This window comes from Glycine soja, chromosome 7 (genome assembly GCF_004193775.1).
Source record: "Glycine soja cultivar W05 chromosome 7, ASM419377v2, whole genome shotgun sequence".
Taxonomy (NCBI): domain Eukaryota; kingdom Viridiplantae; phylum Streptophyta; class Magnoliopsida; order Fabales; family Fabaceae; genus Glycine; species Glycine soja.
Window position 1 is genome coordinate 15,781,086 of NC_041008.1, and position 71,764 is coordinate 15,852,849.

General features: G+C 32.1%; 6 protein-coding genes and 1 pseudogene across 9 annotated transcripts in view; 4 read left to right on the plus strand and 3 right to left on the minus strand.

The window, feature by feature from the left end:
- LOC114418937 (telomere repeat-binding protein 5-like) overlaps nt 1-3,222 on the plus strand; it is a 5,256-nt gene extending 2,034 nt beyond the window's left edge. For both annotated transcript variants that reach the window (XM_028384499.1, XM_028384501.1), the window contains exons 5-12: nt 36-415; nt 595-765; nt 870-932; nt 1,022-1,101; nt 1,408-1,646; nt 1,786-2,100; nt 2,189-2,252; nt 2,675-3,222. In XM_028384499.1, the coding sequence (XP_028240300.1) occupies nt 36-415; nt 595-765; nt 870-932; nt 1,022-1,101; nt 1,408-1,646; nt 1,786-2,100; nt 2,189-2,252; nt 2,675-2,824 (1,462 nt within the window). In that variant the 3' untranslated portion in view covers nt 2,825-3,222. The remainder of the gene's footprint in view (nt 1-35; nt 416-594; nt 766-869; nt 933-1,021; nt 1,102-1,407; nt 1,647-1,785; nt 2,101-2,188; nt 2,253-2,674) is intronic.
- A 19,799-nt stretch (nt 3,223-23,021) lies between these two features.
- Nucleotides 23,022-26,685, plus strand: LOC114418938 (scarecrow-like protein 9). Of its 2 annotated transcripts, none has more exons than XM_028384502.1 (4): nt 23,022-23,131; nt 23,539-25,879; nt 25,983-26,070; nt 26,359-26,685. In XM_028384502.1, the coding sequence occupies exon 2, from the start codon at nt 23,607-23,609 to the stop codon at nt 25,809-25,811; it is 2,205 nt and encodes a 734-aa protein (XP_028240303.1). In that variant the 5' UTR covers nt 23,022-23,131; nt 23,539-23,606; the 3' UTR covers nt 25,812-25,879; nt 25,983-26,070; nt 26,359-26,685. The 2 variants fall into 2 exon arrangements, with proteins under 2 accessions (XP_028240303.1, XP_028240304.1); XM_028384503.1 differs by having other exon boundaries at nt 26,001-26,070.
- A 2,747-nt stretch (nt 26,686-29,432) lies between these two features.
- On the minus strand, nt 29,433-37,501 carry LOC114418939 (uncharacterized protein At5g02240-like). Its single transcript, XM_028384504.1, has 7 exons — nt 37,067-37,501; nt 35,602-35,873; nt 35,421-35,457; nt 35,226-35,323; nt 34,960-35,021; nt 30,139-30,262; nt 29,433-29,792 (listed from the first exon to the last, which is right to left on the minus strand). Exons 1-7 carry the CDS (start codon nt 37,347-37,349, stop codon nt 29,673-29,675), a joined length of 996 nt encoding a protein of 331 aa, XP_028240305.1. The 5' UTR covers nt 37,350-37,501; the 3' UTR covers nt 29,433-29,672.
- A 1,887-nt stretch (nt 37,502-39,388) lies between these two features.
- LOC114420412 lies at nt 39,389-41,869 on the plus strand. Its single transcript, XM_028386315.1, has 3 exons — nt 39,389-40,882; nt 41,009-41,362; nt 41,465-41,869. The coding sequence occupies exons 1-3, from the start codon at nt 39,389-39,391 to the stop codon at nt 41,867-41,869; spliced, it is 2,253 nt and encodes a 750-aa protein (XP_028242116.1).
- Nucleotides 41,870-46,612: 4,743 nt separating this feature from the next.
- On the plus strand, nt 46,613-50,290 carry LOC114420413 (annotated as a pseudogene).
- A 5,001-nt stretch (nt 50,291-55,291) lies between these two features.
- Nucleotides 55,292-61,010, minus strand: LOC114419129. Of its 2 annotated transcripts, none has more exons than XM_028384740.1 (7): nt 60,696-61,010; nt 59,762-60,411; nt 58,833-59,027; nt 58,458-58,580; nt 57,358-57,408; nt 56,660-57,261; nt 55,292-56,026 (listed from the first exon to the last, which is right to left on the minus strand). In XM_028384740.1, exons 2-7 carry the CDS (start codon nt 60,339-60,341, stop codon nt 55,403-55,405), a joined length of 2,175 nt encoding a protein of 724 aa, XP_028240541.1. In that variant the 5' UTR covers nt 60,342-60,411; nt 60,696-61,010; the 3' UTR covers nt 55,292-55,402. The 2 variants fall into 2 exon arrangements, with proteins under 2 accessions (XP_028240541.1, XP_028240540.1); XM_028384739.1 differs by lacking the exon at nt 60,696-61,010 and adding an exon at nt 60,536-60,685.
- A 4,623-nt stretch (nt 61,011-65,633) lies between these two features.
- Nucleotides 65,634-69,097, minus strand: LOC114418941. The gene is made up of 9 exons (XM_028384505.1): nt 68,962-69,097; nt 68,003-68,062; nt 67,829-67,894; nt 67,638-67,735; nt 67,488-67,525; nt 67,303-67,390; nt 66,756-67,094; nt 66,597-66,662; nt 65,634-66,004 (listed from the first exon to the last, which is right to left on the minus strand). The coding sequence occupies exons 2-9, from the start codon at nt 68,046-68,048 to the stop codon at nt 65,852-65,854; spliced, it is 894 nt and encodes a 297-aa protein (XP_028240306.1). The 5' UTR covers nt 68,049-68,062; nt 68,962-69,097; the 3' UTR covers nt 65,634-65,851.
- Between the last annotated feature and the right edge of the window lie 2,667 nt (nt 69,098-71,764).

The window sequence follows — 71,764 nt, forward strand, 5'->3', positions numbered from 1 at the left end:
CTCACCTAGATTATGTTCTATGAAACTCTGACCAGAGGCATGGGGGATTCATCTTTTCTTGACAATCATCTTGAAGGCCAAGGACAAAATGTCCTTGAGAGGGAAGATGAAAGGATCAAAAGGAGAAGTGTAAATGGGAAAACCATCCACATTAAAGGTTGCTCCGATGGGTTAATAGAACCATGCCACAAAGTATCCAAACATTGTAGTTTAGCTAATAATGCGGAAAAACCATCGTTGGAGTGTCGCAAGCATCTTGATTCTTTTCCCAATGGTTTTACTTCTAGGAAATTAGTTAATAGAGATGATGATGAAAACTTAGTTAGGTGCACACAACTGAACTCCAAGAATAATAATACATCTGGCGCACCACCTGATATGCCAAAATTGAAGGATGCAAGTCCTATTATGAGTGGTATGTAGCTTTACTTGCAGTTGATTTCCAATTCATATAAGTTTCACAACCAGTTTCTAGAGTTCCTTATTGTGAGACAATAAATCTCTATTGATGCATGAATTCATTATTGTCAATCCATTTCCAAATTTTTACATTCTAGATAAGTTTTGATAGTTCCATAAATTGTGTCATTATAGATGAGAACAACAGTAGGGACATTTTCGAGTTTGAAAATTTACAACGGATGTATCCATTTAAGAAGAGGAAATTCTTCAATCAGAATTCATCTTCTACATCTGATAGGGGGTCTCAATGTCAAGGCATGTTTGATTCTTCTGACACCACCAGGGTTAATGGCACAAACCATGGTACAAGTGCAACAATGCTTTGTTGCCTACTTCACATTTTTCTTTGTAATATATGTTAGGCTTGCACTCAATTTTGGTTCAATGATCCAATTTATAACATGCAGCAATTGAAGAATCGTCCTCTATAGTTGGTCAACAAGCACATTCTGGGTCCAGGGCTTGTAATGGTAAGAAAATTAGTGAAATGAATTAACAACATATTGCAGTGAAGATTGTTTTATAGGATTCTGACACAATTTTCAATTGTAATTTGCAGTGAAGCTCAGCATAAAATCCTTTAAAGTCCCAGAGCTTTTTATTGATATACCGGAAACTGCAACCATTGGTTCATTGAAAGTAAGTAATTAGGATTTATCTAAGAGACACAACAATGACATGATTTACACACAATTTTATGTGTAATTTAGTCAAATCCATCACTTGTGACTGAAACAATGGAGGCTAACCATAAAAGAAATTGAGGCATTTGTACAATTTTATGGCATAAAACCTAACACCAAACCACCTTTAATTATGTCATGCCTTGAGACCAAATGCAGATAGATTTCAAATGTATAAAGTAAGTTTAATAAATAACTATTGTTAGGTATCCATTGTACCTTGTCCCATGCTCACTATGTCTATTTTCTTTATTATTTGCAGAGGACAGTAATGGAGGCTGTGACAACTATACTTGGAGATGAATTACATGTGGGCATCCTTCTTCAGGGAAAGAAAGTTCGAGATGATAGCAAAACTCTAATCCAAACTGGGATATCTCAAGATGACAAACGTCATAGATTGGGATTTATGTTGGAGCCAAGGCATACTCCAATTTCTCCAACTTCATACAATGATGACCCTTGTTTTCTAACCACTAGTTCGCGAAAAAAATTATCCAGGTAAGCTTTCAATCAAACATTACTGCATTAACTTAATTTTACGTGATATCTATCTTTCTCGACCCTTTCATCCATGGATGTAATTACTATTGGTGATCCTATCAACAGTTACTAATTTGATATGATCTTCAATAAACAGGCAATCAACATCTTTAACATTACAACAAGGAACGTATAATGTATCCAAAGAACGTTCTATGATCAAAATTGAAAGTTGTGCTAAGGGTGATCTTAATATAGTCTCCTCTCTGGAAGATACTTCAACTAACAATAACATGTCAAAGTGTCGTGCTCTAGTGGCAGTTCCTGCCATTAACATGGAGGCATTGGCGGTGGTTCCATTCTGGCGCAAATCTGGAAATCCTGACTTTGCACAACGCCGAATCAGGAGGCCATTCTCTGTTCTAGAAGTAGAAGCATTGGTTCAGGCTGTTGAAAAACTTGGAACTGGAAGGTTTGTTAATGTGATTTTGTCTTCTATGCTTTGGTTAATGAGTAGTGATAAACCCTTTATAGCATTAAATGTTACTTATGCGTTGCAGGTGGCGTGATGTCAAACAACGTGCTTTTGATCACGCAAAGCATCGAACTTATGTGGATTTGAAGGTCAGCAATTTCATGTGATGCACTATTCATTGTTGGGGTGAAATCTCCCACAAGAAGCTAAAATATCATAATTTGTATGATAGTCTAATTAATGATGCTTTTCTTAGATTCAGTTTGAATAAACTTTTCCATAAACAGTTATTAGAAAAGAAAAATGTTAAATGAATTGAATTTTTTTCATAAGGTGAAATCAACTTATGCACTAAACTTTTGTAGAAGCTCTTTTCATTTAACTTTTCCAAAAGCTAAACTTTTGTAGAAGCTCTTTTCATTTAACTTTTCCAAAAGCTAAGGTGCATAAGTTGGTTTTATCTTATGGAAAAGCTCAATGCATTTTACCTTCTTATTACACAAACACACACACACAACGTATGCAATATTTTCATTTTAGTAGCTCGTCAAGGACTATGGGCTTACTACAGGATAAGTGGAAGACACTAGTGCACACTGCTAGAATCTCCCCGCAGCAAAGGAGGGGAGAACCTGTTCCTCAGGAGCTTCTGGATAGGGTCTTAGCTGCTCATGCCTATTGGTCTCAACACCAGTGTAAGCATCAACTTAAACCACTGTGAGTCATTTCAATCATTGAAGGACGCAGAAGAACAAACACATTGTTGCAAAAGTACAGTTTCCAGAGTGAAGTAGTGTAGTTATGATAAAAGTTGATAGTATATAACGTTTACATAATATACTCATGTGATTCCATAATTTATCCTCCCTAAGCCTGATAATGTTTTGGTTGCTTGTACATGATTGTTTTGGCCTAAAGGAATATGGTGTCACTCATACCACCCCTTGTGGTCGATTGCTGGTATGCTATCAATATGCATACTAGAATATATAATAAATAATGTATAGTAGTTAAACCTCTTAGAACTTGTTTCTTGGTTGTATCTTCATTGTTACTAGCCATTACAATGACATAAAGGAATACATATGAACAAATACAAATGAATATCTTATGCCAATAGATGTAACTATAGTTATAGCAATGATAGTTTCATTTCCCCACATACGATGATACAATTCATTATAAGTAACGCTAAGTCGTTAGACTAGTACAATGATACTAATAAATGGAACAGTTACAAAGTGGTGTAACATGCAACTATTTTTTTTTTTGCCTTAGTTAGCACTTAACAGGTAATAATGGACAATGAAAGAGCAAAATGTAGTGGTTTGTAAAAAAAAACTGCAAAGAATCCACAAGTTCAAATCTCCAAAGTTTTCAAAATTCCATTTCTTTGCTGACAACATATACATTTTCACTTACGTTAGCACCATCCAAAATGAATTTAGCTATGTTTAACCTTCTGAAAACTAGTTAGAATTTTTTCAGGGCCATATTTCTAATTGTATGTCCTCCCATATTCATATGTAAATGAGGCACCTCTAAGTCTACAAGGTTGATGATGTATGATAGTTCTAAGGGTATCTCACACCGTTTCAAGGTGGTCTTATGATAGGAACAATTCATATATAACAAAGGGAAATTGTATTATTAACACTAAGGTAAAAAATAAAGTACAAAAAGAAGGAGCAAATGCCCCAACCAAGGAAAATCCATATGGCTCCAAGCAAAAGCTGAAACTGAAAATAGAAAACATATCTAAATTGCCTTTATAACAAATTTGTTCTCTCTCTCTCTCTCTCTCCTCTAATATAATTTTCCTCTCGTTAATTACAAGTTAGTCCCTTCCTCAAATGAAAAATTAATAGCCCCATGAGCAGATAATTAGGCTTTACAGGTCCCACTAACCTAATCAGACACTTATCATCTTTGGATTTAATTGTTAACTATATACCTCCTTGATACATTTTTGGCTTTAATTTTCTCTAAAAAAATACCCCTTTCATATTGATCCTTTCTTGAAAGGCATATTGATATATAGACTTGTTTATTAGGTACCTGTTGATCTTGAGACAATGACTTTTATTTCAAACACTAATTATGATTAGAAAAGAATAAGAATTTCAACTTAACACGAGTTATCATTCAATATGTAGGATAAATTTTTCTAATTTATGAAAAACATGTACATTAAATCTTGAAAAGCAAAAAAAATTCCACAATTATTCATGACAACTTTACTAAAATTGTTTCAAAAAGGTCTTTTAGAGGATTAAGTTCTAATCCCAGCAATGATGCTCACGTATATATAGAGAAAACCAAGGGTGTCTAGCTCAATTTGTAGAATATGATGCTTGAGTGTTGTAAATTTCCTGTTATCATATTCAATTTCTACTGATTAAAAAAAAAAGCATACAAAGATGAAGAAGATCAATTGATAATAAGTGTCAAACTTTTACACCTATACTACTTAATATTCTTTTAGTATAGTATCAAATTAAAAAATTCAACCATTAAATCATTTGATATTAATATTTGAGGTCATGCATATCAAACTTCACATAATTTATACATTTGTTGGTATTTTGAATAATATATTATTGGTGAAAATAATATGATATAATGACAATAAGTTTTGATTTGTAAGAAATTTTATTTATAAGCTTAATTTATTTTATAAAAAATTTCAATATAATGGATGAATTGTTTAATTTTAAATTCTCCAAAACATTATTGAGTAGTGTAAGTAAAAAAATTTGAAACCTAATATTAGTTTATATATATATATATATATATATATATATATATATATATATGACCTATGCCTATTTTACCTGTAATAACTTGCTTGATGTTGCAATGAGTGTGTGTGGTCATTAATGATATGTGACCCACATTTTTATACTCTACTTTAATTTAAAATTTTCATCTCAATTCAATTTTTTTTTTCATTTCTTTTCACCCTATCACATGGACCCTAAATCACACTCTTGGAGAAGGAAGTAAATGTGTGGATTGGTTAGTAAATTTCTTGGAACTAATGGCTCGGTTGATCTATTTCGTACGACTGCTTGTCCAAAACATTTATCTTTAGTTGTTCATGTTGATGTTCTAGGAATTTTGTATCCTAGGGGTAGTTAGCCTTTTCTTTTCTCTTCATCTTATCGGCCCGCTGGTAAAAAAATATATAGAAAGTGTGTCAAGTGACAAGTAATTATAATGAGAAAGTGAAAGAAGTAAATTTCAATCATATATCATACATAAATTAGTGAATTTTTCATCTATAAAATACCAAAAAAAAAAAAAAAATACACAAAGAATCCAAGCTGAAAATTATTTACCTAAACGATGCAAATTATTGTAGCAGGTGAGAAATTCATTCCCCCCAAACCGATTTCTCACCTATTATTTTTTTTTTATGTAGGAACTGATTTTTTTACTATTTTTTTAGTATACATTTAACAATCAGTTCCTTAGAACCAACTACCAAACGCGTCTTTTTTTTTTTTATAAAAAAAAACAAGTTAAGAAATCGGTTCTTGAAGAATCAATTTCTTAATTTTTATTCTTTTATTTTTTTAAAATTGTTTTTGCATTTTTTATATTATTTTTGTGTTATTAGTGATCTATATTTATGTCTTTTTTAAATTAAAAATAATATTATTTTGCATAAGTTGTTGTCAATTTTTTTTTTTGCATATTTTTTGTTTTATTATTTTTTGAAGAGTTGAAATCATTTTATGTTATTTTGCATATTTTTTGTTTTATCATGTTTTTATTCCTTATATCTTCATTTTGTAGTAGTTTTTACCAAAAACACTATAGTAATTAATAATATTGACTAAAAATCCATAAAAAATACTCACATAAAAAATTATAGAATATTTAGATATCGAAACTAAAAAAAGCAGAAATATAGAGTCAAAAGACTAAATAAAGCAAAAAAAAATTCAAAATCAACAAATAAGGAATCTTTAAAAGTTGAAATTCTTTGCATTTTCATTTTATTTGATTATTAAAACACACAATTGAAATAAAAAAATATATTTAACCAACAAGTTGAATTGAACTAAAATATTTAAATTACAAAATAGATATAAAATTATAAACAATAGAACAAAATATTTAAATTTGAAACAATACAACAAAATTTTCAAAATACAAAGAATATGACATAAATTTAATGTTGTTGGCTTGAACCTACACAGTTGGGACATTTGTTTTTTGAATGGCCTAGGATGCAACACATGAAACATCGTTTTGATTGATCCAGTTTTTGGATATCCATTTCGATGTGTATATGAGAGGAGAGAGGATGACCTTTAGAATTTTTTTTCTTCTCTGGGTTAGGGCAAATTCTTGGCATGTGACACAATGATCAATATGTTTTGTTGTGCAATTCCCCAAACAATCCTTTTATACGTTGGAGACACTTTCTAATGTATGCAGAAAATGTATGTAATTCCTATACTCATGGTGAGCATGCTTACCAGCAACAACAATATGAGAATAAGGCATGCACAACTTTTGGAATTTGCCATAGTACCTTTCATTTAGCCTGAACATGAAATTTCTAGCGGGTAGAACCTCTCTCAAGTTAATTGTCTCTTGGACTAAGAATTGTGTGTTGCATTAATCAAACTCAAGACCAATGTGAGAGTTTGCCTTTCTTTGTGCGTCTTCCATAGTCTTGTTTAGTACTTGTGTATAAACTTGACCAGATGTAATCATTGATGCAAGTTCTCTTCCTTTTTGATTGAATAATGCATTACACCTTATAGGTTGATTTTACCAGCGCACACTTATTGGCAGATTTCATGTTTTCTTGAATACCGAATTAATTGACTTCGCAAGATTGGTGGTCATGTGCCCCCATCGTCGGCCTCCATCCCATGCGAGAGTCCAATTTTCTCGTGGAATCTTCCTAAACCAATTAATTGATTGATCACCATATGCTTCCTCCCTCATATTGTTGTAGTAGTGATTAAAGGTAGACTCTATACTTGCATATGTTGAGTAGTTGTAAGCATACAATTTCAATAGAAAACATAGTAATTATGTCCTCATCATTTTGTAGTATGCATGCCTTGTAATAAAAATAATCCCCAACAAATGATACAAGACATCAAAATTGTATATCCATGACCACCTTACCATTTAGTAGACTAATCTTGTTTCCAATAGCTTGTTTCAAGGCATCATGTGACATTTTGTTGTCAAGTTAAACGATCTTTGGTGAATCGCTTACAAATGTTGCACCATGTTTAGTTGTTGTGATGATGTCATTGTAATACAAAATTGCCGTAATTGATGATGAAGTCATGGTTTAGGGTTTATGATAGTAGTAAGATTTCTGATTGAGGTGATGTATCAGACTTATATTATAATGTTTAATGACTGGTCACATGCACTTAAAAAAGAACTACCATGATCCCACCGACAAAATCAATGGTTTAGATAACACTGATTGGAGCAAGGCAAGTTGAACGACTAAGATCCCATCGACAAAATCAATGGCCTAGATAACACTTATTGGAGCAAAGCAGGTTGAACGACCAAGATCCCACTGACAAAATCAACAACTTGGATAACATCAATTGGAGCAATGCACGCTGGACGACCAAGATGCCACCGACAAAACCAATGGCCTAGATAACATTAATTGGAACAATGCATGTTGAACAACCAAGATCTCACTAAATAAGTTGTGTTACTATTAAATTTTTTTCCTATAAATACAATGCATGTATTGCCATCATATACACTTACAAACTCACTTTCTCTCGTTCTCATATATCCCTCTTTAACTTCTTCTTGATGTTAGTATCAAAGCCTAAATAGTTGTTCATCTTCTTTGGAAACAACACCTTCATAGATCTGGAGAAGTATGTAATACATTTTGTTTAATTGAATGTTAATTATGTTATGATTTACAAATATTCATGTTGTTATTATTTTGATTTCTACATGTAACATATGATGTAATCCAGTCATATGCTCAAGTTACTCCTTCTTTAAATCTCAGAATTGAATCTTTGTTAGTTCAAGTTGGGTTTTCAGATATTGCAAAGCTTAGAAGATTAAAATCAATGACATTTTAGTGACTGCTTTGGTTAAAAGGTAGAGACTTGAATATCACACGTTTCATCTTCGAGTTGATGAATGCATAATCATAAATGTGCGTAGGATATATAAGTATTGTTCCCTCAAATAATGCACTAGGGGGATCAACACTAAAAATAAAATGGTTAAAAGAAAAAATGTTGACTTTTCCAGCAAAACCCAAATAGCAGCCCATCGTAAGGCATACATTTTAGGACTGATTAGTGGGGTCTTGATGCTAGAAGTGTTAGGAAATAGAGTTCACCTGATGTATCTATATTTATTAGCAGATTTTGAATGGGTGGATGGTACAATTGGGGTTTGGCATGTTTAGCATATTTGTATAGAGGAATGTGTAGGATAATTTATCCATCATTCGAAAAAATGGGAGGATGTATAGTGCTAAACATATGGAGTGCTTGTGTCGCTTTAATTTTTTTCCCAATGGTAGTATGACAACAAATTGACAGGGTCATGCTCCAATTTGGACTTTGTGAAGGCATACTAAATCCATCGCAAAATCTTGAAAAACTTTATCATACTGACATGAGAGGATGCAATGTCATAAATTGAGCAGAGGAGCATCAACAATGGATTGCAATTTAGAAGGAAAGACACAAACATGTGTTAATCTGTTAACCTATTCAAGGATATCTTGAACATATGAGTCATTACATGAATTAGTATCGAGCAAATTCAAAAGTTTTCTTAGCATGGTTTGCAACACATCCAAACGTTACCGCCACATCTCTCTCAACTCTAGAGATGCAAATTGAACAACATCCTCCACCACAAAGCCCACCAGTTGTTGCCAGCATGCATGATGAAGGGCTACAACCACCTTCTCAATCATATGAATTCACGCCACAACAACAACATCATCAAGATTATGGGTACAATCTGCAACTCTTCAGTGCTAACAGAGAAGACTTTATTAGCAACCTCATAGGTATAGATCTTCAAACACCGGAATCTGTTTATGCATACATGCAAACTATGCTCATACCTAAATTTGCATCCTTTCACCAAATTATTGTTGGTAGTTCTTCAATCAATCAACCAAATATTAATGACTTTGTCTAGGAAGAATAACCTATTGTTCTTAATGAACAACTTCAACCACAAGAACTTGGACGAGTATGTTGACAGTCTACAAGAAACAAACAGCCTCCTAGATGTGAAACTAGTGGACACAGATGATATTAATTGCCCTAGTTAAATTATTGTGTTCTATGGTGATTATCATTTTGCCCTTGTTAATTGATTCAACATTGAACAATGCATTAATTGACTAAGCACTACATTTTTTTAGACCAATTGATTGAAGATTTCTTTTTCGAGACGATTTAACCCTATATTGATTTTTCCTAGATGATTTGATCTCATATTACTTTTTTTGAGACAATGTGACTGGACAATGTTTTTTACGAGATGATTTGATTGAATACAATTTTTTTTGAACTATGCAAACCAATCGTAATTAATTAAGACACAATCTAAATTGTGTATATTGTCAGTGTGATCTGAACTGTTGGTATGAGTCACAAGAGAACACTTCATCATATAATATATATAGCAATAAAGGTTAGATGCAACTCAATACTTTTGTCTGATATTCACCATATTACTTAAAACATGAAGAGTATGTCCACTCTTGTGTATTATGATGGTGATATGATTCCATCATATGAAGGGATAGTGTTTGAATTCCCCAGTAATCCTAAAGTCATCACAATAAGTGAGGACATATCGCCTGATGTCTTAAGGAAAAAAAATTGACATCAATGGAGGTTGCATAATTTTACTTGATCTTTTTTTGTAGAAGCAAAGCTTCATGGTGAATCAAAGGTGATTCAAAGGTGTTTTGATGATAACAATGATGATGACAAAGGTGATGACAAAAAGCTCAAAGATCAATCAAAGAACAAATTCAAGAGTTCAAGAATCAAGAAGAATTCAAGACTCAAGAAGAAAGTCTAGAGACAAGAATCAAGATTCAAGGTTCAAGATCTCAAGAATCAAGATCAAGATTCAAGAATGAAGAGAAGACTCAATCAAGATAAGTATTAAAAAGATTTTTCAAAACTTTGAATAGCACATGAGTTTTTGACAAAACCTTTTACCAAAGAGTTTTTACTCTCTGGTAATCGATTACCATATTGTTGTAATCGATTACCAGTAGCAAAATGAGTTTGAAAAAGTTTTCAAACTGAATTTACAACGTTTCAATTATTTTCAAAAAGTTGTAATCGATTACCAGTGCCCTTGAACGTTGAAATTCAAATTCAAAGGTGAAGAGTCACATCCTTTCACTTAAAAGCTTTGTGTAATCGATTACACTAATTTGGTAATCGATTACCAATGACTGTTTCTGAAAAAATCAAAAGATGTAACTCTTCAAAAAGGTTTTGACTTTTTCAAATTGGTTTTAAGTTTTTCTAAAAGTTATAACTCTTCTAAATGGTCTTCTTGACCAGACATGAAGAGTCTATAAAAGCAAGACTTTGTTTTACATTTCAATAATCTTGAACACATATTCATACAATCCTTTACAAACCTTGAATCTCTTTGAACTTCTTCTTTGTACCAAAAGCTTTCTGAAGTTTTCTGATTTTCCAAACCTTGAAAACTTGTGTTATTCATCTTTTCATTCTCTTCTCCCTTTGCCAAAAAGAATTCGCCAAGGACTAACCGCCTGAATTCTTTTTGTGTCTCTCTTCTCCCTTTTCCAAAAGAACAAAGGACTAACCGCCTGAATTCTTTTGTGTCTCCCTTCTTCCTTGTCAAAGAATTCAAAATGACACAGTCTGAGAATTCTTTTGCTTCTTCCCTTTCCCTAATACAAAAGTGTTCAAAGGACTAACCGCCTGAGAATTCTTTTGTATCCCCATTCACAAAGTATCAAAAGTTTAACAGTCTAAGATCTTTGTCTCAACACATTGGATGGTACATCCTTTGTGGTACAAGTAGAGGGTACATCTACTTGGGTTTGACTGAGAACAAGAGATGGTACATCTCTTGTGGATCAGTTCTAGTGGAGGGTACATCCACTAGGTTAAAAGAGAACAAGGGAGGGTACATCCCTTGTGGATCTTTACTTGTAAAAGGATTTTTACAAGGTTGAAAGAAATCTCAAGGATCGCAGGTCGCTTGGGGACTGGATGTAGGCACAGGTTGTTACCGAACCAGTATAAAAACTCTTGTGTGTTTGTTTCCTTCTTCCTTACTCTTTTACTTTCCGCTGTGCATTTAATTTCCACTTTTACTTTCTGTTAAGTTTCTCTTCTACTCCATATTCTCTTAACAACATAAGTAAAAACCTTAGAAGAGTAATTTTTTAATTAGTAAAGGTTTAGGAATAATTAATTCAACCCCCCCTTCTTAATTATTCTGAGGCCACTTGATCCAACAAGTGGTATCAGATCAGGTTTCTTGTAGAATGGCCACCTCAAATCCCTTGTTTCCTGAAAGAAATTCCATTCACAGACCACCCATTTTCAATGGAGAGGGTTACCATTATTGGAAAACCCGCATGCAGATATTCATTGAAGCCATAGATCTAAATATATGGGAAGCAATAGAATTAGGACCACATATACCCACTATAGTAAATGTAAGCACAAACACTACAACCCAAAAACCGAGAGATCAATGGACAGAAGAAGATAGGAGAAAAATCCAGTATGATCTGAAAGCCAAAAATATCATCACTTCAGCCCTAGGGATAGATGAATACTTTAGAGTGTCAAATTGTACTAATGCCAAGGATATATGGGATACTCTCCAGTTAACCCATGAAGGAACCACAGATGTAAAAAGGTCTAGAATAAATACCCTTACCCATGAATATGAATTATTTAGAATGAACCCAAATGAAATTATCCATAGTTTGCAAAAGAGATTTACACATATAGTAAACCATCTTGCATATTTAGGAAACATCTTTCCCAATGAAGATTTAATTAATAAAGTCTTAAGATGTTTAAGTAGGGAATGGCAGCCCAAGGTAATTGCTATTTCTGAAAGCAAAGATCTCTCTTCCATGTCTCTTGCCACTTTATTTGGTAAATTGCAGGAACACGAGATGGAACTTCAACGCCTCAATCAAAATGAAGAAAATGGCAAAAAGAAGAGAAGCATAACCCTTAAAGCCTCATCTTCCATACAAGAAGAAAACGAAGAAGAAGATTCGGATGATGAAAAAGATTTTTCTTTCTTTGTTAAGAAATTTCATAAATTCATCAAGAAAAGAAGAATTGACAGGCGTCAGAATTTCAATAATGGAAGAAAATCACAAGATGATTCTCAAATCCTTAGGTGCTACAAATGCAATCAAATTGGTCACATCAAGGCCAACTGTCCGTCAAATGAAGAATGGTCGGAGAAAAGTGAAAAGAAAAGATTTGACGAAAGAAGAACAAAGAAAGCATACATTGCATGGGATGACAATGATTCATCCGATGGTTCAGAAAAGGAGATTAATCTTCTAACCAAAGATTACGAAAGTGACGAGAACATCTCTCAAGGATGAAAAACAAGGAGAAAAAGCATGATCCTTATCTTTGAAGATCTAGACACTTCAATCCTGAAAAAGGTAATATCAAAACCATTATCTTATTAAAATTTCTCTTAAAGTTGAAATTTTTATTTAAACAATTTGATTATGATGACTAACAATTCTTTATTTGTTTGTCTTTTGATTGTTTGAAATCATGAGTATATTTGCTTGATTGATTTCATCCTATTTGCATGAAATATTTATTCATATGTTTAAGTAAAATCAATATTCTTCATACTTGTGTTTTGTTTTTGATAAAATTGATAATCTTCATGTTTTAAATATTTTTGCATGACATGATATGTAAATTACATGATTGAAAATTATTCATAAAGCATTTTCAAATATATTATTTTCAAATATAGTTTTCAAAACTTTTCTCTTAGAAAGCCTTCTATTTTTGTCTTCTGGCTAAAATAACCACTGGTAATCGATTACCTTAATAGTGTAATCAATTACAAGCAATTATTTCTTGCAAAGTTGCTCTCTGGTAATCGATTACCATATTTGAGTAATCGATTACGACGCGTCCCTGCACCTATATATTCAAATTTCAAATTCTGAAACCTGCAACCTTTCACTCTCTCGAAAACCCTCGCCCCCAATTTTTCTTCCAGCCATATCTCACTCAATTCTTGTCCAAATCACTCCCCGCAAAGCCCAAACTTCATCTTTTTTCAATCTTTTTCATTTGAACCGATTGAAATCCCGAAACAACTCCTCAAATGGCAGAACCATCGAAAAAGCGAAAAGGAACCTCGAGTCGGAGTCAGCGGCATTCAGGGTCACAGGAAGCCCCAATTACTCCCTCCATTCCCTCTTGATCAGTATTCTCATTAGAGGAACAACGTATACGGTACACAAACCTCTTTTCCTCTCGTTCCATTGTAGACCCAAAATTTATTGATATGGAGTTCTTCTCAAATGAGAATTTTGAATGCTTCCAAGCATTTGAAAACTCCAATCTTATTCCATTCATGCATCTGAAATTACCTGTCTATTCTGAATTAGTCAAAGCTTTCTATTCTAATTTAGAAATCCATGAAGGTACCTTAATGTCTGAAGTTTATGGGATTAAGATGGTCATTGACCAATCCCTATTTTATGATTTAACAAAATTGCCTAGTGAAGGTGTACCTTTTGAGGGTGCATTGATTGATGAATGGAAATTCGATTTCTCTGTGCATGATGCCTGCCGGTTGGTTTGCACCAATCAAGCGGATATGACCGGAAGACTTCTTGTCAGTTCATTGGCTTTTGAGAGCCGCATCCTCCATTACCTTATTGTTCGCATCTTACTCCCTAGATCTTCAAACCTTGCTCAGGTTTCTGAAGAAGATCTCATTGTCATGTGGGCCTTTCATAAAGGTTTACAAATTGATTGGGCACACCTTGTTAGATATCGCATGCATAAGGCATTGCGATTGAATGCCCCTTTGCCTTATCCTCATCTTATTACTCTTTTCCTTCAACATTTCAACATCCTTCTTGATTCTGAACCTTATGTTCCAATCAAGAGATCATTCCTTATAGGCGCTTCAGTCATAACATCCTTTGGATATATAAAGGAGCATGATGGATCTTGGGTAAAGAAGGGTGCTAGAAATGTTAGTGAAGAAGGACATGAAGGAGAAGATTCATCTCTTCTTTTGAAGATTATGGAAAGGTTTGATGGTCTTTAAACCTTTGTTGGTGAAAGGTTTGATACTTTGGAACTGCAAGTGGATATGCGCTTCAATGAAATGGAGTCAAGAATGACAAAGGTTGAAGAAGATGTATCTTACATTCGGTCAAGCTTCAATCTTCCACCACCGCTGCCACCATCATCTTAGAATTATATTTTAATATTATTATTACTACTTTGATTTTCAGCCTTGTATTTTGGCTATATTATTATGGTATTTGAACAATTTACTATTTCCTTATTTGCATGGTATGTTTGGACCAATATTAAGTATGTTATTTGACTATGTGGAGTTTATAATTAATCTATTCATGGTTGTTTGCTTCATGGTTTTCATGGTTCTTGCTTCTTGCTTCATGATTTGGTTGATATTTTTTTTCATGAATATTGTATGGATGTTTAAATTAAATTTGTTTGATACGCACTTTGGCTTTTTGTTGATGCCAAAGGGGGAGAGAAATGGGATTAAATCAAGAACTCACATGAGTAATCAACTTATTTTTAAGATAAGCATAAATTCAAAAACAAAGGGGGAGAATTTATGAGAGTAATCGACTAGGAAAAAGTATGTGTGTGTTTCTTGATTTCAGAAGTTGTCATCATCAAAAAGGGGGAGATTGTAGAAGCAAAGCTTCATGGTGAATCAAAGGTGATTCAAAGGTGTTTTGATGATAACAATGATGATGACAGAGGTGATGACAAAAAGCTCAAAGATCAATCAAAGAACAAATTCAAGAGTTCAAGAATCAAGAAGAATTCAAGACTCAAGAAGAAAGTCTAGAGACAAGAATCAAGATTCAAGGTTCAAGATCTCAAGAATCAAGATCAAGATTCAAGGCTCAAGATTCAAGAATGAAGAGAAGACTCAATCAAGATAAATATTAAAAAGATTTTTCAAAACTTTGAATAGCACATGATTTTTTGACAAAACCTTTTACCAAAGATTTTTTACTCTCTGGTAATCGATTACCATATTGTTGTAATCGATTACCAGTTGCAAAATGAGTTTGAAAAAGTTTTCAAACTGAATTTACAATGTTCCAATTATTTTCAAAAAGATGTACTCGATTACCAATGTTTTGGTAATCGATTACCAGTGCCCTTGAACGTTGAAATTCAAATTCAAAGGTGAAGAGTCACATCTTTTCACTTAAAAGCTTTGTGTAATCGATTACACTAATTTGGTAATCGATTACCAGTGACTGTTTCTGAAAAAATCAAAAGATGTAACTCTTCAAAAAGATTTTGACTTTTTCAAATTGGTTTTAAGTTTTTCTAAAGTTATAACTCTTCTAAATGGTCTTCTTGACCAGACATGAAGAGTCTATAAAAGCAAGACTTTGTTTTACATTTCAATAATCTTGAACACATATTCATACAATCCTTTACAAGCCTTGAATCTCTTTGAACTTCTTCTTCTTCTTTGTACCAAAAGCTTTCTGAAGTTTTCTGATTTTCCAAACCTTGAAAACTTGTGTTATTCATCTTTTCATTCTCTTCTCCCTTTGCCAAAAAGAATTCGCTAAGGACTAACCGCCTGAATTCTTTTTGTGTCTCTCTTCTCCCTTTTCCAAAAGAACAAAGGACTAACCGCCTGAATTCTTTTGTGTCTCCCTTCTTCCTTGTCAAAGAATTCAAAATGACACAGTCTGAGAATTCTTTTGCTTCTTCCCTTTCCCTAATACAAAAGTGTTCAAAGGACTAACCGCCTGAGAATTCTTTTGTATCCCCATTCACAAAGTATCAAAAGTTTAACAGTCTGAGATCTTTGTCTCAACACATTGGATGGTACATCCTTTGTGGTACAAGTAGAGGGTACATCTACTTGGGTTTGACTGAGAACAAGAGATGGTACATCTCTTGTGGATCAGTTCTAGTGGAGGGTACATCCACTAGGTTAAAAGAGAACAAGGGAGGGTACATCCCTTGTGAATCTTTGCTTGTAAAAGGATTTTTACAAGGTTGAAAGAAATCTCAAGGACCGCAGGTCGCTTGGGGACTGGATGTAGGCACGGGTTGTTACCGAACCAGTATAAAAACTCTTGTGTGCTTGTTTCCTTCTTCCTTACTCTTTTACTTTCTGCTGTGCATTTAATTTCCGCTTTTACTTTCTGTTAAGTTTCTCTTCTACTCCATATTCTCTTAACAACATAAGTAAAAACCTTATAAGAGTAATTTTTTAATTAGTAAAGGTTTAGGAATAATTAATTCAACCCCCCTTTCTTAATTATTCTGAGGCCACTCGATCCAACATTTTTATCGTCAACTGATTTATATAGGTGATGATTGTGTTGAATACGACTGTATGGAGCTCAAACACAACAATATTGTGAGAAAAATGTTTTTCATCTATTCATAATTTAGTACCAAAGGTTCGATTGAGTTTAATGTAACTTTTGAGCATTCTCCAGATGAAATGCTTGTCCTGTTGCACAAACCAAGGAAATCAAGAACAACTGATGAGATCATTGCTATGATGCGTGATGAATATGTGTAGTCATTGTGAAAACTAATTGTTGTTACATTTTTAGAATAAACTTGCAATTTATCATTGGAATTATGATGTTACTTTTTTTAAGATTCTATACTTTAATCGTGTTAGTCCGAGAAGATTGTGATGTTTACCTAAGATTTTTTTCTTATTCTTCTTCAATCATGCAAAATAATACTACATCCAATTTTTTTAAAAATGAAAACAATTAAAACTATTACACGATTGAATTTATTTTTTTAAAGTGGATTTCCATTTTGTTTTCATTTCCATTTTTTAAAATATTTTAATCTTTCTATAAAAAAAATTAAAATTGATTTGTTGTTATTAAAATTTGTATTTAAGCCACAATTTATCTTTATGGAACTACACTAACATTCGATCGATAAAACAACATAAACATGAATAAAATAGCGCATAAAGTCACCTCCATGAGTTATTTATCTAAGCTTTCTTTTTTTTTTTTTTGTTTACTTCAGTCTAGATAAATTTGGTATTATCTTTTTTCTTTTTTTATAGGTACATTTAGTTTCAAATTATGCCACCTATTCTAAATATTTCATTTAAGGATTATTTCTTTTTAAAAATACTCATCGATAAAAAGGGATTACGAGTGTTTTCTTTGAAATAAATTAATTTAAAATGAATCTTTGTGTGGAATTGACAACACACAAAAAATGTTTGGAAATAACTTTAAACAAAAAAAGTAACATAAAATTAACTAAAAACATATGCATCATTTAGGTAAATAAAACAATTAAGAAATGGGTTCCCTTAATAATTGGTTTTTTTTTTTGAAAAGGGACGTTTAGATATTGGATCGATTCTGGAAAACTAATTTCTAGACATATGCTTAAAAAAAGACAAAAATCAATTCCCTTAACCATGTAAAAAAAATTAGGTGAAAAATCGGTTTTGGGAGAATCGACTTTTCATCTAGTACAATATTTTGCATCATTTAGGTAAATAATTTTCAGTTTACATTATTTGTGTAATTTTTTTTTATTATTTGGATGAAAAGTTATAAATTAGTTGGATTAAAAGTTATTTAATAACATAACTACTTTTTTTAGAGGAATAACATAACTACTTAAAAGGTTTAATTGTAAAATCGATCCTCTTATTTTTTAACTCAGTATTTGAATTTCCCTATATTTCAAAATTCAAAATTCAGACTAGACTAGACAAGAAATAAAATCATGGTCCTTAGAGTGAGAAACGCACTCCTCCTTTACTGCTACATCTTAATGTTCATTTGAGTATTTTGTGCATAATATAATATTAATATAGGTTTTATGTGAAAATAGTTCAAAATTCAAATTTTATTCTTTTTTAATTTATTATATTTTTATAATATCATATATTATCTTTTAAAATATAATATATAAGATTAAATTTTATTTTCACATAAATTAGAATATGTACATTTATATAATTTTTATTTTTATTTTATATATTATATTTTTATAATCTTATGTATTTTTTATCACATTATTCAAAACTTATTTTATACAGTAAAAATATAATATAAATTTTATCTGTAATGTATATTTTTTTAGATAAATTATAATTTCATAAAATGATATTATTTTATTATCTTTTAAAATATTTATATATGTAATTTAATGACAACATTTTTTACTTATATTAAGATATTCTTGTTATTTATTATAGTAGTATTTTTTTTATATTTAACTTCATTTAATCAAGTACCTAATTTTTTTAAAGAATTAAATTATATAGTAAAAATACATAATTAACTAAAATGAAAGTATTTTCTAGTTTTTAAAATATTTATGTATGTGATTTATTGACATTATTTTTTTATCTATATTGCAATAAATAAAATGAATATCTTAATATAGATAAAGAAAATATTATCACCAAATCACAAGCATTATTTTAAAAGATAAATATAATATATAAAATAAAAATAAAACTTATTTGAATATACATATTCTCATTTATATGAAAATAAAATTTAATAAAATATAGAAGAACTTAAATAGTGAATTATAAAAAATAAATAAGAGAACTAATTTAGTGAAATAGACAAAATTAAAAAACAAATTTTACAATTAAACATACTTAAAAAATGACATAACTCACTAATTTAATTTTAATCATCTTCTATATATTTGTGAAGCCTAATTTTCTTCCGCTTACCCTCTTATATTAGCACTCTTTTTTTTTTTAATACATAGTATATATTAGCACTCATCTCAATCTCACTTGAAATGTTTCCCATAAGGGTATATCTATTGAAAATGTATTTTAAACTCAAGTGCACGTTCCTTTGCACATGTCGAACCACGGCTTTTGTTTGTGTGGTCCCATGACATTCATCAAATCCCAAAAATTAAGGTCATGAAACGACTAAAACTTATGGAGTCGGACTAAGTAATAAGTTAAGGAGATTATTTTTTTTTTTCTTTTTTAACATCTATCGTGAATCCATGAATAAAATATATGATATAGTTTACTTTATCTGTAAAGAAAAGTATTACTTAAAAATTCACAAATTTACAATAAAAAAGCCGTGGTTCGACAAACGTATAAGAGGTCAGTATTTGTTGGCACAATAAAAAAAAGAGCACAACTTAAAAGACATTTCTTTTTTCAACGAATTTACAATCTATAAATGTAATTTTAAAACTCAAGTCAAATATTCATAGTTAGTTGGGTAGATAAAAACTAAGAAGCAAAATATTTGTAACATTGAATAAATAAGCCAGCCAACTCTAACGTGATAATGTCAGAGGCAGATTCCATCTTTAATTTGGCCATCCATGTTGCCATGCTTCTAGCAATTAAGATATTTCCTCTTTATGCAAAAGTTCACTTTCCGTTAAGTAAGCTCTCTCGTATAAAAAGAATTATATATATAAATTAAGCCTACCTAGTTGAGTCGAAAACTCGATAATTTAGCCCTTTATTAGAATAGATAGTAGGAGTATTGTTTTTTGGTAGGCTATAAGACAATTCTGTTTGACTTAATCAAGACTACTAACATTGAAGTTTTTTTAAACGAATATTTAAAACAATTATATACTTAAATTTTGATTTGAATTTGAGACAATCGGTTAAATTGAATTCACAATTATTAGCTTATTTTGGGTTCCCATTCAACTTGTGGTGGCATGCCTTTCCAACAAATGAATGTAAAAGATACACTTCCGATCTGTTTACACACGCAATTTGGAGGCCAACCAACAATTACTCAAGCATACATTATGTTCTAATTAATTTACGTGGTTGATAATATATCTTTAGATAGGATTGTTAGTAATAATTGTAGAAAGAATTTTGTAGTCTATAATAATTTTACTCAACTTCAATATGACTGTTTCTAGTAAATATATTGTAAATTTGACTAGATTGTTTGTTAATTTGACTATTTACATAAAAATAGCAGTTTGTAGAAGATATATTGTTTTGTATATGAATATTTAAAATAATAAAAAATAAGTTATGCAATAGCAGCATAAAATAATTTCATACTATCATTCAATCATAATTTATAATAATTTATAATATAGGGTAAGTTTATTGATTTTTACGTTAAATATTTTAAACCATTAAGCTATTAAAATAAATGTGATTTTCTTATGACTATTTATAAAAATAAATTATTTTCTCAAACTAAATAAATCCTAAATATTTTTATAATACAACTCAAATGGGAGAATTCTAAGGTATATAATAAAATTTTATAAATTCAAATTTCATAAATATATTTAATTATTTTTAAATGAAACTCTCAACAACCTTTTTTAAAAAATAGTTTTTATTTTTTTATATCGTATTTTTAGGCTAAATTGTATATATAATTCTCTTATTTTCACAAAATCATAATTTTGATCCCCTAATTTCTAATTCCAACATTTGATCTTCCTAATTTGCAAAATTTCTAATTTTGATCTGATTGTTAACCGGGACATGTTGACCATCATGATATGTTATTTGACTGTTTATTAGATGAGTTGAAATATTTAAGAAGTGATTAAATATTTAATTAATTGAGATTTTATGTTCAATTTAACAATAATCAAGAAAAAAATAAAAGGAGAAGAAAATGAACTTATGATCAGACCCTAAATCATTTTTGTCCACCTCGTGTTTCCTTCTTCCCCAACCCGTCAGCCCTCCCGATTGAAATGTCGAACCAACGGTAACACATTTTCATCCATGTCCAACCCTAACTCACTCATTTGATTGAATTGAAGAGAAATAAAAAAAAAATGAAAAATAGATTATAAAAGTATTAATGAATCAACATTATCTTTATCACTCTTATTTTTAAGTGCAGATCCTCTGCTATCTCTGTAAAAGAAGAAATTTACCCATTAATCGCACTCTCTCTTAATTTGTTTCCTTCCAGTTAAACATAGCCATATAGAGAAGTTTATATCCCAATAAAAACGAAGAATTTAAACGCCCGCAGAACGCGTAGATATTTACCTAGTCATGTGTATTTAGCTTAATTTGATTGAGTACTAATTATTCAACCAAAACATGGAAAGTCAGATAATTCTAAATTAATCAAGGGAATAATATGAATAAAATTTTCCAACCTGAGAGACAAAAACATCGGACACCCCCACTTTTGCGCTATACGTAATACGTGTCTGCCTCTCATAGGCTTTCAATCTTTATAGAATTCCGCAACATGTTTCACTTTTCTCTATTTCCCTTTCATCACCATAATCAACGGCTACCATTGCTTCTGAACACTTTTTCTCTCCTATTTAATTCTTGTATAAACAGTAACACCAATGTCTCTGTCACAGCCAATCTCTATACACCACTTACTATATAGATTTTTTCAATTGGAAAAAGAAAAAATTCGAGGACAGTTCTAGAGAATCTAGACTTCTAGACTCTAAGTAGGATGGCTGGAGAAATAAGAAATTAATATGCTTCCTACTGCAATAAGTTTCTTCCCAAATTTCTTTTAGTATTTCTTTATTATAAAATAACTAGTAAATAAAAGAAAGAGTTATAGTAACTTTACAAAAAAATTGCTATTAATTTTTATAAATTACTTTTCTAGATTTTAATTATCTATCATTATTAATTTCATTTATAATTTTTATTGTCCATCAATAATAATACAATAAATCAATCACTCCACTAGTTTATTTTCAACTGAATTAATCTTTTTTTAAAAACAATGTAAAACAACAATATTTTGTTATAACCATGGTAAGTAGAGTATTTGTTTCCTTAGTATGACTTTTTAAAGTATTTTTTAAAACTTCAATCTTATGGATTGATTGAGATTAATTATCGATTCAGAGTTAAGTTAATAGTCACATAAATAATATTTTAAAAAAATATTATTAGACATATGAATATGAAATAATTATAATATTATATTTAAAAACTAAAATAATAATTAAGTGAGCCTAATTTTATTTCATATGACTCTTATTATGCAACATGAAGATTAATTGATGATATTTTTTTACATAAGAAATAGTTGATGATATGATATGATATGATAGACAAGAAATAAAAAAATGAAAAATATTAATTAGGTGTTTAGATTATTTAACTATTCACAAATTAATATGTTTTTATTAAAGAATTCTTAGTTAAATTATATGCTTAAGTTACAACATTTGAGTTCAATTCCTATAAATTAAAAAGAAAATATTTGAGTTATGAATTCCTACGTGTTTTTTTTATTATACATTCGAATCAGATAATATTATTTAAAATAGTAATTTTTTATTTAAATATTTAATGTAATTATATATATATAACTCTAATTCAAAATTATTAATTAAGTTGAAACAATATATATTACTTGCATTATATTTGTTTGAAAATACCCCATTAAAGAATTAATAAATAGAAAGTTGTTATTATTAGAATTGCATTGAAAATTAAATAAAAACACACTACTTACAATTTCTATTAAGATTTTTTTTTATCTTTAATGTTTTAACAAGTGATCTTCATCTTATAACATTTGTTGGAATTTTCCTTTTTCAATTTCTAAGTTTAATAAAAATCTCGTATGATATGAAAATTGATCGAGACACGATGCTATCACATACTAATACAATAATTTCTCATATATGCTTCCTCGTCATGACCTTTTCGCGCTCTCTTTTTCTTCTCTATCTCTTCTTTCTTTCCTCTGCTGCTTTCTCTTGAGCTAGTGTTCTGGTGGGTCTCCAACGAGGTAAACAACCTTGTCTCTCTTCTGGGTCAGAACTTCTTTGTTTTTCTGCCTTTTCTTGCTGCTCATTAGCTTCACCATTTCTATATGATTCTCACTTTCATTTTATTTTTCTACTTTTCATTTCTCTCTTTGTATCTATTTGATTTTCTTTCACTTATCGAGCTTCGTGTTTGAAACATACCCTCTTGGTGTTGTCAAATTTAAAGTTACTATTTTTCATGTTTTGTGATTTTTTTTTAACTTTTGCTTTGCTTGATGTTTTTGTTTTGGTAAAGTCTATCTGTTTATCCCTTTTGTTTTACTTTCCTTGTTCTTTTGTGCATAGACTGACACATTTGAAAGTCAGGACACGTGTTCGGTGGGTTTGGTATTTTGTGTTTTGATGGTTTTGTTTTTGGTTTTTGAAGGACTTTAAAGAGATATGAGAAGAAGGGTTGGCTGTTGAAGTTGTTTTAGGACTAAAGTTTGAGTTTTTATGCAAAGATTAATGATAATGGATCCGCGTCTTTGTGGTCCCCCTAATGAAATCCAGTTGGGGAATCAGAGATTTGAAAATGGTTTCTTTGATCAAAGTAGGGAATTTGGTTACCTGCAGTCCAATCTAGTACCAACTGACACACCTTCTTCATCTTCGGTTTGGACTCATGAGGAACCTTCTCCGGAGGATTGTGAATTTTCTGATGGAATTTTGAGTTACATCAGTCAGATCCTTATGGAAGAAGACATGGAAGATAAGACATGCATGCGGCAAGATTCTTTGGATCTTCAAATTGCTGAGAGATCATTCTATGAGGTGATTGGCGAAAAGTACCCTTCTACGCCTTTAGGGCATCCAAGTTCTGTTGATCCAGATGATGGTAGTGGGGAGCATAATTTATCTGAAAACTATGGTACTTGTTCTTACAATGATGGTGACCTCAGTAGCATTTTTACTAACAATTTTTTGCGACGAAATTTGGGGGAACTTCCTAACCAGAATTTTCGAGGCAATAGCATTTCACAGTCATCTTATAGCTCTTCAAACAGTGTGAAAAGTAGTGTGGAAGGGCCTGTGGACTCTCCAAGCAGTATTCTCCAGGTTCCTGATCTGAACAGTGAGACTCAATCCATTTTGCTATTTCAGAAGGGTGTTGAGGAGGCTAGCAAGTTTCTTCCAAGTGGAAATGGACTCTTTGCTAATTTGGATGTGGCTAATTTTTCAAAACTAAAGCCTCGAGTGGGGAGTGATGAATTGCCTGTTAAGGTGGAGAAGGACGAGGGTGAGTCTTTTCCTGCTGGATCCAAAATAAGGAAGCACCATCACATGGAAGAGGAGGATGTTGAAGAAAATAGAAGCAGCAAGCAAGCTGCAATTTTCTCTGAACCTACATTGCGATCATCCATGATTGATATAATCCTGCTTCATAGTTTAGGGGATGGTAAGAAGCATTTTATGGCCCGCCGTGAGGCTTTGCAAACCAAGAATGACCAGATAGTGGTGTCAAATGGTAAATCAAAGGCTTCCAATGGTGGCAAGGGGCGTAGTAAGAAACAAAACGGGAAAAAGGAAGTGGTAGATTTGAGAACACTTTTGGTTCTTTGTGCACAGGCTGTTGCAGCAGATGACTATAAAAGCGCGCATGAGTTGCTAAAACGGATCAGGCAGCACTCAAACCCTTTTGGGGATGGAAATCAGAGGTTGGCTCATATCTTTGCTGATGGCCTTGAAGCCCGCTTGGCTGGTACTGGTAGCCAAATTTATAAAGGACTTGTTAGCAAAAGAACATCAGCTGCTGATTTTCTGAAGGCTTATCATCTATATCTTGCTGCTTGCCCTTTTAGGAAGATGACTGCTTTTATCTCTAATGTTACAATAAGGAAATCTTCAGCAAATTCACCAAGGCTCCATATTATAGATTTTGGTATCCTTTATGGTTTCCAGTGGCCTACTTTAATTCAGAGACTTTCACTAGCAGGAGGAGCACCTAAACTTCGGATTACAGGAATAGACTTCCCACAACCTGGTTTCAGGCCTGCTGAGAGAATTGTAGAAACTGGATGCCGCTTGGCAGCATATGCTGAATCGTTTAAGGTGGAATTTGAGTACAATGCTATAGCGAAAAAATGGGAAACAATTCAACTCGAGGAACTCAAGATTGATAGGGACGAGTACCTTGTTGTGACCTGTTTTTATCGCTGTAAAAATGTGCTGGATGAATCTGTGGTTGTGGACAGTCCAAGGAATAAATTCCTCAGTTTGATAAGGAAGGTCAACCCGAATATATTCATTCATGGCATTACTAACGGGGCCTTTAATGCGCCTTTCTTTGTTACTCGATTCAGGGAGGCACTGTTTCACTACTCTTCACTCTTTGACATGCTTGAAACCATTGTGCCTCGTGAGGAATGGGAGAGGATGCTAATTGAGAAAGAGATATTTGGCAGGGAAGCATTGAATGTCATAGCTTGTGAAGGCTGTGAGAGAGTAGAGAGGCCAGAGACATATAGGCAGTGGCAAGCGCGAATTCTAAGGGCTGGATTTTTGCAACAACCTTTTGAGCGTGAGATAGTAAAGAGGGCAATAGAGAAAGTAACGACTAGCTACCACAAGGATTTTGTAATTGATGAAGATAGCCAATGGTTGTTGCAAGGTTGGAAGGGGCGAATCATTTATGCCCTTTCTTGTTGGAAACCTGCATGACTAACCAAGATGGTACAAGTGCATCTCACTAGGGCTTTGTGCATTAGTTTGACTTCTGAGGAGCTCAGGTACTTCAATTGCTCACTTTCTTAGTTCTGTTTAACAATGCTGGTATATTTGTCATTGTGGTTTGACTCATCTTGAACAAACTTCAATCTGATAATTGATCAGGGTGAGCTCAATATGTAGGGTTCGAGATCAAAAGTAAGGGTTCAAGCTGTGAGTTCAGTTGGGGAAAACATGGTTACTTAATAGCCTGGTATGAAAGTAGTTAATCTATGTTATTCTCCTATAGATCATTTATAAAGTCTATTGTGTGATAGCTAACTTGAGGGCTGTCAAATGAGTATGATCCAATCTAATGTTGCAGATGAATTTAGCATGTAATAAGATCAAACCTATATTGCTGTTACTCATTTTGAGCTTTCTACTTCAAATACTTCTGATAGTTTACTTAACTGAAGATGATATAGCTTGTGTATTTTGTGTATTTCCTCCTAACAATTAATGGAATATTTACTTTGGAGAAATACTTGTTGCACACCAGATGGCGTGTTGCTATTCGAGGCAAAAGTTTGACTAGGTCCACGTAGCTTGGATGCTGAAATTGGTTCAAGTGTGGAAGTGATGTACAAACAGCGGATCTCTTTACATTTGCTTTTGAAGACTTGTTTCAACAGTGGATGAAAAGTAAATTCTAAATTATTCACTCTGTTCTCACAATTTGTTGGATTCATTGTCCTTGTATAACTGTCTACACTGTAGTCCAACCTTATGTTGTCGTGTCATTGAAAGTGTTTGAATGCTTTAAACATAATGTAAAACGTTTTATTTAAAAATAATTATAGTGGACTAAAAGTAAGTTGATTGTTAATGCATGTATATATCCTAATGGCATAGAACATTACATAGTGGTGGACCTTGTGATGGGGGACCTCCTGTGTCGAATGTGGCTTTTAAAGATTCACATGAGGAATTGAATTTTTCTCCTTTTGTCTTTGGAAAGGTTCATATAGGTTTTACAAAAGAGTATGAGTGGAATTTATTGCAAGAATCAAAACCGTATTCATAAGAAAAATTATAAACGTTAATTCCATTTTGGGTGGAAGAAGAGAAAGTGATAGATATAATAAGTGATGTAATGAAAAATGAATTTAGGAATAGAAATAAATGAGGTGAAAGTGAAATGAAATACTTTAATTTTCAGTACGAATAATGGAAAAAAAAAGTTTCCATTGTTAACTATACTAAAAAAAAAAAAATCTTATTTTTATGTACAAAAAACATGAAGTTTATTTCGAATGCAAGAAAAAGAAAAGGAGGAAAAAAAAGTGGAAAAGTGCAGATTGATAGCAGAAACTCGTGATGCACACATAAAAATGAAAACAACGTTTGAGATAATAATTAAAAGTGTCATATATAGTCAACAACGTGCGTGGAAATTGAAAATGAGAAAACTCTTCCGTGGTAAAGGTTAGATTACTATAGGTCTCGTGAAAGGTGTAAGGTAAATTAGGTATCGGTCTGAGGTAAAAAAAAAACATTTTTTTAGATTCCTAATTTTTTTTTATTATTAACTATTAACAAATTTTAACTCATTAAAATAAAATAATTTAGAATCTCTTTTTTCCTTAAAAATTAGTCAATGAATATCATCTTTTTAAAAATTAACTAATATCACAATTAAGGTCATTTTAAGTATTTTATTTATCCCAAAAAAATAAATCCTTATTAACTTTCCTTTAACTCATCCCAAATTTTCTAACTAACGTATCTCACCCTCCAGACTTCATTCTTCACGTTTTTTCATCTCTTTATCTTCTGTTCATACAAAAAATCTATTCTTCTCCTTTCCTTGAATAAAACATTGTCTATTGATCAAACTTTGTCTCCGCGACTCAACCTCCCTGGATTTGACATCGTCTGGATTTTGAACGCCTATAAACCACATACATACCGGTCTCCCGCGTATGGAGCCTTTCATCTCCATCCAGATGGATTGGTGGAACGATTCATTTCATGGGCATGATTTTGGGTACGCAGCAACACAACACGTATCACGTAGCACCCTTGCGCCTGACACAACATCTAAATAACAAAATTTCTGTCTGTTTTCAATTCCAGGTTCTATCGTTGTGTTCATCGATCATCATTTTTTATATTTATTTTATAGTTTAGTTTATTTAGATTTCTTTAATATTTAGTTAATTTTTTTATTTTGATTATTTACAAAAGAAAATGTCAAATAGAAAGTATGAATCTGATTATGAAAAATTGAAGAAAAAAATGAAAAGTTGAAAAACTAATTGAATCTCAATGTGATGCCCTTGATACTAAGTCTCTCTAAAATTCTTATAAAAAAAAGATCTCTTTAACATTTTCGTTTTAGGTCCCAAGATGTTTGTACACGGCTTGTCTATTCTAAAGGAAAAGAAACGTGTGTGATGATTATGATGCGTCAAACAATAATTTTGTAAATGAAATCTCGTAGGTTTTAATTCCTTTGACTTAATGTCGTATATTTATAAAACTTACACTGTGTATTAGACAATTTGGATTCACGGAAAGAAGATATATGACTATTACAATGTACTATTAAAATAGAATAAAATGAAATAAAATAATTGTGACGATAATTTTTTTTATTCCATCTCATTCTTATAAATCTATTTTATTATATTTCATTCTCGTTTCATCAATCCAAACAATTGAACCTAATGCAATTGTATTTTATTTTCTTGCATTCTATCCTATTTTTTTTTATTAATCCAAACTCGACCTTGAGTTTCCTGGACTGAGTATGGCCCTCTCGTTTGTAGTTCCAAATTCCAATTAAAGAGGGGATCCTACAAGACTTTTGATATTGGTTTAGATTTTTGGTCAAATCAATTTCATAATTAATCAATTCTAGAAAAAGAAATCCAGAAATTTAATGTCAAAGATATTAATGAGTAAAAAAATATTTAGAAGAATTAATTTTCTTTAAATGGTAAAGTAAAATCAGTTTTGAAGTGTAACTACTTTTTTAAGTTTTAGTAAACACCACACTCAAATCAACATATTATTACGTTTTATGTCCTATTTGGTAGAGATGAGATAAACAAGATGAATATAAACAATGGATATAAATAGGTGAAAAGTAGAATGGAAGTTAAAAGTGCTTGATTGAAGAGAAATAAATAAAAAAACTAAAAATAGATGAGAAATAATACAAATACAATGAGTCGTACCATTTTTTGAATTATTTGCACTATCTTTCACTCTTATTAACTTAATTCCATCCCCCCTCCAAATTGTCTAAGAAAAAATGCTGCTAAAGTTAAAATATTTTGTTTCAAAGTCAACTCTACTCATTACAACTATATATATTTTTTTACCAATTACAATTAAATTTTATTTCTCCTGTCACTCAAATTGGTGGCCACATGGGCCCAGTGTTAAAATGCATGTGCTTCCAACAGGAAACCAGTTTGCAATTATAATAGTAACAATTGTCAGCAATGTATTTTCTAGTAAGTTTATGCAGACAACTTTTTTTTTATTTTTTTTATACAACATACAGACAGCTTTTTAGTTTTGTCCCCATGAAAACTATTTTAATTTTATCATGGTATCATGCAATTGAAAACATTCAGGAATGTATTAGGATGGAATTGCAAACAATTACACTTGATAACATGAAATGATGTGCTGATTAGAAGACATTTGTTTTTCTCAAGGCGTGCAGGTACAGTACTAGTGAAGTCTATAATTTGCCTTAAAACAATCCTTTACTAAAATTAAATTTTGTTTCAGATAGCACTAATACCCATATGGTTCAATCCACAAGGATTTTGGGACCATGACAACAACATTCAAAAATCAAAAGCGAGTGGTGATCTGGGAAAATAAAGCCTTGAAATCCTTTGTTGCTGAACCTGCTCCCTCAGGTTTTGATGCCAAGTCAAATGCCTTGAATTTAGCCTCCTCAAAATTTAGTGCCTGTTAAACCAATTATATGAAGAGGGGGCATCGAAATCTCAGAGTTGAGCAGAAATTAAGGCTTGCTTAGATAAACTTTTCCATAAGTACTACCAGGAGAAGAAAATAAGAAGGTAAAATGCATTGAGCTTTTTCATAAGCTAAAATCAACTTATGTACCAGCTTTTAGAAATGTTGAATTAAAAGAACTTCTACATAAATTAAGTGCATAAGTTGATTTTAACTTATGCTAGAAGCTCAATTCATTTTACTTTCTTATTTTCTTCTCTTATAATATCCAAACATGACCTAAAAAATGGGGGAGGTGTTATGTCCATCAAGTTTATTAACAATAAAAATAAGATACCTGAATGCAGACTTCTGCAACATCAGATCTACTTATGGTTCTGGTTTCAGTCTGGAGAAGCTCATCATCCTTCCCTACAAGTAGTTCCCGAAGACCTCCATCTTTGTCTTGCAAGCCACCAGCCCTGGCTCAGTATAGAAAGTGAGGAAACATGGAAAAGTTAAAAAAAGAAGAAAAAAAAAAACTCGGCATGTTCATAAAAAAGCTCCTGACTCTAAACTATTTCTCTCATTAGCAATGTGAATATTGAAAACAAGTTACCTCGAAATATCAAAATTATATTGAAGATAAGTAACTGTGTAAAATGTAGTATGTACAAAACCTGAAGTGATTACATGTATACTGCAAATAATAAAACAATCATATTTTGAAGATTTTCTAGTCAGATGGTTCCTGCACTTTGGATAAGAAGTCTCATTTGAAAGCTTTAGACAAAGGTGCAATTGAGATTTTGAAAATTATATGGATTTGGATCCCTGATGTAGTTTAGAGAGTAAAATAAAGAAGGTATCTGTTGGTCACAGTTATCCATGGTTACAAACTGTTATTGATAGGGTTAAGAGAATGCCTAAACCTCTTGTTACCAAAGTGTATGTTAGGCGCCAACCTGGCAGTAATAGGAATAACTAACCGAATTCTGTTAGGAATAACTAACTGAATTCTATTAGTTAAAGAGTACTATAAATAAGAGCTCTAACTGATTGTAAAGGAGTTTTTTGGGCATATTGGGATTTGGGACTAACTGAATTGGGATTCAGTTAGAGTTGGTTACAGAAGTTCAATTGAATTGGGATTCAGTTGAACCTTCTTCAGTTGTAATTCTCTGTTCTGAGTTCTTATTCTATAAGCAATAAAGATTCTCAGTGATTTACTCTGTTCTTGGTGTTTGGCTCTGTTTTTTTCTATTTTCTTTATCCGTGATTTGCCAGTGTTATCACTGGTATCAGAGCACCGATCTGGTGCCCTGAGATCTGCGATTCCAGACGCTGCATATGAAGACCAGGATTATGGCGCGAAACTCTAAAGATTGGGAGCAAGAGCGTGAGGAGATGAGGATTCGATTGGAGCTTGCTGAAGCTCTGGCGAAGAAACACGAGGAACAAATCGCAGAGATTGTCGCGCAATTTGGCCAAAATCGAGATCGTGATCGCGAGGGAGGTCCAATTCTTGAAGGAATCAGCAACAGTGGTGGTCATCTTGAGGATATGAATCGAAGGGAGAAGTAGCGCAAGCTGGAGATTCGATTTTTGCTGGAGAAGATGCGTTTGGCTCTTAGCTCCGATTGGAGAGATATTTTCTATTGAAAGATGTCACTGAAGATGAAAAGATGCAAGCGACAGTGATGGCTTTGGAGGGAAAAGCTTTGAGTTGGTATCAATGGTGGGAGAGGTGCAATCCAAATCCAAATTGGGAGAGGTTCAAACTTGTGAGGAGATTTCAACCTTCCATGATTCAAAATCCGTTTGAACAATTGCTATCTCTCAAGCAAACAGGCACTGTGAAGGAATTTGTGGAAGATTTTGAGAAGTATGTGGGAGCATTGAGGACTATCGATCAAGAATTTGTTAGAGGAATTTTTCTGAATGGCCTTAAGAAAGAGTTGCAAGCAGAGGTAAAATTGTATGATTTACATTCCTTATCAGAAATCATTCAAAAAGCTTTATTGATAGAACAAAAGAATGTGTTGCTTAATAAGAGGAATAGTTATGGCTATGCTAGAACTTCTAGTTATTCTAGAAGCAATCTCTACACTAAAACTGTTACTCTGGAGTTTAAATTGGGAAATGATAAGAAGAATGAAGTTTCTACTGTGAGTAGTACAGGAGTGGTACAAGGCAAAGCCAAATTGTAGAAAGTGGGAGAAATAGAAGTGGGGAATTTAAGCATTTAACTGGGGCAGAAATGAGGGAGAAAAGAGAAAAGGGACTACGTTTTAGATGTGTTGAGCCATTTACTAGAGAACACAGATGCAAAAATAGACAATTCAGAATGATAATTCTAGAAGCAGAAGAAGAGGTAGAGGAAGAGGACAAGAAGACAGTTTGCAGACTTTTAAATCCTTGCAATTATCATTATGCTCTATGTCTGGATTTACCACTTCAAAATCCTGGAAAGTGGAGGGTTTATTACAGGGCCATTCTATTGTGATATTGTTGGATTGTGGGGCTTCCCACAATTTTATAGCTACAGAATTGGTGGATAAACTGAACTTGAGAGTTCAAGATACTCCTCCTTACCTTGTGGAGGTGGGAGATGGCCATAAAGTGAGGTGCAAAGGAAAGTGTCCCAAATTAAAGTTCCAATTGCAGCAACTAGAAATTGAACAGGAGTTCTATTTGTTTACTTTGAAAGGGGTGGATATTGTTTTGGGGTTGGATTGGTTAGCTGGCTTGGGGGAGGGAAATCAAGGCTGATTTTGGCAAGCTGGAACTTACAGTCAAACAGGGGAGGCAAATTGATTAAGATTTCTAGAATTCTACAGGTTCAGCCGGCTGAAATTCTTCAATGGAGAGAGGATGCTTGGGGAAATTTGGAAGTTTTAGTTCAATGGGACCAATTACCAGCTTGTGAGAACTCTTGGGATTCAGCTACTTAGATTTTAGAGGTTTTTCCTCAGTTTCCCCTTGAGGACAAGGTGGTTCTTCTGGGGGGGGGGGAGTATTGATAGGGTTAAGAGAATGCCTAAACCTCTTGTTACCAAAGTGTATGTTAGGCGCTAGCCTGGCAGTAATAGGAATAACTTACCGAATTCTGTTAGGAATAACTAACTGAATTCTGTTAGTTAAAGAGTACTATAAATAAGAACTCTAACTTATTGTAAAGGAGTTTTTTGGGCATATTGGGATTTGGGACTAACTGAATTGGGATTGAGTTAGAGTTGGTTACAGAAGTTCAACTGAATTGGGATTCAGTTGAACCTTCTTCAGTTGTAATTCCCTGTTCTGAGTTCTTCTTCTATAAGCAATAAAGATTCTCGTGATTTACCCTCTGTTCTTGGTGTTTGGCTCTGTTTTCTTCTATTTTCTTTATCCGTGATTTGCCAGTGTTATCAGTTATCCATATGTATGTCTTATATTAAATTTCAAACTATTGATGACAAAATCATAAAATCAATGGTTAACTGGTTATCAATGCTGTATTTACTGTGAAAGTTGATGGAGAATTCTACAACAGCATGTTTGTTGTATGCTCTTTTTTTACTAGTCTTTTGATTAGAGCAGCACTTTAAAAAGTTCAACTATCCTATCCTAAGATGAAAAGTTTTTGGGCTTGTCAGATTATCAAATACTGTCATAGGATGATTAAGTTTTCTGACTGTTGTTGGGTGTTGTCTTAGGACAATCCTCATGAGACTATATCTTCAGATTAACAAATTATCACATTTTGATTTCATTGTAGGATTGCTGAAAACTCAGGAACAAATATTCAATTATGGTATGAAATTATGAGTCATTTTGGTGAACTCTATGGAAGAAGCTTGGAAATACAATTCAGTTCCTCCCATCCGCCACAAACTAACAGGCAAACAGTAGCACTTGAAGTGTGGGTAATTTATTAAATATCACTAGAGAGATGAATGCTATAGAATGGGACTTCAATTTCCACAATTAGAATTTTCCTACAATTGATCTCATAACAAAAATTGAGTAAAAGTCTATTAGATGTAGTATATGGACCTATTATAATCTTATTATCCTGCTAGACTTAGCTCCTATTCCAGTTTCCAACTAATCATCTTTTAAGAAGTGACACTTAAAAGAGAGGGAAAAAAATTAAATGAAGGTTTGACTTTGAGTTCATGTTTTTCAATAAAATAAAGAGTATAAGAATAAAATTGATAGATTAGGGAAGCCAACAAGTTTCAAGCAAGGAGATTTTGTCTAAACTCATATTCAACAAGAACAATTTCCAAAAGGATGGTTTAGGCAGCTCAAGTCAAGAGCTATGGCCCTTTTATAGTTCTGAATAGAATTTGCAAAATGCACACAAAATTGCATTACTCAGAAATTATGAACTTCAATGTCTCTGACTTGTCTTCATATGAAGAAAAAAAAGAGGTCAATTTTTTCGACCAGGGGAGAACGATGGACAATTCTAGAGCTGCATGCATAATACATTTAACTTATGCTCTTTTGACTAGTCTCTGAATTCATTTTTCACATGTTTTTAGGAAAAAATAGTTTTTCATTCACAATGCTAGAAAAGTGTGTAGTCAATAAAGTATACGAAAAAGAGAAGATACTTAATTCTTAGGAGATGGTGCTTGCACCACTTCTAGTATAAATAGGTGCCTTGGTGATATCTTGCAAATTGAGTTCCCTATCTTGACTCTGTAAATCTTACAAGGATTCCTAAGAGTCATTGAGTCATGTTGTTTTCTTGTCCTTCCAAATTTCACTTTTGTTCCGTATCTGACATCAAAAATCTAATATATACTCTGGAAGAAGATACTTCTATCATTTGTTATTTAGGAAGTTTTTTTTAAAAATATATGCAAGGCACAAATTGATGTTAATAAATTGTGATCTTGAGTTTTTGATGGTTTTTCAGACAAACTAACACCAAATATTCTAAAAGTGTTCTGTAAAAAATCCAAGTATCAAGGTAACATTATAGTGTTGATTGAAAGTGTTTCTGGTGCAGTTTAGGTTTTGAGGACTAAAGTATCAACATTTTATTTTATTTGAAATACAATTACAAGGAAACGGTTAAGTGGTCTATAATTTTATACATCATTGCAACTAAAAGGCACATATATGAGGGGAAAACAGAAGAAACCAAGCTAGGAATATGTCTCAGTATGGACAAGAATTGGTGTACCTTATAATTGTATATGGGATGCCGGAATCAGCCAGATATTGCTCAGCCTTCCTTTTCCAAACCTGCAAGCAACATAAAACAACATTCTTCCTATCAAAGGAGGAATAATGGAAGGACATGGGGGAAGTAAAACATACTCATCCATTTAGGCATGTACCAAACTTGCATTTTGCATTAAGATGACTTGCAAGCTCTAATCATATAAAAGCAATGGCAGAATGCTAGGAGGGAGGTAGTTCAGAAATAAAGGAGAAAACATTACTAACCAATATATTCCCATTACCCAAGCTGTTCAAAGGATGGTTAAGGTCCGTTCCACCCATAGACCCTACTAACACAATGTGCTTCACTCCAGCAGCCTTGGCTGTTCATATATATATATAAAACAATTTCAATAACACAAGCATGCGTAAGTTTGTATTGAAATCTATGATTAATGGAAAGAAGAAATAGATTCTCACCGACATCTATTTGATTTTTCTGCCCAATCCAGTCAACCTAATATGAAAAAATCATTAAAATTAAAATATGAATCAAAAGGGGGATAAATTTAAAAGAATTACTTAAGCATAAATGCATAATGCAGAAACTGTAATAGGTTAACTCAAGCATAAATGCATAATGCAGAAACTATAATAGTACCTGTTCAGGATATGCCCCATCCTCAAAATAGAACTCTGGTCTTTGTCCTTTGGTTGGATCAAAACCAGGCTTTATCTGTGGAACTGCACTTGTGAGGATTATGAGGGCATCTATACCTTGAATTGCAGGAACAATACTTTCAGCATCTCTTATATCCCCAACAATAACGTCATCTGCAGCACCAATGTTCTGTTTGCTTTCATCTGTTCTAACCAGACCTCTAGCCACATATTGGTTTGGCCTCTCTCTTAATTTTTTGTAAACTATTTGTCCTGAAATGTAACACCAGTTCTCAGTTAGTGATAAAAAAAACATGGTATCTATCGTATTTCAGCTACCACCAATAAATGCATATGATCTTGAATTGAGCATTGATTGACCAGTAAGATGATTGGATAACATTTTGTATAATCAAGGCATGTTTGGTTCTTGCCTATGTAACACACATCATATAAGTAGCATGCACAAATATAAGGCGGTAAGGCTCAACATCAACCAACAATCTGAACCCCTTGAAACTAACATAACTGAAAATTTTATACAATGAAATATATAGATATTTGATACATTATCCTTAAGCCAATCTGAATGGTGCATCAAAATCAAATCCAAAATACTGTAACCCTCGTCTATTATGTAAACAAAACCTTTGAAAACCGTTTTTTTAGCATAGTATCATACACTTTCATCATCAAGCTGAAGGTTGAGTACTATACAGTTTGTGTATATTTCCTACTTACTCGTGCAATTACTATATACATCTTTTCCACATTGCATCCTAATCTTTAACTTAATGAAATACAGGATATCATGCTGTGTATCCTTATCCCATACTCAACGTAGACAACGTTTTTTTTCTGATTGGATTGGCCAAATAGAAAACTGTTCATTATTTTTTAAATCAGTTAGCTTATTAAGTTTTCAGCTTTTCAACTCCTAGCTTATAGCTTATAAGTTACAAGCTTTCAGTTAACCTATACGCTAGTTTTACCAAACATTTATTATACTTTTAAAAGCAGAAATCAAATGAAAAATGCGAGATTTTTGTAATTACAAATAAATCCAGAAAGCATTGTCTAAATTTGTCTCAGAAAGCCACACCCAGTAAACAAATGAATATTAACAGAAGCCATAAAATTGTATCAGTATTTTTTCAATTCATGAAAAGTCATAAACTATTAACCCCGATTCAAAAATATTCAATTCACCTCTAAACTCTCTCTCTCCATAGCAAGGAAAAGAAAAAAACGATTTTGAAGAAAATCCCATCAATTAAAGCATAAAATAGACCGTTAAACTCCACATTTTCCACTTCTCAAAAGAACCCAACAACGAAAACACGAAAAAAGAAAAACCCCAAACGTCATTTTCTGGTCCAAAATCAAAGTTCTCTTCATCCCAACACACACAAGAAAAACAAGAATCCAAAGAAAACCCATCAAAGCAAAAACCAAAAATGCCTCACCTGTGCGACCACCCGCTCCCGTAACAAGCACAGTACTCTTAGACTCCGCCATGGCCACAACACCAAATCTTCTCCCCACTCTCTTCACACCCTCTTTCTTACTAAGTGGCAACAAACCCAACGAAGAAGAAAAAGAAGACGAAAAGGAAAGAGAGAGAGAGTGGCGGCTTAATGAGGAGGAAGAAACCGGTAGAGGAAGTGACGGTGCCACCACGCAGTATTTAAGGCAGTGGTTGGGAGAAGTGGTGGCTGCGCACAAAACAAAAGGGACACGTGTCGCCATACCAATCACAGTAGTTGGCACACTTGCATGGTGCGGGTGAGACAAGAAATAAAAGAATGTGGAAAAAGAGTTTTCAACTCAACGAAACGAATGAAGGAACGATGCGACCTTTCAACTTCTTCAGCAATGTTGTGTTATTGATACGTTTGGTTTCGTCAGATTTTTCAGATTTTCTTATCTGTTTACCTTATCTCGGACCATGACGTCACCATCTATGCTATTTGGTTTAGTTTTAGTGACATTTTTATGTATTAAAATAAGAACTAAAGAATTAATGATGTCAAAAAAGAATTAATAATTAATAATATACGTTTTTACTGTTTATATATATATATACTTTTACATTATTGCTGTGCAACAAAAAAAAAATTCTAAAGAGAAACTCACGGCATATTGGTTACAATGTATAACAAATACACAATTACAGATGTAAAATATTACACCATGGATATAAAAAAGAATGCACATTTAACAAAAATACATTCTACGGTTGGTTATTATCAACATTTTTTATAATCAAAAGTAAATCTTCTCTTGCAGTTATTCACAAAGAGCAAAGCTCGACACCTTTGGTCCCAACTTCTTCAAAAGGAAATCTTTTCTTGCAGTTATTCACAAAAAACAATTATGTAGTATTATCAACTACAAAGTAAGATACAAAATAATCATAATGTTATTGTATATTAGTAGCTAGATTTCTCTTTTCACTTCATTTCGTTTGAGAAAAATTGAAAGATAGGAATAAACTCATCAATTACAAAAATAAAACAACTCATCATGTAAAAATATAGTATATGCGGCATTCCATTGCATAGATAATCCAACCATGGGGGCAACCCTAAGTAAGCAAGTTTCAAACTATAGAAAGGCATGACTTAATTACCGCAATGCACGAAGCAAAAACATATTGAATTCCAATAGCTCTAAATAGGAAAAAAGAGAAAAAAAAAATAAAAAGATATGATAAATAAAGTTATATAAAAGTCAGCAATAAATGAAAAAAATGAGATAAAAGAGAATATAAATCTATGAATGTTGCACTGAAAAAACAATTAATCTATAATACTGACCATGGTTGTCAAACTCTAGAGTCAACTCGTAGACTCTTAAGAGTTTACGAGTTTACTTCAGTCCCGCGAGTCAACTCGATAGTAAACTCGTTTTTGAGTAAACTCGGAGCAGACTCGGTGGACTCGGAGTGGACTCGTGCAAACTCGCGAGTCTGGTCCGAGTTGCGCGAGTTTAGTTGAAAAAAAAAATCCCACGAAACGACGTCATTTTTGCTGTGACTGGTTTAGGGATTTGCTTCCCTTCGTGCTTACTCGTGCATTTTTTCTTTCTCCCTCAAAACCTCACACTGTCACACAGTCACGGGTCACCCCATAGGAGAGACCTTGTTCATTTGGAAGTCGCGAGTCCCAACTCCCACGAGCACGAGGTCCACGACGAGCACAACCCACGTAAGAATTTCTGAAATTTCATGGTGTTAGGCATAGGCTGAGGTTGGTATCGAATGAATCACTTGAATTTCCAAAATTTCATAGAATTTCTGAATTAAATCACTTGAATTTGAATGAATCCAAATTAGTATTTCTGTATTTGCTTCTGTTAGGAAAGAGGATCGAGGTCAGCCACAAGCTAAACCAAGACCTCTATAAGCTGCTGAATCCAAATTTGGATCTCCGGCTTCATATATTTTGAGCTTGTTTGCATATATTACTGCAAGTCTACAACAAATTTATATCTAAGTTGCTGTAAAAAAATTAATTAATTAGATTTTTTCATAAATCTTTACTTGAATAATTTATTGTTTCCCTTCCCACATTTGATATATAGCAACTTAAATAAGGAAACAATTATAAAAATAACCTATGCAAGCAGGCAATGAGTACTCATATTATGTTTGGATTCTGTGGCTAATTCTATTCCTTTGAGCAGTAATTGCTAATTGGTTGTTACTTACTTGCTACTTGCTGCTAATTCTGTTGTTACTTGCTAATTGTTGTTGCTACTTGCTGCTAATTTTGTTCCATTTTAGTATGTCTGGGACTGGGATTGGGAATGAATCAGTTTCATCAAATGCCAATACAGGCACATCCACAAGTGCAGCAAGCAGAAGCAAAAATGCTCCAAGAAATAGGACTGATATTGGGTGGAAGCATGGGATAAATGTTTTAGGGAATGGTAAAAAAGTTAAGTACAACTACTGCTCAAAGATCAACAATGGGGGAATTTTCATATTTAAGCATCATCTTGTTGGGACTAGATGGGATTCTGATCCTTGTGCTTCAGTGCTTGAAGAAGTTAAGATGCTTATGATGAACATTGTTGCAAAGGTTGCTAATGCATCAGAGAAGAGAAGAAAGTTGAACAGTATTCATGAAGAAGGTACTGAGGGAGTGGAAGTGGAGTCAAATAGTAGTCAAAGTGGAATACAACGGAAATGGATGCTTGCCTTCAAAGGAAGAGGAAAATCAAAATTTGTTCAGGCTAGTGGTGGTGAGGGAGTTCAAGCAACTTTAAATCAGTTATATAAAAAAGGTGACAAAGATAAAGTTGATGATCAATGTGCTGAATTTTGGTACACAAGTGCCATTCCATTCAATGTTATTAAAAATCCAGCTTTTGCAAAATTTTGTGACATGGTTGGGAGATATGGGGTTGGCTATAAACCTCCATCATATCATGATATCAGAGAGAAGCTTTTGAAAAGAGCAGTGGCCAAAACTGATGTAATGCTTCAAGAATTTAGGGATGAGTGGAAGAAAACTGGTTGCTCAATTATGTCTGATGGGTGGACCGATAAAAAAAGACGTTCAATTTGTAATTTTTTGGTGAACAGTCCAAAAGGGACTGTATTTCTTTATTCATTGGATACCTCAGACATCTCAAAAACAACTGACAAAGTGTTGAAGATGTTGGATGATGTAGTGGATTTTGTTGGAGAGGAGAATGTAGTGCAGGTGATAACTGATAATGCTGCAAATTACAAAGCAGCTGGAGAATTATTGATGCATAAACGAGAGAATTTGTATTGGACCTCATGTGCTGCTCATTGCATTGATTTAATATTTGAAGATTTTGAGAAACATTTCAAGGTTCATCAGACTACTATAACGAAGGGAAGAAGGATCACCACCTACATTTATGGTAGAACAATGTTGATTAGCATCATGAAGAAGTTCACAAATGGAAGATACTTGATTAGGCCTGGTATGACTAGATTTGCCACAGCTTATTTAACTTTAGCTTGCCTTCATGAATTGAAAGCATCATTAATGAGCATGTTTAGCTCTGAAGAGTGGAAAACAAGCAAGTTTGGAACTTCACAAGAGGAAAGAAAAGTACAGAATATGGCTTTGGATAGTCGATTTTGGAAGAACGTAATCATGTGCCTCAAAGTTGCTGCCCCTCTTATGGTGGTCCTTCGATTGGTGGATTCAGATGTAAAACCCGCCATGGGTTTCATATATGAGGAGATGGAAAATGCAAAAGAGAAGATAAAATGCAACTTTAATAACACCAAGAAAAAGGTATAATTTCTAAACTTTCTTAGATTTAAAATTTGCTTGTGTATTATTTTAAGTTTTAACTATTTCTAATATAGCATATTTGATATCTATCTACTATGTAGCTATGAGCCTATTTGGAAAAATCAGCTTCACAGGCCTTTGCATGCAGCTGCATATTATCTTAATCCTCACCTGCACTATGAACCTACTTTCAGACATGATGACCCTCAGGTGAAAGAAGGGTTGCACATGTGTATGAGAAGATTGGTCAAGGATGTTGCAGAAAGGAAAAAAATTAATTTGCAACATGTTGAGTTTCATTTTGCTAGAGGGCTTTTCTCTATGGAAGAGGCAAAGGATAGTAGAAAAATCATGCAACTTGGAGAATGGTGGGAGATGTTTGGTGATGGAACTCCAGAGTTGAGGAGATTTGCTATTCGTGTTTTGAGCTTGACTTGTAGCTCTTCTGGGTGTGACCGTAATTGGAGCTCATTTGAAATGGTATTTCAATTGAACCTTATGACTTTATTTTATTTGTTTGATAATTTTACTTATTTGGTTTACTCGTTTAAATAGTAATTAAAATTTGATTTTTAATTATAGGTTCATACAATGAGAAGAAATCGATTACAACAAAAGAAAATGAATGACTTGGTTTATGTCATGTATAACTTGAAGTTAAAAAGTAAACAAAATAGAAAAAGTATTGCTCTTCCATTTGATGAGATTGAATCTGACAATGAATGGATAACTGAAGAGGGATATAATGATGAGGATGAGCAACCTCAAGCTAAAGGTCATGGTGACAATGTTGAATTAGTGGGAGATGTTGGAGGAAGTTCAAATGATCCAGTTGTAGATGCTTTTGATATAGATAAATTAATTTTCTTGGAACCTAATGATAATGATAAACAGTCTGAGGAAGACCTTGATGATGATGGAGATGGTGATGAAAGTGGTGATATTCATGGAGATGATCCTATTAGAGGATTGGACATGCTTCTTTGAAGACATTTGTGCTTTTTTTTAATTATTTAAATGCTTTAATTTTGAACACTTGTTTTGTAATAGACTAATATGAAGTATGAACTACGAGCTTATTGTAATTTGTTTACAAATTGGTGAATTTTGAATATATTTACTTATCCATTTTTTGTACGAAGTAGATTCTTACGAGTTTACGAGTCGAGTTTACGAGTTGACTCGTAGAGCTCTCATGAGTCTGCGTAAACTCTCGATATTGATAACCTTGATACTGACATTACATTATAAATACTAACATTCCAAGGAATTGGATCACATGGAACATGTTTTGGAGCTCTCATCCGCATAAGAATGTGCCAGCTGAGGGTTTAGGAGTGGAAAACAAACACCAAGTATCAGCAATCAGCATTTGTAGAACAAATCAATAAAACAATTAATATATATATATCTTGAACAATGAGTATCCATTAAACAGTAAACATATATTTACTTTGAATTAAAGGACACTAAGGACATGAGGAGCCAGTAAGGGACAAAACGAAATCTCAAAAGAAGAAAAAAGGACTAATACTAGTTAAAAAAAACCACTATTATGCCCCATATATGAGAACAAAATAATGAACAAATGAAATAATAATGTTAAATAATAGATAGTTTGACAGTTTAAGATTAACAAGGCATGTAAACACATGACAGAAGAATCTCATATTGAACTGATATCCACAAAATGGAAATTAAATTAGTACGATAAATCATAAGCTTTCAATTTGGATATCCGAATAATCAATTAATTTTACATTTACTGGTATTGCAACGATCCCAACTAAAATGCCTTTAACCCACAAAAAATCAATTAGGATCACAATCATAACCAGACAACATACAAATACAAATTTATTACATTCAATAATAAGCGAGCCTCAAGAATATCCTCAATAGTAGGAAGGAAATGGAACTATAGATTAATAACTAAACTATTCAAGTAGCAGAACAATAGAATAATACTCAGTTGTAAGATGAAAGAATAGAACCAAAATTCATTACTTGTCTATTTTCATTTCCTTAGCGTTCATTACTTGATCTAGAAATGACTTGACTGCATGTTCATCCGTCCCTGGGTTCTTCTTCCCCTGCAATAAAAAAGCAATAGAAGAAATGAGTTCCATAGTTTTTTTATCAAAAAAAAAAATCTAATAATGTTTATCATCATAACCAGAGCAACTACTGAACTGAAAAAAAATTTCCTTCACTACTACTCAAAAGTGAAAGGCATAGTAGGAACCACAAATCTTCATATATACAGGGAAACATAAAAGCACTGCATGCTAATTTTTTTTTACTTCTAAAAAGTAAATGGTAGACATGCAAAAGTTCAGGAATAAACTAGCATAATTTGCTTAATCTTAAAGACCATCCAAACAAATAAGGAGCAGGAATCAAGACAATATTTTTTTGTGAAAAAACTAGTAATGACTACAAAGTCAGTATAACATTTTACATGCACTTCAAACTTTCATTAAAACTTAAAAGTACACAACATAGAACTATAATTTTGTACCCAACCAAATGCAAACGGTAGATTATTCCATGTGCCCAGTGGAACCGTGGCTATGGGTGGCAGATGAGATAACTTGAGATCACGAACAACTCCAAGTAGCCAACCAGCTGTTCCATCATCCCTACCTAAAGCCCTACATATCAAAAACTGAAAACAAAACAAAACAATTCAACCCATTTGCATATAAAATTTCTTCCAAGAAAATAAAATAAAATAAAAAATCTATGATGTTACAGCTCTAATTGAAACAATTCTTAAAAAAGAATTTGAACTCACAATTAATCTCAACCTCTCCATAATCTACATGGCAACATGATCGCCCTGAAGCTTGAGGTTTTCCAAAAAACGAAACACCCCTATGGAGGAATTACATAATCAACCAACTAGCCCTAATAATTTTTCCCTATTTCCCTCACATCAAACCTAAATCAAAACTTAAAAAAAAAAAACCCTCTATTTTCTCCCCCTTCCTCCCCACTCTTAAAAACGAAAGATGAAAACTTTAAATATCCCAACAACAAAAAAAGCAAAACCCGCATCACCAATTAACCTAACAACCCCAAAAAATTGCTCTTTTATATATAAAAAAGGTTCACCTATTCCTTCTCCTATTAGCAACATACTAAGAGAGCGGCACCACCTCCTGCAGCGATGTTGGGTGTGGCGAGTTTCTGCAAATAGGGCAAGAGCCATTGAGCTTCAGCCACGAATTGAGACAACATAGGTGGAAGTAATGGCAACACTCTGGCATCATCCTCAACATCTTTGAATCTTTGTACTCGCACAAACATATTGAGCACGTGGTGTTAATAATATTTTTGCGGCGGATGATGGCGACACATGGTGGTTAGAAATCAACTCACAGCGACAGAGACTAAAATCAGAGGAGTTTTGTTGCAGACATGGAGAGGAAGTCAAAAAAAGAAGGAAAAAATGTTAGGGTTTATGAAATTAAAAAAAAGAGAACCAAAGGAAGGTTGAACGTGATTGTTGTTGTTGTTGCGAGCATTTTGTTGTCATAGCCCTCGGAGGCGACAACGATGGAGCAGGAGTAGCGGAGCTTGTCTGGTATGGGGGTGTCGGAGAAGAAGGAGAGGTCGACGCGACGGAGGGAGGCGAGGAGGGAAGGGGGGACACCGTGGTTGGTGATGTGGAAGGCGCCCTGGTGGCGGCAGGCGTATACGAGGGAATCTCGATCGAGGTAGAGGGGGAGTCAAAAAGTGAAATAGGAAAGTGAGAAACGAGAGAGGAGAGTGAGAGATAAAAATTAATAACACTCCTAAAATGATTTTGTAAGGTTTTTACAAAATCGTCTTGGAATAATAGCCTTCAAAGACAGTTTTACGAAAACCATCTTGGAATGACAACCATTCTAATACGGTTTTCATGAAACCGTCATAGAATGATAGTTTCCAAGACAATTTTCATAAAATCGTTGTTGAAAAATCTCATATTTACAAAATTGTCACCATCCTATATATTAAAATAGTTTTCGAGAACTACTAAAAAACCATGTTTTAACATTGTTGAATCTAAGTCAGTTTTCGAAAAACCGATGTAGAAAAATAAGTGGCTGCATTTTTTAAATTAAATTCAAAATTTTAGAGACGGTTTTATAAAAACCATCTTTGAAAAGCAAGTATTCAAGGACGATTTTCGAAAAACTGTCTTTGAAAATCCTTCCCATTTAATTTTTGCTTTCATTTCCCTTAATTTTTGCATGCTCTCTCAGTCTCTTGCGGCATAACTCTTGAATCTCTTGCCCTTCCCACACCCACACCCACACCCGCTCCTACCTCTAAACGCATCCACACCCACGCCCGCCCCATATGCCTTGCCACTGCCTCCGTCCACTTCCTCTCCCGCCAACAAACAAAAAACCTAACTTCATTTCCTTTTCCCTTTCAAGATTTCGAAATGTCAAAACCGTAGAGCAACATCAGAGCCTGAGCTTCAATTCTGAGCAACCATTTTATTTTAGTTTCGTTACCTTTAAATGTTGTGTTCTAGTTCTAACTCTTAATTGTTTTTCGTGTTATGCCATGTCAAATTTTCCACAAATCAAGATTGACAGAGTTTATTTCGGCCATGGCGGCAGGGTGGAACTTACAGCTCATAGTGGAGACGTGGTCACAGGGAGGACTTATTGCCACCAGAGTGGGGTTAGCGGTGGCGAAGTCTCACACGTGCGAAAGACACGCGTGCGTAGTTTCCAACAAGCAGGCAAGGTTGAAGTACGCAGAGAGGATGGGGCAAGGTGGGCGTGACGACATGCATATATCGTGGTGGGGGAACACGAATTTAAACTCTAGGGTTTCATATGGCGAAGCCTTGTGGCGAAAGGTTCTTCGCGGCGTGTTGTTCGTTCGACGTTTCTTTTTGTGGGGAAGGGACTTGACATAGCACAACTGTGTAGTTTCTCATTTTATGAGCCTTGCGTAGCATCACTGCTAAAAAAAACTATTTTTTACGATACACATTTTAAGACGGTTATACGAAACCGTCTTAGAATATCATGTGGTAGTAATCTTGTAAATAATAAAAGTTATACGACGGTCATTAAAAACTATTCTAGAAATTAACCATTCAAAATATTCAAAGACGGGTTTTTGATAAAACCGTCTTTGAATTTTGCTCACCTTTTTACTTTGACGCTGAGAATTTCATCCTCTTTCTTTGCTCTTCCATGCCCTAGAACGAAGCTTCCATACACACCTCCTCCCTCTCAACCCTCACCTCCTCGCCACCTTCCTCCATGCCCACGCCGCCAAGTCCTCCTTCCTTCATAACCCCTTCGCCTCCCCCTCCTTCCTCCACTTCAGAGCTAGTTCTGTTGTCGTCTTCCGCGACCTTGATGTCGATGACTTGTCTCCTCCTCCTTCCTCCACTTCAGAGTTGGTTCTGCCGTCGTCTTTCGCGACCTTGACGCCGATGACTTGTCTCCTCCTCCTTCCTCCACTTCAGAGCTGATTCTGCCATCGTCTTTCGTGACCTCGGCGTCGACGATTTGTCTCCTCCTCCTTCCTCCACTTCAGAGTTGGTTCTGCCGTCGTCTTTCGCGACCTTGATGCCGATGACTTGTCTCCTCCTCCTTCCTCCACTTCAGAGCTGGTTCTGTCGTCATCTTCCGTGACCTCGATGTCAATGATTTGTCTCTTCCTCCTTCCTCCACTTCAGAGTTGGTTCTGCCATCGTCTTTCGCGACCTCGATGCCGACGACTTTTGCCACCCTCTTGATAAACAGGTGCACCCTATTTGGCATTTGTTCACAACTTCATTGTAATATTTTTGTGGTTTTGCCAAAATGAGTTTGATGTTTTTTGTTATTTTTTTCAGAGGGAAATTCCATGAAAGCATAACATACAATGGCAAAGCCTTCTCAAATGCAATGAAGAGGAGCAGAGGTTTTGTCACACAAGATTATGTTCTCTATCCCCACTTGATTGGTTGAAACTCTAGTGCTCACTTCCCCTCTCAAATTGCCAAATAGTTTCACCACGAAGGAGAAAATTCTGCATTCAAAAATTGTGATGGCTCAGCTTGGTTTAACCGAGTGCAAGGACAACATCATTGGAGGGCCACTGGTTAGAGGGGTGGGTTTCTGGAGGGAAGAGGAAAAAGGTTAGCATTGGACAAGAAGTGCTCACAAACCCAAGCTTGTTGTTCCTAGATGAGCCAACATCTGGATTGGACTCAACAATTGCTAAGAGAATTGTCTCAACTTTGTCGAATGGAGGGAGAAAGTTTTGATGACCATACCTCAACCTTCAAGTAGGATGTATTGCATGTTTCAAAAGGCGTTTCTGCTTTCAGAAAGGGACCTTGTGTATTTTGGAAAAAGATCTGAAGCTATGGAATATTTTTCTAGATTTGGATATGCACCAACCACGGTTATGAACCCCTCAAATTCCCTTTTGAATCTTGCAAATGGTATGTTGTTTGCTCTTTATTATTTTAAAAAGTGTGAGGTTTCCTTTGTTATTTATGAACCTTTGTGGACAGAAGTTCAAAATTTCATTTATCTATTAGTACCTACATATATTTGGATAAATTCACTTATTCTATTTTTCATGATTGATTAAATCTATAAATTAGATTATAAGAATTACTAGCTTTGTGACAAGTCATTCATTTAAGTTCTTTTCATCTCAGTTTTTTCCTACATTAAGGGCTAAAGTGAATGTCTTTTACAGAAGTCAGACTTAAAGGAAAATTTAGAAAGTAATGTACTAAAGTGAAGTGATCAATGCTTCCAATCTAGGGGACAAAATTAGAAATTAGAAATGAACTTTTCTCATTAATTATTATTTCATATACTCATGCTGCAAATATGGTAAAGAACATGGGGGATAACGATGAGTTATTTAGGCATTGAGCATGTGATTCTTTTTTATTAAAAAGAAAATAGATGGGTTTAATTTAACTTTCTTAGTTGGCCACATGGGAAAATATCTTGCAGGTGTCTACACTGATCAATCGAATGAGGGCCATGCCTTAAATAAGCGTAAGTTGATTTTTGCATATAGGAACTACTTCAATGCCAAATTCAAGCCAATGCTTCATGTAATAACTGATTATGATAAAGTAAGGGTAGAATTGAAGACAATGGCTTTGGGGAATGGCTACCAGTTGGTCACAACAATTCCTCGTGCTGCTAAAAAGAGACATCAAAGAGAGGAAGTATGCATCATCTTTGACATGCGGATTTGTCAGGTCCTTGTGGTTTGATAAGGACAAGGCAAGGAATAAGGGCAAGGAACCTTTAGAAGGACTTGGAAGACCTATGGCAAGGGCTAGAACAAAGAAGGCCAAGGAAGTTCTTCAACAAGTGTTAGCCATGCTATTTGAATTTAGGCCCAAGTTACAAGTGGAGAAGCTTCAGATTGTTAATTGTACCATGTTCCAAGAAGAATAGAGGATGCCACTTTTGTTGAGTGGTTTTATTAGCATTTTTTTAGTTGAAATAAAGGCTCAAACTTGTGTTAAAATGGATGTCAATTCTCTTGGGATTTGCACCACCTATGGGCTTGTTTTAATTTAAAGAAATTAAGGTTTAATAAGGTGAAAACTCTAGGATTGTGGCTGCCTCTTGGCTGACCAAGGAGTTGCATAATTTTCCATATGTTTATGTGTCTTAATTCTAGTTTTAATTAGGTATAATGACACTATCAATTGTTGTTATCAATTCTAGTTTTAATTAGGTTTAATGACACCATCAATTGTTGTTATTGGTGATCATTTAACTTGTGTTACCAACTTGATGTCATTCCTATTTATAGGCTGCACATTTTCTAATTAAAAGATAGACCTTGAATTTGAGTTTTTAATCACCTTCTAAAGTGTGAGAGTGAATCTCCTTAGTTACTTAAGTGATTCAAGAAATTGGTTTATCAAGGAATACCACCTTGTGTGTGACACCAATTCTGGAGGAGTGATTCTTCATTCTCCTTCTTCATCTTTCTAAACCTCCATTCTTTAATCCCACTTGAACACCATTGTTATCATCTTCATTTTCCATCCAAACACATTCAAACTTTGAACCAAATACCTTACATTCAACCCTCCATAAACTCATCACTTTCTCTCTCATTCAATAAATTTCATAAAAAAAAGAAAGAAAAATCTTTGAAGATCCATCTTTAACCCTTGTGCAAATGGGTTTACATCATGGTTGCTCTTATTGCATGACTACTATGGTATAAATATGATATTTTACACATGCAGGATCATGTAACAAATTTTGATAAATAAATAAGAGTTCCACTTGGAAAATAAATTATATATGTGCTCCTAAGATGTCATGTTTAGCTCAATTTTGTGTAAAATTGGACTCACCAAAAGTAAAATATACCAATATAGTTTCTCTGAAGACTTGTGAAATTATATATTGAATTATTACCTTGTTTTAACATAGAATGTGGTTAATCAGAGAACTGAGTAAAGTCATGAATGACTAAGGTTATAAACTAATTTCTAAGCTTATAACAATAAATCAATTGACAACATGAGTTGACAAAAGTGATTAAGGATCTGGATCAATTTTCATCTTTTCTATGGATGTGGATTTGATTCCCCTATTGTCACTTAAGTCCCACACAGTGAGCAACTTTCTTCACTCTTCAGGGAGCTCCCTTGACACCTAGGCACTAGTTGAGTAGCTATGATTGGATAAAATTGTTTGAGGTTTAGGTCTATATTCAGTAATCTACTGGGTGAGTCTCTGCTGATAGCCCTACCATGCCATTGACGTCCTATATGGTAGTATTGGATGTTTCTCCCCATTTTATAATTTATCTCAATAAAAATAATAATATTTCAAATGCTATGCACTTGCAGATTGGGATTCTATTCTTCCTTTCTATCTTTTGGGGTAGCATGCCTCTCTTCCAAGCAATATTTACCTTCCCCCAAGAGCTAACGATGCTGAAGAAGGAACGATCCTCTGGAATGTACATGCTCTCCTCATATTTCATGTCTAGAATGGTTGGTGATCTTCCAATGGAGCTTGTGTTTCCCACCATATTTCTTACAACAGTCTATTGGATGGCGGGGCTAAAAGCTAGTTTGGTAAACTTCATATACATACTGCTCAGTGTCTTCCTCGATGTGTTAGTTTTACAAGGGCAAGGCCTTGCCATTCGTGCTATTGTAATGGAATAGAAATCTGCATCTATACTGGCATTGGTGATCATGCTAACTTCCATTTTGCTTGGTGGATACTGTAATCAACATACCCTTGTTCTAATGGCTAGTGTATGATTGCAAAACATCATGTGATCAAGCAAGTGGGGCTACATTTGCAGGGGGAAATCATGGTTGCATTGGCTCTGTTCATAATGCTAATAGGCTACATATTTGTTGCTTATTCCTCTTTGTTGTGTATTTAGGTTTTTTTACATAATTTCTAGAGAGTATTCTATAAGTTTTATTGGCCTTAATGATTTTTTTTTAATTTTCAAGTAATTTCTCTTTATAAACATAAATGTTGATGCATTTTGTGTCATGGGAAGATAAAAAGTATTTCATTTAACAATTAGAAGGTTCGGTTAAGAATATTTAGACTTATTCTACTGGTTAAAAAGTATTAAACATAAAAGTTGATGCATTTTGTAAGAATTATCTATGGAGGTAATCTTGCCGCAACGTACGGTGCTTTTGATGGAATAGTAAGCACAGGAATGTAGACTTATATTTCAACATTGTATTATAAGGAAAGTTTAATGAATATTCTATATAAAAGTAAACTTGTAGATGTTAAGTTTTTACGTACGTAGCAATTACTTTTGTTGATATAAGTAAGTGAGTGAAATCAAGTTAGTAAAATCAAAGCCTCTTTCCTCTGTTAAGTGCGTGAGTATTGAAAGTAATTTTTCTCTCTTTGATTTTCGCTTTCGCTATGAAAGTGTTGTACCATTTTTGTTTTATTAGTTCACTGATAACATTTTCACCCTCATTGCGAACATATGCAATATTTTCACTCAAAGGTGTTGGATCAAGTGACCTCAGAATAATTAAGAAGGGGGGGTTGAATTAATTATTAATGTGTATTGACTAATTAAAAATTATCCTTCTTAGTATTACTAGATTCAATTAGGCTTTACTACTAAGTTATGAGAAAGTAAAAAACAAAAGCAATAACTTAGACAAAAGTAAAGCGGAAATAAAAAGTGAATAACGGAAATTAAAGAGTGCAGGGAAGAAGAAGACAAACACAAGATTTATACTGGTTTGGCAACAACCCGTGCCTACATCCAGTCCCCAAGCAACCACCGGTTCTTGAGATTTCTAATAACCTTGTACAATCCTTTACAAGCAAAGATCCACAAGAGATGTACCTTCCACTTGAACTGATCCACAAGAAATATACTCTCTCTTGTTCTCAGTATTACAATCCAAGTAGATGTACCCTCTACTTATACCACAAAGGATGTACCCTCCAATGTGTTGAGACAAAGAATTCTTAGGCGGTTAGTCCCTTGAATCTTTGTAAGGGGAAACAAAAGATATCTCAGGCGATTAGTCCTTTGAAATCTTTTGTTTAAAGGGAAATAGAAGAATCAAAAGAATTCTCAGGCGGTTAGTCCTTTGAATCTTTTGGCAAAAGGGAGAAGAGAGAATCAAAAGAATTCTCAGGCGGTTAGTCCTTTGAATCTTTTGACAAGAGGGAGAAGGGATGGAAAGATATCACACTTTTGTTTTCTGCAGAATTTCCACTTGCATAAAAAACAAAGTTTTGAAACAAAGTTTAGAAAGCTTTTTGGCAAAGAAAAAGCAATGGGCAATGGTTAGAGAAAGATTGTGAAAAAGAATTGTTTGGAAGAATATCATACATGTGTATTGAATGTGTGCCAAAGTCATGCTTTTATAGACTCTTCATGTCTGGTCAAAGAAACCATTGGAAGAGTTGTGACTTTAGAGAAAACCATGTTAAGAGTTATAACTCTTAACTTTTTCTTCAAAACTGTTCATTGGTAATCGATTACCACAAAGGTGTAATCGATTACACAATGCATTTTATGAAAAGTTGTGACTCTTCACAATTGGATTTGAATTTCAATGTTCAGAATCACTTGTAATCGATTACACAATGCATTTTATGAAAAGTTGTGACTCTTCACAATTGGATTTGAATTTCAATGTTCAGAATCACTTGTAATCGATTACTAATATAGTGTAATCGATTATACTATTTGAAAAACATTTTGGAATGTTACAAATCATTTAAAAACATTTTGAAAACCAAACTAGTCACTGATAATCGATTACTGACAACTGGTAATCGAATACTAGGAGTAATCACTCTGATAACTTAGAAAATTTGAGAAAATTCTTTTGTAAAATAAAATTGTGCTATTTGGTTTTTGAAAAATTCTTTTAATACTTATTCTATATGAAGTCTTGACTTGTTGCTTCTTGAATTCAAAATCACTGGACTTAGTGAACTCCGTTGCAAAGATCAAACATATGTCATTGATTATGCTTTTGTTCTTGATAATTAATTATTATTAATTTTAGAGATTTTTAATTATCATAGTGTGGGTGTTGTAGGTTTACATTGAAGAAAAAAAGGTGGTGACGATGTTATTGAGGAAGAAGTGTTAGTATATGATTATTTTGTTAATATCCACAAGATAGATCTTTGTTATTCTAGGGATCTCCCATGTATCAACTCAGAAGTGCTTGTTCATTTTTATCATGCATTGTCTTCTTTAACTTCATTTAAATAGACTTTGTTATCTTCATATTGATGAATATTGTGGTGGTGACTTAATTTTGTTAATATTGTGCTCATAGAGGTGTAACTTTAAATATGGCTTTGCTTAATTGTCTAAGAATAGTTGGTAATATAATCTTCATGTTCTACCATAACCAATTTTAATTGGTTTTGTATGGAAATGTTGTCAAATTATTGAGATGTAGTTTTATTTGTTGTTGATGGCATCTTATTCTTTAATTATCAATGTTGTGTTATGTAATATGGGTTTCAAAGCTGATTATTAAATTTTCATTTGTAGTTGAAATTTGTTAATGGGGAGGACTTCAGTCCTAGAAATGGGAGGTGGAACTTCAATAACAAGGTATGTCATTCTACTCTTCCATTAATTTCATAAAAAAATGATTTGAATTTTCTAATAAATGATTTTTTTCTCTCCAGAAAATTGTCAAGCCAACTAAAATAGAAAGATGAGATGCGGTTAACTTCTTTGCACGTTGTGATAATGAGGTTAATTTAATTTTGTATCAAATCATTAAATTAATCCTCCTAATATATTTATGATATCATATTGTTCTCATTTTTTTTAACATTAATTTGGAATTTGGTTCTGTGAAGTGATCAGAATTTGGTTTTTAAATTTTGTATATCAAAGCTTTTATTTATTCATTATAGTTTGTATACATGATGTCGTGTGTTACCTCTTTGCTTTAAAGTATTTCTTGCTACATAATGTTAAGTGAATGCCGGCTTAGTTGCAATTTTATAAATTATATACAGTATTTTGTGGTACCTATTTATTTTGTGGTTTGTATTTTTATGTTCTCTAGAAGTGTGTTTTCAAACACGTATTTAGTATAACTTTTCCTTTGTGGAATTTGCTTATCATTCATCGGCTTTTTAAACATGTGGCTTTATTGTTGAAAAGTAATTTTTTTAAAATGCTCAAATTAATTAATTAATTTATTTATAGTTTGAAGCATGTTCTATTTATAAATTTTAAAATTTTTATTTTTATTTACAACTGATAATTCATTGTTTTTAATTTTTGTATTTTTTTTAAATAAATACATTCTAAGATGGTTTTGTAAAAATCATCTTAAAAAATCTATTTTTTTAAGATGATTAGAATCCTTAATCTTTTAAATTTTTTATTTTTTTAAAAAATACATTCTAAGGCAATTTTAAAAATTTAAGTGAAGACGATTTTAAAAAAATATTTTTTTTTAATTTTTTTAAAAAAATGAATCCTTAGTTTTTTTTTTATTTTTGTAATTTAAAAAAAAAGACATTCTAAGAAGATTTTCTGGAAAAGTATCTTAGAAGATCTATTTTCTAAGACGATTTATGAAAACTTGTCTAAGAATCCTCCTTTTTATTTTTTTTTAAATTAATTTCTAAGACGATTCTTAACAAAATCATCATAAAATATCTCTCATAACTGTTGTGAAATGCGATTTTTTAATAGTAAGAGAACTATCATCGAAAGTGTGTTTTTTTAGTAGTGAATGTTTCTTTAAGGCTTTCCTAATATAGAATGTCCCATTTTCTACATTGAGTGGTAGAGTATATGATTTTGAATTTATGAATTCTACATTTGTTTGGAACCAATGTTGAATTTGTGAAGTCTACATCAATATGAAGTGATATTGAATATGTCTATATTTAATATCATGTTAAACAACATCAATTATGAAATCAATGTAAAGTACATTTTAGAACCAATATAAAATTATTTTGCTATAATAATAAGTCATTGATATAACTTTTATGGTAATTATTATAAAATTAATAAACTTATGATAATGTATACTTTAATAATAGTATAAAATTGTTTCAGTTACATACCATCTTTTTCCTCATAAAATAATACCATCAATAGACTCAAGATTATTTATATTTATATAAATCTTGCTTAAACTTAAAAGCCAAAGACTACAAGTAACATTTAAATATAAAAACTTGTGTGCACAAAAGCTGGGTAGCTAGGTAACTAACTAGCGAAAGCATAACTTATTTTAGACTCGGCATGACTATTGAAACAAAATAACAACTCACCAAAATCATAATTCAAAGTGTATATAATAATGACAAGAAACTAGTGAATTATAGGGAATAATGAAAGTATAGATCAAATTCATTAGGATTTGTTGGATCTTGATTTCGTCGATTTTGGGTCACACCATTTCTTCATTGCCTTCACTTGGTCTTTGACCATTTTATATAGAGGGAATTGTGTCAACCCAAATATATGCATTATTTATATATTATTTGTGAGAATCATAGGTTTTAAAATCCTGTTAATTTCCTATCATTGTTAATCTAGGGAACCCTTAAAATTTTTACAATTTAAGCATAATACTTGACTGATTGTTTATTACAATAATCTCATCTTTTATTATTTTGTGGTTTGTATTTTTATGTTCTCTAGAAGTGTGTTTCCAAACACATATTTAGTATAACTTTTCCTTTGTGGAATTTGTGTGATAGTACTTACCATTCATCGGTTTATTTAAACATGTGGCTTTATTGTTGAAAAGTAATTTTTTTAAATGCTCAAATTAATTATTTTATTTATTTTTAGTTTGAAGCATGTTCTATTTATAAATTTTAAAATTTTTATTTTTATTTACAACTGATAATTCATTATTTTTAATTCTTTTTTAAACTCGGCATGACTATTGAAACAAAATAACAACTCACCAAAATCACAATTCAAAGTGTATATAATAATGACAAGAAACTAGTGAATTATAGGGAATAATGAAAGTATAGATCAAATTCATTAGGATTTGTTGGATCTTGATTTCGTCGATTTTGGGCCACACCATTTCTTCATTGCCTTCACTTGGTCTTCGACCATTTTATATAGAGGGAATTGTGTCAACCCAAATATAGAAACAATAACAAAGGCCAAACTGTATGCTAAAGTTGTCGAGCTTTTGTTCCCCTCCATATGAATAGTGAGCAAAATGGTGGCAGCAAATGCTAGCATTGTGGTGATGAGTGAGAAAAATAGCATAGCAAAACCCCATTTTAGTTTTCGAGGCAATGCCCTATGGAATTCCCACAAGTCAAATGAAGAAGTGAGTATAGAAAGGAACATCACCACCGAACCCAATGAGGTGGCAAGAGCCACGACATCCATGATAGTGAAAATTCTGAATGCAGAAGAGGTACGTAACACGGGTCTTCCTCCTTCATTACCTCCTGGGATGGCATAAGCAGCTGCAAAAACAACACCGGCAATAAGGACTGCCACAGTGGAACATGACTGAGCTGTTTCCTTCATCCATTGCTTTGCTTCATCATGCATCTCTGCATGGTCTATGTCCAAAAGATCTCCTGCTGTTAAACCATCTTCATCAGCATGCATCAAGTATTGCTTTGGAATCTTTTCTCTAACTCGCTGCAATATTAAGAAAACATAAAATTGTAATTAACCAAAAAATAACATTATTCAAAGAATCGAAAAAAAAATTGTTGGTTAATGAAAACAAACACTATGTTGGGTGGAGTGATTAATTATTTTCATTAACCAACAATTCCAAAAGTTTAGACAGTTATTCTTTACAAGAAACAATAATTTTAATTTGTAGCCCGATAAAGTTATAAGAAGAAAAGTTAATTATTTTTCCTCCAAGGTAATTAACATTAGGACTGAAAGTCAAGGTAATTAATTAAGTTGTAACAATCCTACTGATCAACGTGTTTAATTTACTTGTTTTGCCTTATAATTAGCTTGTAGTTACCTTCTATTTTAGGAATTCATCTCTAGACACCTTAATCATATCATGATACAACTTAATTAACTACAACAATAATGTAAGTTATAGAGTGAAAAATCATGAAAAAGGAGATAAATTATTAAGTGATCTTGAAGCATCTGTTATTCATAGTCTTAATTATAATTTCTATGATACACGTGTATTTAACAATAATTCATATAAGGTAATAAAAGTTATTGGAGACCATAGAGCTAATGATAGTTTAACTAATAATACTTTCTTAATGAATAGTGTATAGAGCTCTAAACACTTACATGGTACCATTCTAGCTCACATTGCAGTTGGTATGCCACACCTGCCAATCCTTGTTCTCTGTAATACTCCATGCTTCCAGCTTGGTGCAAGATAGTACGTTTATCTTTACTTATTCTTTGTGTCAATAGCTCAAATGCTGAAGTTTTCTCTATGAACTCATAGATTTCCAACTGACGGTACTTCAGAGCCACATGCAATATGTTGAGACCATCCTCGTTAACATAAGAAATGGCTTCAGGATACTTTCCAACGATTAGATTCACCACTTCTATAATCCCTGATGCTGCAGCCATGAAAAGTGTACTTTTCCACATTATTCCGACTTTGTCATCTGAGTAGAGCTTCTTTTTACTTTTTTTATCTTCAAGTAATTTTTTTACTCTCTCCTCTTTTTCAACTCTATTTATAAGCTTCATATCCTCTTTCTTTTCTGTGACGTTACCGGGAAACTCCAATGAAAGTGCTATTGGCTCGTTAAAGGGTACCAAAGGATACTGCTTCCATGATTCCTCATCAATGTCCAATAGCAACTTAACTAGTTGCTCTGCAAACTTATGTCTCTTCTTTTGATCCCAAATTTTACCGATAAAACTGAACCGGTCTGCATATATATATGTGCATTTAAAAGGAAGGTCAAAATACCGTTTAACTTATTTTGTATATGCTAGCTATAAATTATTGACAACACATGCTATACCTTTTGCATATTTCCAGAAAGCATAGTTGATTCTTGAGAAAACTCCAACTTCTACAATCAATTCAGCTAATTAATTAGTACAGTCAAATTCTTTGATTTGATCAATTTATTCATATGATTGGTACCAAAATACCGCCTTCTAAAGGTTGCAGATGATATATATACACTCTTAATGTACTAAATATCTTATTAACACCCATCATTTCACTTTAATTTTTTATACCTATTAGTGTTTGAATGTGTTATGATTAGATGAAATAATTCAAGTAAATCTCATTACACATGCGAGCTTTTTTTTTTTTTCAGATCAGTAAAATTCACTTGAATTTTAAGATAGAATTAATAGAATGTATTGAATAGAAAGCATTAAAAAGTCATGTTTAATTATTCATTAATCCTTATAATTGCAAAAGCTTTCTCTTTTAATCTTAGTTTAAATGATTTTATTTTGATTTTTATAGTTACTTTTTTTTTAACCTTTTTGTTTCTTATTGTCGACCATGAACTTTTGAAATGAACATGATGTGGTTTATTTAATCCACGTTAAATATCAAAAGAGATATTAGACGACTTTAGACAACAAGAATAAAAAGGATAAAAAAAATTATAAGATTATGTTTAACAAGATATTTTTAATTTTTAATATTTTTATTAATTGAAAATCTCATTTGATTGTATGATAAATAAATTTTTTAGTAACTTTTGAGTAATTTGTAGTGTTTTTTAAAATATTAGCTTCTAATTTTTTATATTTCTTTCATTTTTATCCTTAATATATTTATCAAATTTTGTGTTTATCCTTTTAAATAAATCATAATTTTATTATTTTTTAATTATTTTATACTTTTTAACTACTTTAAAATCTAATTTTACAAAACACTTCTAATTTAATAAACTAATTTTTCAATCAACTAACTTCTCAACTTCTATCTAGTTTTGTCAAAAATAATCAAAAACTACTTAAAATGAAATATTTAAAAGGAACTCAACAAAAAAGTTGTTGCAAGAAAATAAAAATTAAACCAAAAGTCTATTATTAACACTCCACTATTTGCATTCATAGTCTTGGAAAACGAAAAAATAAAAAAGAAATAGGGTACTTGATTTGGTTGTCTTTTTATTTCCATCATTCGGCTGGCTGCTTTCTTCATCTCTTGCGATTTTGACTGAATTGTTTTCTGCGTCATCTTCCAATTCTGATTCATATCCATCCTCAGGAAGCACTTTTGCCAAAATTGCAGTTAATTAACGAAAGTAAGTTAGCACTATTTACTTCATTGATCTATCTGGACAAAAGAAGAAGAAAAATACTAATGGGGCATGTCCAAAACCACTTGTTAAAACATACTTATTTAATCTATTTTGTTGAATATTTTTAATTTTTTATTTCTTATTATCCACTATATAACTAATTTAATAGTAGAATAAAGCCGTGAGAAAAAGAAAAGGAAAAGTAATGATCATGAGTGTCGTACATTCATATAGGAGTCTCTTTGTGAGTCCCATTTCCAGGGTGCCTGTGCTCTCGAAAGCCAACTGCATCTTCGCTAGCAGCTTTAAACAGGTCAGTTGCAAAACTATTTTTGTATTCTCTTTCTCTTTCTTCTGAACCATAAACTTTTCTTTGGCTAAACTTTTATCCACATTTTTCAGCAACCAAATAGCAGCGCCTGCATGCATGTGATTTCAAAGGTTAGGGACGGTATGCATGCACACAAACACACTTTAATATAAGCAAATACATATAAGGAGATTTTAAGGTACGCACACACAAACACACATTCTAATTACCTTTTCTACATTTTCCCTAAAATACTCAGCCTGGCCCGGAGTACTTTCTAATTTTTTGAAGGGTGAAATCTGTTTAAGCACTTTTAATTTTAGGTTAAAATTAGTTTTATTCATTATATTTTGAAATGAAAAGTTTGTACTTCGTATTTCTGATAGTTAGTAAATTTTCTCTTTCTTTGTCAAACTTAGTATATTAGAACCAGCGACAAAATTCTTCAACTATATATATATATATATATATATAAAAATATAAGACTAAAATCTTCACTTTTAAAGTATATATATAAATATTAAGATCAACCATGAACGAACATTAAAAGACATAAAAGCACATTTTATCTGTATATATAAAATTATATATTTTAAAATTATTGAATGAGTCTCTATCCCGACCGAAGATAATATAATGTATTAAACAAATGTGTTAAGGAAAAATATATTTGTAATTAACATTCCTCTTATCATGAAAAATTAGTCACCATATATAAAATTTTATTTATCATTAGAAATCATGATCAACTAGGTAAGGGGTCGAGGGTTGAATAGTTAAGTAAAGTGTGTGAGTGTTATAAATTAGGTTTAATTCTTATAAAAAAAATGAGAAAAAAGTTACCAAAACTAAAATTGAGCACACAAGTGTGAAGAATGGGACGCTCCCTTCCGCCATATATATTGGGTTGAAAATGCTTAGAAGACTGGAGGCCTCTGGGCTGCAGCTTGCCATGCAAATACTTTATCACACTTAGCCTCCCATACCTAGCAGCCCTAAAAGCCACGGTTTCATTCTGATTATTCTTCATCTCCAGAAGCGCGTCTTTGTCGCGTTGCGATGGCATGAAACCCATGATGAGATCCACCATCTTTGGATCATCGTGGAACAACACGGCCTCGTGAAGAGGTGTGTTCTCTTCATAATTTGGCTTCCTCAAGGCTTCTAACTGCTTTGTTTTTGGTAGCATTTGGAGTAACTCTTTGAGGCATTGCTTGTTTCCTGAGCGAGCTAGCACATGAATGGCAGTGTTCTTCACCAAGTCCAAAGGCTCAAACAACAACTCCTCCTTCCTGTCATTCCTCCTGAAGATGTCCACGAAACATTCCCACTCTTTTGCTGCAGCTTCTTTTTGTGCTTTCACTATTTCATCGCTGAAAGTAATCATTTCTTTATTACTCGCTTCCATTTCCTTCTCAGACATTAATTGATTTCTCAATATGTGTCTATGTAAGTTGGAATAACGATTGGTGAACACTTCACTCTAGTTGTACCTGAAAATATCAGAGAAAAAAATATAATAAGTAATATAATATGATAGAAGATTAAAAAAAAAAGTTATACACCCACAGAAATTTTCTCTGTTCATTCAATCTGAAATCATTATAAAAGTTATACCAATAATAACGATTTCTGATTGGTTGGTCGTATAAATTTTCTTATACTAACAGTGCAGAACCATTAATAAACTCAATCGAAAGAAAGAATTAGTGCTAATGTGATGTTTAGAGTGATGAAGTGTTCATGTGCCACTATTCTATAAGTTATGCACACTCACACAAACAATGATATATGCTAATATACTGAATGAATCATGTTCAATATATAGAGACTGACTTCTAGTTGCAATATATATAATTGTTGTTGTGGGCTCAACTTGGATTGCTTGTGAGCTGATTCACTTATTGTACAATCTGAGCTGAAGTGTAGCTTTAAATTAATCTCAGAGAATTTTTCTTTGCCTAAAGTTAAAAACTTTGAGGGCTTGTGTTCGTTAAGGGACCCGGTTCTTTGCTACATCTGCAAGTAAATTGCATGAAAAGTTAACCTTTCTTTTGGACAGTTATGAAACGTTAACAGAATACACGCCATACACGACCTTTCAAATGGATTGACCCAAGAGTTTTCTATTTTTCTTTGCTGAAGAAGAAATGAAATTTGATAGTTAAAAAAATGATAAGTAAAATAAGAAAGTGCCAAAATAGTGCTGAATGAATCTGTTGCTGTGTCACGCCAGAGGCAAAGGTTAGTGACTCCACGTGGTGACACACATTCTGGGGAAGGTCGTTTCTGACTTTGCCCTTCCACATATACATAGATGCATGTTGATGCTGTGATTAAAGCAACGTTTACTCTCCCCTCCACTCCCCAGCTAGCTAGCGTATCATGGAATCTAATTTCTTCTTTAAAACCAATATGCTAACTCTGAACCACACATTGCAGCATGAATTAGTGGTCCCTTTAGTTGGCACGGATTGGTCATGGATGATGGAGTTCCTGAAGGGCATGGTAAAGCCAGTGGCTGCCACTGCAGTGGTGTGTTTGGCTGTGGCCTTGTCCTTCTACCAGAAGCAGGGGCTGGAGCTAGAGATGGTTGTTTCCATTGCGAGGGCATATGATCATAATCCTTTGGCAAAATCTGTGCCTAATGATTTTAAAAGAAAAAGTTCCTCCAACTCAGTGGTTCATCCACACTTTTTATAAATATATATATATATATATTCCTTCCTATTTTTTTATATTTAAACTTGTTAGATATCCCTAATTTTTCCTTCCTTTCATGATAATAATTACTAAATTTTATTTTTAAAATAGATTGTTCTCCTAAGATCTTAGATTTGTCTCCAACTAAAGAACATTAGAACATCTCTAATATTATTAAGTTAAGGAATCCATTTTGGACACATTATCTTTTATCCAAACAATTTAAGTATTCCCACAATGCCATAATATTATATATTTAAACAATTCATATATAGATTTATTTCAACAGTGAAAAATTTAAACAACTCGTACTTCTGTAATTTTTTTTATTGGCATTTAATTTTGTTTCAAATTAAAATAATAGTATGTTGGTTTTATTTTATAATAAAATAATTATTTTATTTGTAAGCAATTATATCCTATAAACATACGAAATTTATTAGTAAGAAACATTTTGTGCCATGTAGGCTTGCTCTAATAAGGAAAAAAATTAAGATAGTGTACCTTTGAATAAAATACCCATAAAGATACCTCCGTTAAAAATACTCTTAGAATATATATACGTACTCTTAATTTCATATGTAATTGAGAGCATTATTTACTTTAAATTGAGGCAAAGCTTATATATATATATATATATATATATATATATAATCATTGTAGATATAGTAATTAATGTAATTTTTGTCCCCTGGTTATTTGATGTTTACAAATTTTAAAAATTTAGTATGGTCTTGATTACCATATAATAATGTTTTTTTACCGTACCATATAATAATATTATTTATTAAAACATGTCATATCACATGTTACACTTTAAAATAAGAGTTTAATAACTCACTAGGATCAATCTAGTCGAGGAGGTTCCCAGTAGTAATAAATTCTATTAATTTAATCATACACTAAAATAAATAAGAGTTTAATTTTTATATGTTGTAAATAAAACTCTCAATTAACCATAAATCATCCTAAATATGATTTAATATGTAATTATTATAATACTTAATACACATAATTATAATAATTTGTTATTAGATAATAATATAAAAATACTTTACTGTTTGATGCATAAATTATTTTCTCTTTAAAAAATTACAGAGATACTTCAATGTTTATCATGTTATCAGTAGTGAAAAAATTACTTTTATAATTTTTTAAAAAATTAATATATTTTTAACATTGAAAAATATTTTGAAAAACTAAAAGAAGATAAAATATATTTATAGTGACTACTTTTTAATATATTTACTATTTACTTTTAAGAAGTAAATATGTTTTTAGAATGTTATTTCTATTTCATATATATTCTCAAAGCAATTTGTTTAATAAAGAGAGAGAGAAAAAAAGTACCTACAATAGAATATTAATGATACAATGAATGATAGAAAAAAAGAAAGAGTTGTCAAACATTATGAAAATGTGAAGCATAAACAACGTTATTCTTTATTTTTTTTGGTAGTTACAGTTTTAAGGGGATAGGATGGTGTGTCTAAGGCAGAAAAAATCTCTAAAGAGCACTTGCAAAAAAAGATGCATTTAATTACCTTACCCTAAGGATACAAATGAAAACTTAAACCTACAACTTATAATATGCAAGACATTATCTTGCTCTACTCGACAAACTCTTGGAGTTACCATCATCAATAACATTATTCTTTTGACAAAAGGTATCAATTCTTTGCAATATTCGTAAGTAAAGTGCATGAAATCGACAACTCAAGCATGGCTAATTGCTTTGATATATGAACATAGCTAGAGTTTCTTAGTGGCCCTATAATATTCTAAATATTTGCCTTTAATTAGTCTATTCTTTAAAGAACATGTTTAAAAGGGAAAAACTCTTTTGCCTTTATACATTAATTAATCAGCAAAAATTATATGCACGCGATATACGTACGCCATCGTTGCCAATTGGATAATACAAGTTTTCTACCCAACGTTGCACGTACAAATCCTTCTTTTCTTTATTTCTAAAATATAGAGAAAAATTAAATTAACAAAAAAATTGAATAAATTTTAAAATAAAACATTTAAAATTATAATGAAAAATATTTTTTTTAAAAATGATGATATAAAAATATAAATCTCAACTATCATATATAGATGTTGGCAATTGAAATTTAAAAAAACTTAGTGTCGAGGCCCAATTAGTGGAGAAAATCAGTTAGTGATAAAGCTTGAGCCGGAAGGGTGTGCGCTCGAAATTAGCAACGGAACTGGGCTTTGAGTTCTTGTTGCCAGTATAGGGAAACTATTATTAACACCACCAGAAGTGTTTTTTAAACCACCCACATGGGAGGATAACCACGTTCCTTGCCTCGTGAAGATCGAGCACCCCTGTTTCTATTTTTTGGAATTTGTGAGGGGTTTATGGGTTTGGGGGAGAGGTGTTTTGAATCTTTGTTGTTGTTGTCAATGGGTTTGGGATGTAAATGAAGCTATAAGTGACAAAATTTGGGTAATGATTATGCAAGAAGAATTAAATCATTTTGAAAGAAGAAAAAAATGGGAATTAGTATCACATAGTCAAGTCATTGAAATAAAATGATTTTTTTTAACAAAATGATGTTAATGCAGTGTTTTCAAACATATAAAAGAGTGTTAGTGTAACAAAATCAAAAGGAATAGAATTATATATAATTTGATAAAAGCTCTTGGAGTGTTACTGTAATTTGTTAAAGAAAAACTTATCTTCTCTATCAGAACTAATATGTTGGCACTTTAACTACCTAGTTAATAAACATTTTTTTATTTTATTTTAAAGTTAAGACTGGTGAGGCAGTAGTAGACAGTAGGCCATTGATTTCGTGACCTAATTATAAATAATAATGCATGATGGATTTGATTTAAGAGTATAATGTTATAAGCAACTTGCGTATGAACCATCTCTTAATTATTTGAGGTATGTTAAGCATTTAAAACACGTTAGCCTACTTAGTGATTTGTTTTATTTTAATAGCGTGTGGCAAGAATTTCCAACATGTTGACCATTTCACCGTCTTCTAATTATGATTGGTACCAATAATTGATAAAAACAACTGTGAGACAATTCATGAAATATGATTAGCTCTTAACTAATTCTTGCATTGGATCGGATCATCGGAGTGAATTTCAAAAACTTATGATGGCAAATAATTGAAAGGAGTGGAACATATTACAATTATATCAAGGGAAGTTTTTCTCAGGTTAATGCTATATGCAATTCCCATTTTCACATTCACCTTTACCTTCAATTATTTATTATATATTATATATAAATGTTAGACTTAAATAAAACTTTAATCTTTCTATTTTATCAAATCTGTAATTTTTATCTCCCTATTTCAAAATAGAGATATTTAATCCTTTTATTTTAAAAAAATTCATAATTTTGATTTAATTCTCAATTTTTTTTACTTTTATTTCTTACATTTTAATGATTTACCAAAATATTAATAAAAAAATAAAATATACAATGAATGAATCAAAATTGTAAATTTTAAAAATAGGAAACCCAAATATTTCTATTTTAAAATAGAGAGACAGAAATTGTAAATTGAATAAAATAGAATGATAAAAATTATATTTAAACCTAAATTTTATAATTAAATATTTTTTGTCTATTACTTCAGTTGATTAAATTTGAATATTACTATTAAGTTTCTTAAAGATAACTCAAACATATTTCATTGTTGGTTTCGAATTTCTGAGTAAGAAACATCCTCTTTTAATCAATAACGCAAACATATTGTTGGCTTGAATTCCATTGTTTTGAAAATATTAGTTGTTTTATATTATAATTGACTTAATTATAAAATGACAATCGAGTTTCTATTCACTTTATATATATATATATATATATATATATATATATATATATATATATATATATATATATATATATATATATATATATATATATATTTTTTTTTTTTTTTTTTTTTTTCTCTTGCGCTTTAATGCAAAGCAAATCTTCCTCAGTTGATGGAGACGACGGAAAAATATACATATATATATGAACGCTAGGCCCAAATGGAGAATTTAATATTTTATATTAATTTTTTATTATTATCTTATCAAAGCATCTACGTCAACTACACATATTATTTTATTATAATTGTAATATGATCAAAGCATCTACATCAACTACATACAATTACTACATCCCAACTCGGGAAATTCACAAAGGACTTCTCTCTTTCTCTCTCTTTTTCTTATTTTTTTTATTTTATTTTTTTGTTCATCAATGATCTAAGCAGTCACAGATGTCTCCACAGCAAGCTTGCCAGGATAAGCAACTTCTGATTTTATGTCATCTTCCCATAGTTCTGGCACTGCCTCCCTAAGGTTGTGGATGCTTTCTAATGCATAATCTGCTCCTTTAATTCTCTGAGATTTTCCAACCTAAAAGTAGTAATCAATAAATTAGAGGCTCATATAAGTTTGGCACGCAATAAGGATTGCCTTGTGGGAGCAACTATCCCCACAATTTTTTTTTTTCTTTTTATTCATAATACTACATGTGTTATGTGGATATTGTGTGTTTTACTTGAGAAGTTATTACATTCTCAAAAAGAAATGTTAACATATTCTTTAAGATACTTTTTTCAACACATTTTTTTATTACGTATCAAAATTTCTTGAGATTCACAAAAATTTGATATATCTCATTTTTTTACTAACAAATTTTTATCTTGATTTTGTAAATTTTTTTTAATAAATTTAAACTAATAATAGAGTGTGTATTAGAGAGTGTTGTTAGTACTCCTTTGATCACAATTATTTTATACATAACACATAATGAAGTGTTATTAATTTTTTCTCCCATAAATTAAAAAACTTAATTACAAATCACATAAAAATTAGCTATCTGATAATTTCTCATGGTACCCCCCATAATTATATGTGTGTGAAGTTCCACACCTTAAAATTCTTGGATTCCTCATTATTCGTTTGGCAGTGTTCCTACTACTGAACAAAACTACCAATGACTTACCAGCACAGTGTGAAGACCCACACGTTTTCCAGCTTGTGTGTTGCGGACACTATCCTCAAAGAACAACTGAAAGTGACACATATAGGAACAAACAAAAATATGAGAAAATATGAGGCAACAAAATCAATAATGTAAGTAAAATAGGATGATTTTTCTTACAGTTCTTTGTGGATTAAGGTTGGCTATCTTGAGGGCCAACTCAATGGCATTTTCTGATGGTTTGCAAATAATTGGTGTCTTTGGCAAAACTGTGTGGGGATTGGGTTGAGCAAAATGGCCAATGATGTCAAAGATTTGAAAGCTGCTAGCATCTTTTTTTGTGGTTGGATTGGTTGTGCCTGAACCCCCCACAAATTCAATGTCATCTTCATCATCAGAGACAGTGCTTTTGTGGATGGGATTAAGGGTCTCAAAGCATATGATTCCTTCAAAGCAGTCTTCTAATCCTAGCCTGCTTAGTGCCTTAACTGCATGGACTTTGTCTGAGTTTGTGAAGATCTGAAAATAAAAGACCAAAATAAGGTCTCATTAGATTTTTTTCAATTTTTCTAGGTAGTAGGATCTTGTGCAATTATATTTTTTTTATTATCGACAAATGTTAGTTTTGTTAGAAATGTCAGTTTAGAAATTCCAACTTGCAACCTCTCCCCCATCTCTTCACACTTCTCCAACCATTGTTCAATTCTATTGATTTTAAACAACTTACCAGTCTCCTATAGGGTAGGCTCAGCAAGAGGTTCCTCAGAACTGGGTCTGGTTTCAAATTCTCATAAGGTAATCTCCCATGAACAAAACTGTAATAGCCAAATTTCAAAAATCAATTTCATCACAAACACACATGAGAATAATAAATGAGGGTAAAAACAGTAAGCAAAAAAAAAAGGCATGTACCTGTGATATTCATCGTAGTCAAAGTCATATCCAATTGCCTGAATTGACAATGAAACAAAACAAGCATAAACTATCAGAGATTTCTGAATTCAACAATGAATTCCCATTTTGAGCAAAGAAATGAAAAGATAAAAAAAAATTAAATCGTACCCTTAAACCAGCCATAGTTGTTCCATAGTTCTTGTAGAGGAGGTTGGACAAGTCATCAATTTTGCTTTTCTCTATGCCAAGCTTTTCGGCCATATAGTCTAGATCAATTGTACCACTCGTGTCAGCAACACCAATAAAGAGTAAAACAATAAACACATTACCAAGAACTTTATTGGCAAAGAGACACTCACCTTTAATGTTTTGGCCACATGCTTTTGCAAGACCAGTGCTTAGTGGATACAAAGTATCATCTAAATCTGAAACACAAATATAAGAGTTAATGAGTTATAATCATTATCACACCCAAATGAAGAGGGTTCAGATTTTGCAATTAATTAATGACCATGTCTCACTGAAAGACTCACCAAAAAGAAGGCAATCATATTTTGGTCTCTGGTTCATGTACTCCATTTCAGGCAGAAAACCTTAAAAGACACAACAACAAAAGGAAGTGAGCACTATGATGCATAACCACATGAACCAATCAATATTTATATGGGAATTCATTGTGATTCTCAACCAACAAATGTCACTGGTTTTCCATTTTTTTAATTTTAAAATTTGGTCTTGTTAACTCGGATTAGCACTGAAAGAAGCTAAAGCATCATAAAGGAAGACAATCAAAGTGGTAATCAAATCCATTGGAGATAAAGCTTTGTAAAGATTCTGAGTGGACAATCCACAGCCAAGTAAATAGATTAAAAAAAATGGTTCAACAGTACCCCTTTGAGGGCACAGAATTTAATGAAACATGAGAGGGTTCAAAAGCTTCAATTATTATAATTATAAACTAAGAAAAAAAAAATGGACCCCCAAGAAAGGAGAGCAATCATGGAATGGTCTAAGCCAGAAACAAATTATTAAAATCCTTTGAACAGAGTTTATGAGACAGAAAATTCCTTTCCAAAGTGCATAAACTTTTGGAGTCACACAATCACTCATTTATCAAACTTTCTGGATTCAACGGAATATACAAGCCAAATCACAAGACTTAATAACAACGTATATTTTTTAGGCCTCGGAAAAAAAGGAAAAAAAGAAGTGGACACGTGTCTATGTATTATTATCACCAAATAAATTGGGGAGTGTTCTCGAAAACAGAGGTACGGTTTTCAGTTCCGAACATTTTTTCATTGCTTAATGAATTTTGAGAATTCAAAAGGCAAAACCTTATACATGCACTCATGGTAATAATGGGTGTTTTGTAGAATCATTAAGAAGCCATGGTTTAGAAGGATTGTGTGGGCAATGAGTGAAGAATGAAACAGAAAAGTTTAATGATCTAAAAAAATATGTATGAGAACAATTGGAGGCATTAGCTTACCAGACGCACAACAATGAATGAGTGTGGGAAGGGTATGAATTAAGAAGAATCAAAGCTTAGAGAGCAATATTGTATTGAAAGATGAAAGGAGGAGGGGGAGGAAAAAAGCTAAGGCAATGATGAGTATTTATAGATGGACAAGTGCACCATTGGCTTATATGGCTATAATATTAGATTAATTTATTATCCAACTAGAGAAAACTCAGTGAATTGCAGGTGTATTTATATATTTGAGTCAAATGTAAAAAATATAAATAAATTTTATTTTTTAATTAGATACTATATTATTTATATATTTTGTATTCCAATGTATATTTTGGTTGTATATAAAATAATATTTATTTAAATTTTTTCTTAATTTATATTTTTTAAATAAACTAAACTAGACATGTACTATTACTAATAAAAATATTTATTAATTATTTCATAGCAATTTTTTTGTTCTTTGATAATTATACTTACCCTTCCTATCGTCTCAATCAAATGTGGATACCTTCTCATGGCTGGTAAGTGTAAAGCATTTAAGTATAAGGTGACGTGTAGATAAAATTTCCTATAAATATTTGTAAGATAAGAAAATAAAATAACTAAATTTCTTTCATAAATATAAATTAATTTATGCATGTTATTTTTTTTTAAAATTAAATAAAATATTTTCTATCAAAATTAAGTGTATTAATTTTAGTTTATAAAAAAATTCAATTCATTTTTTTCTCCTATAAGTGTTCATAAATAAATTTATTAAAAAATGACCTGAATATATGAAAAATACTTTTATTTTTAACTTTCAGATATTTGATCTTTTTTCTTCTGAATTTCAAATAATTTTAATAGAGTCTGATAATTCAAGAAAGTGAAATTTTGTCAATGTCTATTTTTCTTTAAAAAAAATTAAGCTCTTGAACTTATTTTAAAATATTAAATATATAACTTATTTTGATTAAGATGGAATTCAAGGTGAAAGCAAAAGGGGGGAAAATGTGTCTTGCATTACCTTGCAATGTTGGATCACTTTTTAATATACTTTAAAATTAATTATACTCAAATATGAGAGGTCATTATATATATACACGCTGCAAAGTGGGTTATATATATCGTCAGCCTGTTTTTTTTTTCTTCTTCTTTTGTTTACTGTTACTGATGTTTTGTAAATGAGACATTTGTAACATTTGTGCTGAAAATGCCCTTTTATATGCAAAATGAGTTTTTAAAATATCATTTTCAAAAAATAATTGACTTTTGTCTTTAATTATTTCAATATAAATTCCTTTAGTATTTTGTAAATTGTTTTCTAAAAATTTAAAGCAAATAATAATACATCATACCATTTAAAGATTGACACAAAATCTTGGTACACCAAAAAGTTTTTATTGAAAATTTGACATTTTCATAATTGTGATAAAAGAATTTTAAACTTGTTAATATTTTTTTAAGAATTAATTGAATGTATAAAATTCTTAAAAACTATGTATCTATTGCTAATGAAACAAAAGGAAAAGTAGAGATTTTTTAAAAGAAATTGAAAATATCTCTTCTCAATCATTCTTCTTTTATTATTTTACTTTTCTTCTTCTACATCTAATATGTACATACGAGTGTACACACTGTTCTTCCATTATTTTACTTTCTTCTACATATAATATGTACATACCTCCATATAGCACGTGCGCGCATATAGAGAAATCAACCTCTCCTATTATTAAAGCTTTAATTTACTTTTTTTCTACAACCGTCAATCAATAAAAAAAAAAAAAAACATTAATTGGACAGTGAGTGAGATAGGTCTGTTAAATGACACCTTGAATTAACATACAAGTGCATTATAAATTTCTCTCTATATAAATCATTGTTATCCGAAACTTTTTTTAAAAATAATTTGTTGTTTAAAAATTAAGCAATATTAATTATTTTAATTTTGTAGCTATCTTTAAATACCGTTATTAAGTGAAATATATTTTACAATGAAGAAGAATAATCTATAACTATTATAAAGAGAATAATCATATTTGGTGTATCTTTGTTTTGAATTATTTTATTCTTAACTATTATAATCTACTACAACATTTTATTTTAACTTTCAAAAGGCACGAATTACCATTTTGCACTAGTTATAATAAGATTAATGCTCCTATTTAATAGTTTTTAAATATTATACCAAATCTTAATTAGCATTTATTTTTAAATAGATAAAGTATTTCAAAGTGTCAGTTGTATTTATTCTGTTTATCAAAAGCCACATAATAAGGTAAAAAAAATAGATATAAATTCCATGAGTTTTCTTAGTAAAAAATCGTTTAATTCCCATTATTTCATGTTCATTAACTTCCTATAACTGCAATAAAAAAACAAATATCATATGCATAAAACCGCTTCCTTTAAATGTTTTCACCTTTTGTTTGGCTGATATGAAGCACGTACACGCAATAAAGCATGGAAAAAGATGCTTGTTAATTATATCTTGCATCATCTCAACTTTTGTCCACAAATTTTCTTGGCTTTGGTGGTACCGCGCCATAACACATGGTCAATATCACACTCACAACACCTCTTCATTTTTTCATTATTGAGGCACTGCTCCCTCTTATGGAAGTAACTTCTCTGCCATTGGAAGCAGCCACCTATTTGACAAGGGAGAATAACAATCTTATAATTAATAATAACAATCTTAACCAAAATCATGTATCATTTGCAATCATTAATAGCAAAAATGGCATGCACCCTTTTGCGTATTGGACTCTCTTTTACCAAATTACATCTTCTAGAGCTTGAGGGTAATGAGTGCTCACAATAGGACAAATCCAAA

What these genes read in the sequence shown, in the direction of transcription:
- LOC114418938 (XM_028384502.1), top strand. Translation starts at nt 23,607, where the DNA reads ATGCAAAGATTAATGATAATGGATCCGCGTCTTTGTGGTCCCCCTAAT.
- LOC114419129 (XM_028384740.1), bottom strand. Translation starts at nt 60,341, where the DNA reads ATGTCTGAGAAGGAAATGGAAGCGAGTAATAAAGAAATGATTACTTTC. An exon ending in AAAGAGACTCCTATATGAAT is followed by an intron (nt 58,581 to 58,832) that starts GTACGACACTCA and finishes TTTTGGCAAAAG; the next exon opens with TGCTTCCTGAGGATGGATAT. An exon ending in GTGAGCTAGAATGGTACCAT is followed by an intron (nt 56,027 to 56,659) that starts GTAAGTGTTTAG and finishes TTAATATTGCAG; the next exon opens with CGAGTTAGAGAAAAGATTCC.
- LOC114418939 (XM_028384504.1), bottom strand. Translation starts at nt 37,349, where the DNA reads ATGGCGACACGTGTCCCTTTTGTTTTGTGCGCAGCCACCACTTCTCCC. An exon ending in ATCCCATATACAATTATAAG is followed by an intron (nt 30,263 to 34,959) that starts GTACACCAATTC and finishes ATACTGAGCCAG; the next exon opens with GGCTGGTGGCTTGCAAGACA. An exon ending in TTGCAGAAGTCTGCATTCAG is followed by an intron (nt 29,793 to 30,138) that starts GTATCTTATTTT and finishes TTGGTTTAACAG; the next exon opens with GCACTAAATTTTGAGGAGGC.
- LOC114420412 (XM_028386315.1), top strand. Translation starts at nt 39,389, where the DNA reads ATGTCTGGGACTGGGATTGGGAATGAATCAGTTTCATCAAATGCCAAT. An exon ending in TTAATAACACCAAGAAAAAG is followed by an intron (nt 40,883 to 41,008) that starts GTATAATTTCTA and finishes TGGAAAAATCAG; the next exon opens with CTTCACAGGCCTTTGCATGC. An exon ending in ATTGGAGCTCATTTGAAATG is followed by an intron (nt 41,363 to 41,464) that starts GTATTTCAATTG and finishes TTTTAATTATAG; the next exon opens with GTTCATACAATGAGAAGAAA.
- LOC114418941 (XM_028384505.1), bottom strand. Translation starts at nt 68,048, where the DNA reads ATGGAGTACATGAACCAGAGACCAAAATATGATTGCCTTCTTTTTG. An exon ending in ACCTTAATCCACAAAGAACT is followed by an intron (nt 66,663 to 66,755) that starts GTAAGAAAAATC and finishes TGTCACTTTCAG; the next exon opens with TTGTTCTTTGAGGATAGTGT. An exon ending in TGGGTCTTCACACTGTGCTG is followed by an intron (nt 66,005 to 66,596) that starts GTAAGTCATTGG and finishes TACTACTTTTAG; the next exon opens with GTTGGAAAATCTCAGAGAAT.